The sequence below is a fragment of the Bufo bufo genome, chromosome 11 (assembly GCF_905171765.1).
Source record: "Bufo bufo chromosome 11, aBufBuf1.1, whole genome shotgun sequence".
In the NCBI taxonomy this organism is placed as follows: domain Eukaryota; kingdom Metazoa; phylum Chordata; class Amphibia; order Anura; family Bufonidae; genus Bufo; species Bufo bufo.
The window spans coordinates 84,733,247-84,805,335 of NC_053399.1; the positions used below are offsets into that span (position 1 = coordinate 84,733,247).

The 72,089-nt window shown below is 41.9% G+C and overlaps 3 protein-coding genes across 8 annotated transcripts; all 3 read left to right on the forward strand.

Annotated features, from left to right (window-relative positions):
- Positions 1-3,128: 3,128 nt before the first annotated feature.
- On the forward strand, positions 3,129-25,939 carry LOC120981843 (zinc finger protein OZF-like). 6 transcript variants are annotated; one of them, XR_005774795.1, is made up of 8 exons: positions 3,129-3,175; positions 6,306-6,399; positions 7,432-7,558; positions 8,488-8,580; positions 16,178-16,204; positions 17,373-17,558; positions 19,345-20,382; positions 21,268-21,360. XR_005774795.1 is itself a non-coding variant. In XM_040411603.1 (6 exons), exons 2-6 carry the CDS (start codon positions 6,331-6,333, stop codon positions 17,381-17,383), a joined length of 327 nt encoding a protein of 108 aa, XP_040267537.1. In that variant the 5' UTR covers positions 3,129-3,175; positions 6,306-6,330; the 3' UTR covers positions 17,384-17,653. The 6 variants fall into 6 exon arrangements, 2 of the variants coding, with proteins under 2 accessions (XP_040267537.1, XP_040267536.1); XR_005774796.1 differs by having other exon boundaries at positions 20,275-20,382; XR_005774793.1 differs by lacking the exons at positions 17,373-17,558; positions 19,345-20,382 and adding an exon at positions 25,795-25,939 and having other exon boundaries at positions 21,268-21,390.
- On the forward strand, positions 25,862-27,156 carry LOC120981846 (olfactory receptor 6N2-like). The gene is made up of 2 exons (XM_040411605.1): positions 25,862-25,972; positions 26,113-27,156. Exon 2 carries the CDS (start codon positions 26,156-26,158, stop codon positions 27,110-27,112), a length of 957 nt encoding a protein of 318 aa, XP_040267539.1. The 5' UTR covers positions 25,862-25,972; positions 26,113-26,155; the 3' UTR covers positions 27,113-27,156.
- A 35,220-nt stretch (positions 27,157-62,376) lies between these two features.
- Positions 62,377-63,793, forward strand: LOC120981844 (olfactory receptor 12D1-like). Its single transcript, XM_040411604.1, has one exon. It carries the CDS (start codon positions 62,653-62,655, stop codon positions 63,619-63,621), a length of 969 nt encoding a protein of 322 aa, XP_040267538.1. The 5' UTR covers positions 62,377-62,652; the 3' UTR covers positions 63,622-63,793.
- Positions 63,794-72,089: the final 8,296 nt, after the last annotated feature.

The window sequence follows — 72,089 nt, forward strand, 5'->3', positions numbered from 1 at the left end:
GTGTGAGTGGAGGAAATACTGTGTATATACTGTGAGGGAGGAGATGCTATGTATATACTGTGAGCGGAGGAGCTGTTGTGTATATACTGTGAGCGGGGGAGCTGCTGTGTATATACTGTGAGCAGAGGAGATGCTGTGTATATACTGTGAGCAGAGGAGATGCTGTGTATATCCTGTGAACGGAGGAGATGCTGTGTATATACTGTGAGCGGAGGAGATGCTGTGTATATACTGTGAACAGAGGAGATGCTGTGTATATACTGTGAGCGGAGGAGATGCTATGTATATACTGTGAGCGGGGGTTCTGTGTATATACTGTGAGGGAGGAGCTGCTGTGTATATACTGTGAGCGGAGGAGATGCTATGTATATACTGTGAGCGGGGGATCTGTGTATATACTGTTAGCGGAGGAGATGCTGTGTATATAGTGTGAGCGGAGGAGCTGCTGTGTATATACTGTGAGCGGAGGAGATGCTGTGTATATACTGTGAGCGGAAGAGATGCTATGTATATACTGTGAGCGGAGGAGATGCTGTGTATATACTGTGAGCAGGGGATCTGTGTATATACTGTTAGCGGAGGAGATGCTGTGTATATACTGTGACCGGAGGAGATGCTGTGTATATACTGTGAGCGGAGGAGATGCTGTGTATATACTGTGAGCGGAGGAGATGCTGTGTATATACTGTGAGCGGAGGAGATGCTGTGTATATACTGTGAGCGGAGGATCTGTGTATATACTGTGAGCGGAGGAGCTGTGCATGCAGTATATACTGTTAGCGGAGGAGATGCTGTGTATATACCGTGAGTGGAGGATCTGTATATATAGTGTGAGTGGAGGAGATGCTGTGTATATACTGTGAGCGGGGGATCTGTGTATATACTGTGAGCGGGGGATCTGTGTATATACTGTGAGCGGAGGAGCTGCTGTGTATTTACTGTGAGCTGAGGAGATGCTGTGTATATACTGTGAGCGGAGGAGATGCTGTGTATATACTGTGAGCGGAGGAGATGCTGTGTATATACTGTGAGCGGAGGAGATGCTGTGTATATACTGTGAGCGGAGGAGATGCTGTGTATATACTGTGAGCGGAGGAGATGCTGTGTATATACTGTGAGTGGAGGATCTGTGTATATACTGTGAGCGGAGGAGCTGTGCATGCAGTATATACTTTTAGCGGAGGAGATGCTGTGTATATACCGTGAGTGGAGGATCTGTATATTTAGTGTGAGTGGAGGAGATGCTGTGTATATACTGTGAGCGGGGGATCTGTGTATATACTGTGAGCGGGGGATCTGTGTATATACTGTGAGCGGAGGAGCTGCTGTGTATTTACTGTGAGCTGAGGAGATGCTGTGTATTTACTGTGAGCGGAGGAGATGCTGTGTATATACTGTGAGCGGAGGAGATGCTGTGTATATACTGTGAGCAGAGGAGATGCTGTGTATATACTGTGAGCGGAGGAGATGCTGTGTATATACTGTGAGCGGAGGAGATGCTGTGTATATACTGTGAGCAGAGGAGATGCTGTGTATATACTGTGAGTGGAGGAGATGCTGTGTATATACTGTGAGCAGAGGAGATGTTGTGTATATACTGTGAGCGGAGGAGATGCTGTGTATATACTGTGAGCGGAGGAGCTGTGTATATACTGTGAGCGGAGGAGATGCTGTGTATATACTGTGAGCGGAGGATCTGTGCATGCAGTATATACTGTTAGCGGAGGAGATGCTGTGTATATACCGTGAGTGGAGGATCTGTATATATAGTGTGAGTGGAGGAGATGCTGTGTATATACTGTGAGCGGGGGATCTGTGTATATACTGTGAGCGGAGGAGCTGCTGTGTATTTACTGTGAGCTGAGGAGATGCTGTGTATATACTGTGAGCGGAGGAGCTGTTGCTTGGGGCCCCTGCTGGCTACAAGTGGTCGGCTGATGAAAACACCCTGCTGCAGGGGCCCACAGAAGAGAGGGACCATTGCCAGCTGTAGAGCAGTAGCAGAAGTTGCCAACAGTCCTGAATTTGCAAGGACTGTCCCTAATTTTGAGAGGCAGACTGTTCAAATCTGAGCTCATGTGTGGGTTTATGTAAGGAGTGCCCAAAAATGGGCATTCCCACCCAGGATTTGGGTGTTCCTGGGGGGTGGGCAGCTGACATGTCCCAAATTTCCCAGCTGTGAGGCTTCGGTCGACTTAGTTCGGTGATGAGGCCAGGGTTGCACCACCAATGAGGCCAGGTGAGGTGATTGAACCGGGTAGGCGCAAGAGGGGGGCAGCGGAAGAGCCATGGGCAATGAGCGTTTTCATTGCGGTAAAGGGGTTAAGAAATTGGCATGGGGGGGGGGTCCGTTTTCGCCTCAGGCAGCAGAAAGGCTAGGTGCACCCCTGGACGGTGCTCAGAGTTGCCCCTGGGGGCCCCCAGTATAGCTTTGCTAGAACGCCAGTATCACACTAACGGGCAGACTTGATGCGAGGAGCCTCACTAAGCCAAACGCTCCGAAACTCTGTAAACAATTACGCACCCGACGTACGCCAAAATCTGTGACTCGGAGGATTTTTAAAATACGCCAAATGTATTAAAAATGTAAAAAGGGCCCAATTTTTGTGTTGAACTGATTGGCGTAAAAACAGGTCCCCTGTGAAATGTCCTTTGTTCACAGGAAAATAGCGCAAAATAGTGAACCCTTAAGGCGCCAGTGGTGTGCAATGCAAATGTGAGCAGAGCATTTAAAAAAAAATAAATAAAAAAATGTCAAACGTGTCATTGGTTGCTATGGGCAACAGCACTTTTAGGGGAGATTTATCAAAACTGGTGTAAAGTAGAACAGGCTTAGTTGCTCATAGCAACCAATCAGATTCCGCCTTTCATTTTGCAAAGCTCCTTTGGAAAATGAAAGGTGGACTCTGATTGGTTGCTAGGGGCTGCTTTTCCTTTACACCAGTTTGATTAAATCTCCCGCCTATTATTTCTAGGTCTCTCCTCATGACGTAAGTAAGAAGCGATCCAATCACGACTCTGGGGGGACGGGCGCAGAAGCGTCCCGTCGTCCTGGCAACAGCTGATGACGTCTCTGCGATCGCATTGGCTGGAGGCATGGGAATTGCGTGCGGTCACGTGACGTCACTTCCTGTCCGCACTGGGGCAGCGGAGATGGATGTTGTTTAAGCAGTAGGTAAGTAGGCGAATGGCGTCGTGACCTACCGGCAGCAGGGACCGGGGCTGCGGGCTCCTTCTCGGTGAGGAGTAACCCTTTCACTGCTGCCGGCTGGGTTAACCCTTGCAATCCTGCTTTGCCGAGTGCATTGATTTATTGGCCTTATTTTATTTTATGTTATTTATTTATTGCATTTATTTTTATTACTCCTTTTGATTATGATCCAAATGCAGTAGTTTTATTTTATTTATTTTTTTTACCTCCCATCAAGATCGAACTATGCAAAATATATAGGGGAAAAAAATATGTTGTTTTTTTTAATTTTATTCTTTATTTTTAATGAATTTTCAGATTTAGATATATTTTATTATCTTGTGTATATATGTGTGTGTATATAAATTATATTTATTTTGAAAATGTACCTAAAATGTAAAGGGTTAACTCGTCTTTTTTTGGGCTCCCCAAGGGGACGCAAAACATGGATACGCAAAAAAAAATGATATCCGTGTTGCATCAGTTTTTTTGTTTTTTGTGTCGATCCATTGTAATAATGACGTTCTATTTTTTTTGTGAACCAGACATGAGGGCGTACGGACACGGGATGCACACGGATTAATTTCCGTTTTTTTTTTTTCAAGCCCCATGGAAGAGAATAGTTCCGCATATGGACCTGTAAAGAAACGCAACAGAAACGAAAAAAATATATATGTTTGTGTGACTGAGCCCCTAGAAGTCGGGTTAGAGGAGGAAAATGATTTAAAGGGATTCTGTCACCTTCTTTTACGATTTTAGGCTGGCACCATCGCTATGTTGACTAAAGTACCTTATTTCCAGGACTCTTCTTTTTACTTATTTTCATTTGGTAGTTTTCTTATAAAAAACGATTTTTATGTTATGCTAATTAGGGTCCAAGGTGCCCAGAGGGGCGTTTTTCTCACTCTCCGGTGCCCAGTGACGCCCCCCTGCAGTGCCCAGTGACGCCTCCTGATCTTCAAAACACCTCCCACAGCCCGGCAAACGGTTCCGCCCCCTCCGCACGTCATAATCTACTTTATAGATATGCCCCGTCCTCCTTCCTGTCTGCGGCCAGAAAACTCGCGCAGGCGCAGTACCGCCTGCGGCCTGCGCCATCGTCAACGTCCTGAGGGCAACAGCGCTCAGGTCACATCACTGGGCTCGGCGCATGCCCAGTGAGACTTTTGAGGCTGTTGCCCTCAGGAGGTTGACGATGGCGCAGGCCGCAGGCGGTACTGCGCTTGCGCGAGTTTTCTGGCCGCAGACAGGAAGGAGGACGGGGCATATCTATAAAGTAGATTATGACGTGGGGAGGGGGCGGAACCGTTTGCCGGGCTGTGGGAGGTGTTTTGATTATCAGGAGGCTGTTTTGGGCACTGCAGGGGGGCGTCACTGGGCACCGGAGAGTGAGAAAAACGCCCCTCTGGGCACCTTGGACCCTAATTAGCATAACATAAAAATCGTTTTTTATAAGAAAACTACCAAATGAAAATAAGTAAAAAGAAGAGTCCTGGAAATAAGGTACTTTAGTCAACATAGCGATGGTGCCAGCCTAAAATGCTAAAAGCAGGTGACAGAGTCCCTTTAAAAATATTTTTCGTCAGATCCCCAGTCTACCTTAGACCTCAGAACAGACCCCTAATTTTCCTCAGACTTCTTCCAAATCAGGCCCCCAATCCTCATAAGACCTCAGAACAGTGATGGTCAGTTCGCAGTGTTCAGCGAACACATGCGGGCTGCCATCTTTAGTAAGGTAGACTCACCCGTCCGGCGATGCACAGGTAACCCCTTACCTGTGCCTGTGCCGGTCTGAAATCAAATGCAGTCACCGGGAGCAGGCAGTTCCGAGAACAGCCGCCGGGGGCCTTTATCGGGCTGTTCTCGGAACTGCCTGCTCCCAGGGACTGCATTTGATTTCAGACCGGCACAGGCACAGGTAAGGGCTTACCTGTGCATCGCCGGACGGGTGAGTCTACCTTACTAAAGATGGCAGCCCGCATGTGTTCGCTGGCGTACACTGCGAACTGACCATCACTGCCTCAGAATAGACCCCAGATCTTCATCAGACCCCAGATCTTCATCAGACCCCAGATCTTCATCAGACCCCAGATCTTCATCAGACCTCAGATCAGACCCCAGATCTTCATCAGACCTCAGATCAGACCCCACATCTTCATCAGACCTCAGATCAGACCCCACATCTTCATCAGACTCCTAATATTTATCATATCTCCGAGCAGACAAAATATAAATAAAAGAACTTACCTCACCTGCTCTGGACGGAACCGCCACTCTGAGGATCTGGCGAGCTATTCCTGCTGCGCAGGACACAGTGACCTGATATGTGCTTAAGCTCACTATGTCCTCATGCTATATGCAATCAGGACACACTGTGATGCTTGCAGAAGGCCAGGGTTCGGTAAGTACAGCCAGCAGCCCTACACTCACTGCTCCCCGGTCCTACTGTACTCATGAGTGCTCCCATAATGGAACTGCTCATTCGCATTTGCTTTATAAGACGCAGTTACATTTCCCGTCCACTTTTGGAAGAAAAAAGTGCGTCTTATCAAGTAAAAAATATGATATGTTAGTTTGGTAATTATAGTGTAAGTCTCTAACAGAGATATTTACATTTTCTGGTATGTATTTTTTTTTCCTTTGGCCAATTTTTATTAAAAGTGACAACTTGTGTTACAAAAATATTGGTTGTCACTGTGGAATTTGCATCTCGCCTACTAACAGTAAGCCCTTCACTTTGACATTAATTTGCTGTGTGCCCACAGGAGATGTAAAACCTCTCTTGATTAAAGGTGTTTTCTGTGACCTCAGGATAGGTCATCAATATCAGTTCGGTGGGGGTCTGACACCCGGCACCCCCGCCGATCAGCTGATTCAGGCAGCCTCCGATGCCAGGAACTATACAGTGGACGGAGCTGGAAGCAGAAGGCTTTTTGAATGGTCACTGCACAGTAGATGGAGCCTTCTGCTTCCAGCTCTGTCCACTGTATGGGGTACCGGGAGTCGGACCCCAGCCAATGTGATGTTAATGGCTTATCGTGAGAATAGGTCATCAGTATCTAATTCCCGGAAAACCCCTTTTATGTTTTAATGTGATGGTCTTGTTATCGTCCAGGATGTCCAGGTGAAGGAGCGTGAGGATGAGGAAGTTAAAGAAGAGGACCTCATTGAGGAAGGCTCCTGCCAAGGCAAAGAAAACATCTCTAAAGGTGGTGTGCATTTCACTTCATTTGTGAGGAAAACTGGTGGTGGGGAGATGAAGCGTCCTGTAGACCTTCTACCAACTGACACCCATGAAAGCCTCCTAACTAATCAGTGTCACCATCGGCCATGTCTTCTATAACTAAGCAACTGTCTACCTATCGGAGGCCATGTAATGTTGTGTTCTCCTCTAGAAGAACAGCCTAAAACTCTGCAGAGTGGCTCAGGCTGGATAATAAATCTGAAGCACCTTCACACCCTCTCTGTAGGCTATGGCACCTATTGGTTGGCTTACTTTACAACATAATTTTCTGCCAAAAGTTTGGTTGCATCTTAATCCACGTTCAGTTTCCACCTAAACCACGCCACTTTCCCACAAAGCCACACCCATAGTGCGGACAGGGCACAGTGGATTATTGCCACAGTAGTAAATGTGGGCAGCTACCTTAGACAGCGTAGAACTAGACTAGATGTGTGTGGATCTATATGATAGTCATGTTAGTAACTTTTAATTATTTCTTGAAAATTAATATTATAATTTTTTTGTGTGTGGGTTTCCCAGCGATGGAGCTGCCAGGAAAGTGGGGCAACAGTACAACTTGCCTTGACCAGGATATTTTGATAAAAGGCCAGCCTTTGCCCCGAGTAAAAGAAGGCCTAGCCATGACTCTGTCGTTAAAGCACGCAACGTTTGTAGTCTTTCATCAGATACTGAGACATCGATGTACTTATATAGGGCTGAGGTGTGGTACTAAGCACGGCCAACTGACAAGAGAGGCACTCCAATACCTTTCCAGTCTTTCTTTCTGTAGGGGGTCAGTTACCATCTTTTTTTTTTTTAAAGGCATTGGATTTTATTTTCTAGACTTTTCGAGGACTAAGACTATATCTACAGAACGTTGCGCTCGCAGTAGGTCAGCTTGGATATTGCCTATCTGCCATTAATATGATGGTGTTAGGTGCAAATTATTTTATATTCAAATGTTGATGTTTCTGATTTGACAGTGCGTTTTTAAATAAAGTTTTGTTGTATGTTCAAGACTGTGGCAGGGTTCGAAGACATTGCGGTGTATTTCTCGAGGGAAGAATGGGCATCTTTAGAAGAAGGGCAGAAGGAGCTCTATCGACAGGTCATGATGGATAATTACAAAACTTTTTACACGTTAGGTAAGTTAATTTGGGAAATCACACCTTTTTTTTTTAAATGACCCAAAGGGGTTGTTTAGTTTTTGGAGGTGTTTGAGGAGTCTTCCCTAGACCTGCTGAGCGAAGCATAGTTTGGTGGTCCTGGTTCCTTTGCTCTTCTGCTTCACTCAGGTGTCCTGCTGTCAACATCCAATTACAATCAATGACTGGACCTGTCACTCTTGCGTCACGTCAATTGGTCACATGATGCAAGGGGGCAGATCACCGCTACGTCAGCATCAAAGCAGATGTGGACAGTGGGGGAGTAGAGTGTTCCAGTCACGTGGGGTCAAAGGAGTCAGGACTGAGCGGTGGAGAGAAGGTAAGTATGCTTCCCTTTGCAAATCTGGCCAGAAGGGACAGTCTGCCACCAAAAAATAACCCCTTTAAAGGGTTTCTCAAAAAGTTTAAAAGGGTATAACTGCAGAATAAAATGTTTTCAATAAGGGGTAGAACGGATTAATTTAAAAACTGAAACAATACTCACCCTTACCGATCCTTCTCTGCTGACACACTTCTTTTATACAGGACCTCTCAATTTTTTTTTTACTGGGACTTCACTAGCTAGAACATAATGACGCATAATCCTCACATTGGTCATAGTTCGTGCCAAAATTAAAAATTACCGCAATTAATCTTAAAGGGGTGTTCCCATCTTAGACATTCATTGGGGGAGGGCCTCACAGACTGAGAAGGTGACAGTATTATCCAAACCATTGCCCACTCGCCTCCTTTGTATTCCACAGAGTTTCATGCTGCCTGTCCTCTCTGCATGTTGCATTGTTTTTTAACAGTAGCTGCTGTTTTAGGGTGTTGTGTTGCATGATTCTAAGTGAATGTTGTGGTCTACTTACTTAAAAAAAAAATGCTATAATATATTTTAAAATTGCACAAATGCACCCTTCTTTCAGGTCACCGTAATAAAAAACCCAAATTAATATTACGCCTTGAACAAGGAAAAGACCCATCAGTAAAAGGCTGGGGAGGGCATTTCAAAGCACAAGGTAAGTTTCTGTCTGTGAAGGTTTTCATTCATTGAGGTCATGTGTCGGTATTAATAAGTCAGAGCAACTGGACTTTTCTCTTGTAGACGTTTCACTAGTCATTCGACTGGCTTTTTCAATTTGAATGGCTTGTACACAAAATGTTATTAAATACTGGTGACTCATGCTTCAGTCAGCATAATCTATTTATCGTAATCAACACGAGGTCAAGGACCTCCTGAAGGTAAGAGGTTGATTGCAATTTGCATGACTGAAGCTATTATAACATCTTATCTTCAAACAGGTCCTTGACCTTCTTCTGATGATAAACAGATTGTGCTGGCTGAAGTGTGAGTCACCAATATGTCCTCAGGATAGGTCATCAGTATCTGACAGGTGGGTGTCCTTCACCTGGGCACCCCTGCCGATCAGCTGTTTGAAGAGGCGGTGACCTCCTCCAATCCAAAATTTTCTTCACATTCTATTAGATGTTGGTTTATCTCCTTTCTTATTTGACATGCAGACATCTGATACTTCGCTCAGTACCCTTCACTTTGCCTCCTATCAAACAGACAACAACCATCAAGAGAATATTATCATATCCCATCTTCAGCGTGGTCCCACGGTTTGCTTTTGAGCTTTCTGTGTGGTCAACATGGTGATATTTAAAGGGGTTGTCCGGGTTCAGAGCTGAACCCGGACATATCCCCATCTTCACCCCTCCGGCCCCCCTCATATGAGCTGAATCACGCAGGACAAAGGCATTTTATGGAGATCCGGGGAGGTACTGGGCTCCATGGGGACTACTAGGCGGAGGCTTCCGCCTGGTGACATCACCCACACTAATGGGCGGCCTTTAGCGCTGCCCTAGCCTGTAAACCAGATAGGGCAGCGCTAAAGCTCGCCCATCCGAAATGCTACGATGCTCATATCAGTGGCGCTGGAGGGGTGAAGATGGGGATGTGTCCGGGTTCAGAGCTGAAACCCTTTATCAGGAGAGGAGGTTCCGAGTAGCATACTTATACTGTACCCCTTCTACCGTGAAGTTTATCTTGTTCTCTGGAAGGACACTAGTGACCAGCTTTCCTACTCGTCACATGCAATATATATTTAAAAGTCTAAAAAACTTTGTGCCAGTTGTTACCTTCATGTCCCAGTTTCCATTTCTTTGTTCTACCATCCTTCTGAGGCCTGCTGTATTGAAGCTATGTTTGACATGCTGTATGTTTTGTTCATATATTCATTGACAAGTAAAATGTAAAGTTAATATATTCATCTGTTATGCCGTCCGTATCATTTATGTCAGTCAACCTACCAGTTTTCTCTGCTTAATCAATAACCTATAGCTATTATCCTCCCACATCACAACCTCTTAACCTATCTCTTAGACTTCTCCTGCGCTGCCCCTGTAATCTGGATTGCTTTGCCTCAGAGGAAAGCTTCCTATACACATAACAACAATTGTTGGAATGGTTGTCTCACTAAGACATCCACTCTCTATATGCTCTGTTAGGACCCATGCGCAGGAGAGGAGGTTCCCTACTCCCACCTAGACCCAGTTGAATTCAAACCATTAAAGATGTTGTTCCATGAAGAACATTTCCCAATTAATCACATGAATATCTCAACAATGTGAACCCCACTGATCAGTAGAAAGGGGATCCTGAGCTCCCTGTTCCTCCTCACTTCATGGCTAGTGTGAAAAGAAGTTTGAATGAAGTGGTGGCTGCTCCATTCAAAGTATATGGGACTGATATTAAAACCAAGCACTGTATGTATTCGGGACCTTCCAGATATGAAACTAATCTGGACATGTAACTATGGTTTTTGAAGTCGTTAAACAACCTTATTGTTTTAGACTGACTGTTTTGTCCTGACTCTCTGCTTTATTGCCATTGGTATTTCTTCATTAGTTTTTATTATTTGAAATCTGTTTCTTGAAAATGTCCATATCTTGACTTGACTTTTTTGCTGACAAGGTTCTCACAGTGCATACCTTTGTAGATACCTCCAGCAACCAAACGGATGAGCTGCATACCTCACTGTTTACACCTGATGGATTGGCCGTAGAAGGGATACGTTTGGTTGATGACTTAGAAGGAGAACCTCACGTTCCACTTAAAGAGGAGAGTCTGACCGCCAAGCGTCGATACAACTTCCGAGACCGTGTTGAAGTAGCATACTCTGTGTTTTTTGACGATGAGATAAGAGAGCTTAAGAGGAAAAAAGGTTTACGAACCAAGTTAAACTGCGATAAAATAGAGCCGATGGCCTGCGGACTATACTCTTGTAGTGAATGTGGCAAAAAATATAAGCAGAAGTCCACCCTGGTCCAACACCAAAAATTGCACACTGGAGTGTCATGCTTCGTCTGTATGAAATGTGATAAGTGTTTCACACAAAGGTCTAATCTTATGAGACACGAAAGAAGCCATGCCGTGAAGAGACCATTTGCCTGTCCTGACTGTGAGAAATGTTTCAGTGATTCCTCTGCTTTGCATAAGCATCAGAGAATTCATTCGGGACTCAAGCCATATAAATGTTCGGAATGTGACAAAACTTTCAGCATCAGTAATTACCTAATTGTTCACCAGAGAGTTCACACGGGGGAGAAACCTTACGTTTGTGACAGGTGTGGGAAGTGTTTTGCACAAAGTTCCGCGCTCATCACACATTCAAGAGTACATACCGGTATAAAACCTTACGGTTGTATCGAATGTGGAAAAGGTTTCACAACTAGTTCTCACCTTATCACTCACCAAAGGACCCATACTGGAGAAAGACCGTATCCGTGTGAAGAATGTGGGATGGCCTTCAAACACAGCACCCATCTTGTGTTACACAGACGTAGACACACCGGGGAGAAGCCATTCAGCTGTGATAAATGCAGAAAAAAGTTTTCTCAGAAAACCCATTTCTATAAACACCAGCAACGACATCATGACGATGAATGATGTCACAGCTAAGTCCAAATACCTCTTTACATCTGCTTTCATTTTAGGAAACACTTTTGTAAATGCTTGCCTAATATGCTTTTTTGATGTAATTTAAAGCTGGCCATACATTTGAGATAATGATCGACCCCATTGAGGCCAATCGGTCATCCATGGGATTGTTTAAACAAACGATCCCACCAACTAAACTACCCGACTAAGCAGTAATTTTTTTTTAAATATAAAAACAGACTCCCTGGTGCTTGAGCACAATGGCAAGTGATTGGCTGAATTCGGCCAACATGCAGTTCTGGCGCGATGAACGGACAACGTTTTTGAGCGAGGCGGATTGCATTTTCGGCAGGCAAGAGTCTGCCGTCGGTGATGGCGAACAAGCTTGTTAGCGCTATTTTTTCGAATGACCGTCTGAAATGTGCCATTCCGGCCAACTTTAATCTTATGTGTATGGCTACCTTAAGCCTTGTTGGCTTATGTGTTGTGTTAACCTAATAACATGACAACGAAGGTGGACAGCATGGACTGTTGCATTCTTTCTAGTCCTACATTCCTCTCTAGTTAGTGGCACTATCATTTCAAGGTCCTTTTCAATTCTCAGTGACATGTCATACGTTTGTACCGGTTGAGGTCTAGGTGGTAGGGCACCTATTGATAGCTTCACCAAACTAAGTCAGAAGGGCTCAGCTGAGTGTTGTGTCTCCTTGACTTTGATCAGCTTTTTCCTAGGGAGGGTTATCTGCAGATCAGAATTTATATGAGCCCAGTATATCTAGGTAAAAATGGTCAAAAAGGAAGCGGCACAGTGGCTTTCCAGTGGTGGTGGGGCTCCTTGGCATCTTGGTTCCCACCAACCAAAAGTTCAGTTTGATAGGTCACTTCTTGAATGGACTAAAGCCATGTCACCTTCTGGAAGAATAAGACCTGTAAGTTTCTTGTTCAACATGTAATAGTAATCCATCACCAGTAACCATGCTACCTCTGTAGCGTCAGAAAATACAACAATGCAGCACAAACTAGCTTCCCAACAGCGCCAAATACCAGAATGCACCACAAAATGCCTTTTCAAGAGTCCCAGACAGATGCCAAAATATAGCACAAAATGCCTGCCTACCAGCTCCAAATACTGCCCAAGGTACACCAACCAGCAGCACAGAATACCTCGCCAGAACCTGCACTTCTATGATGGCCATTGCCGGCCACCATTTTCTGTCCTCCTTCAGTTGTCTGTAAATAAGATGTGGACGATGAGGCTGAAGAGGTGAGACGTGTGCCCCAGCACTGTGTCAACCCCATCTTTAGCATGATGTCTGGGTCAGCACTGCCAAACATACTGGATTCTGTATTGCAGCCTTTGGTGCTGTTCCTAAATTACAGTATTAACATTAACGTACATTAACCCCTTAAAGCTATATGATGTATTATACAGCAGATATCTACCAGCAGTGACCCCCTCAGCTGCTGTGGCATCTTTGAGGTTAGACAGAGGGAGAGGGCTCTTTCTGCCCTCCGATGACACCATGGGGAACACACAAGGCACGGCCTGACAGACCGCCAATTAAAATGTGACCGTAATAGCATTCTATTGCCGTTTATGGTACAAGCAGTTAGAAGATTGCATGTACCCTAAATTACAGTGAAAAAAGTTTAAAAATGTTTCTAAAAACAAAACAAAAAAACACAGGTATTAAAATTTGAAATCACCCCTTCCCCAGTTTTATAGTGATCAAAAAGTCATATGTACCCTAAAGTGGTACCATTAAAGGGTAACTGTCATTTTTTTTTATTTGCTAGTTTATTAGAGCTAGGCATGTATACCTGAGTTAGTCTGTCAATGATTGTCAAAAGATCTGTAATTACCTTATAATAACAGCTTTCATTAATGTCTCCTGTCCCTTTCCACTGCTCCCTTAAAAGACAGTTGCTATGGCTTATCTGTCTTCCGTTTAGTATAAACAGAAGACGGAGGGGCGGTCCTCCACACTGCATGCCTGCATTAGGCTTCAGAGTGAGGAGGCGTGTCTCTCAGTAATCCAATCTGATTGGCTGACAGAAAGCTGCTGGCTACAGCAAGTGTGTATGGGAAGAGAGGGAAAGCAGTTTTGGCCTCAGAGAACTGGCAGAGGAGCCATCTTGAGAAGGTCCTCATATTGTAAATGTTTAAACAGCCGTAACTAAGGGAAAAACTCAAGGAAAACAGTGGTATGTGAAGAAACTAAAGATTGCTTTATGCATAATGCTGCTGCAGCAGTAACATATGCTAAAATAGATTTTTTTTTTTATGAAAACATGACAGTTACCCTTTAAAAACTACAGCTCACCTCACAAAAAATGAGTTGTCACACAGCTCTGTAGATGGAACTGTAAAAATGTTATCGCTGTCAGAAAGAACAAAAGTTTTTTTTGGGCGAATATTGCAAAGACTCTACACACACAGTTTTTTTTTTTTGATGGGTGTATATTCTACGGACATGTGTCCAAAGTGTGGATTCTCTGTGCTGATATTTTTCAATGCTTGTGGACGTGCCCTAGGATTCAGGCATTTTAGAAACAGGTCTTTGACTTTACAAAGGCTCATTTGACCTATCCTTTTGCCATACGATCCAGTTTGGGCAGCCACGAGAAAGGCAATTTTACAGGTGTGGATTGCTCCGCAGGGACCTAATAATAGGAGATTCTTTTTAAGGAAGTTGTCATACAAGTTCCAGATGGAATGGGTGGAGGGCTGTACTCAGGGTGGCGGGGAAAAAAACTTTTATATTAACACTCCCTGGGCATGTACGACTTAAAGTGAAAAGTCACTTTTTTGACCACTTGGTACCTAGAAAGAGAGAGGTACTGGGTGACCCTCCTATTCCATGACCCAGTTCCTGGAGACATATTGCTGGGTGTGTGACGGTTCACCAGCTGCAATATTATCCTTTCCGTGCCCCCCCCCCCCCCCCGAAATATTGTGTATATATATTTTTCTCCTCTGAGGCTTTTATGTGATGGACTCATTCACCAGCATCATATTCTGTACATGTCTATTGCATGATGATTGATATGGTATTATATATGTATGACTTGTTTGTAGAAAAATTAATAAAAAAAATTAAATATGGCTTTGGTATGTGGACAATGTCTTCCTACTCTGGCATGGTTCCAGCATGAATAGATCACATTTTGGATGGAGATTGATAGATTTATCCATTATTTAAATGTTGATGTGTGTAAAATTGATAAAACCAATTGAAAAAAACATTCATTTGCACAGGAAGAGTTTTCATGTCCCCGTCCCCCTTCCCTAACTTTTAAAGTCTTTCCAAAAAGTCAGTTTCTTAGAGCTAGGGATGAGCGAACCCGTGGAAGTTTAGGTTCGCCGGCTTCGGCGGAACTTCAGGTCAAAGTCCACCCATTAAAGTCAATGGGGACCCGAACTTCACTTTATTATTTTCCGTTGATAGCATTCTTAAGACAGAATGCTAAATAAAATGGCTATTGAGGGGTTAAAAAAAAAACTAAAAACTCACCTCATCCACTTGATTGCGCAGCCGGTATCCTCTTCTTTTATTCTTTCTGCAGGACCTGCCAAAGGACCTGCGATGACGTCACAGCAGTTCCTTCTATCTTCATTAGGCAAGTCCTGTGGTGACGTTACCGCTCTCACCAAGTGGTGAGTGCGGTGACGTCATCGCAGGTCCTGAAGAAAAAAGTGGATACCGGCTGCGCGATAAAGTGGATGAGGTGTATTTTATTTTATTTTTTTATTATTTTTAACCCCTCAATGGCCATTTTATTTAGCATTCTGTCTTAAGAATGCTATTATTTTCCGTTATAACCATGTTATAATGGAAAATAATAAAATCACGTGAACCGAGTACCCCAACACGCAAAGATCGGTACGAACCCGAACTTTGCAGTTTGTGTTCGCTCAACCCTACTTAGAGCACATTGGCTTTACAATCAGATTTTCTAGTGAATACATTTGTGTACTGTAGAGAAGAGATAAAGTGGGGAATCAGGTTAGACAATTGCCCCAGATGTCGTCAGACCATGAGAATAAAAATGATGACATTAGATTAGTAAGTTTTTATTTCTATGTATGATAACCACGCCAGACTCTTGAAGCAGTGGGATGTACTTAAAGGGGTTCTCCAGTAATTTCTTCCAGTCCGTAGTTAGCAGTAATGTGTGGAAGGAAGATGTTTTACATAGTACTTACATGTTCCTCACTCCAGGTCTCTGCTGGCACTCGCACCAGGCTATGGGCTCTCCTGTCCAGGTCCTGACTGAACATGGCCACTTGTAGAGTAAAACAGGTAAAAAAGTGTCTACATCCAGTCTGGACCTAGTCGGAAGAGCTCGATGCCTGTTAAAGAGCAGGGAGGACTTCTGCAACGACGGATCAAAGGACAAGTAAGCACTATGTAAAACATCTTCCTTCCACAGGTTTTGACTATCTACAAATTAGAAAAAATGACCAGAGAACCCCTCTAAGAGTGAACCCAAATATGGCACTGTATATAGGTAAGTACCCTGATTTGTGTACCATATTGGGAAGTCATTAGCCAATCATTTGGTCAGTGCAGATGTTGTACCTTAAAGGAATAAAAATAGGTCTTTTTGGCCTCTGAAAATGACCTAACCTTCTCATTTATTTTGCCAATATTGTTCTTCTATTATCACAGGAGCTTCTGTAACTCCTCCAACTAATGGTAAGGAAATTCCTATTCCTAGGTATTTTACTTGTAATAGCTATAATGTTTGGAGTTGAGCGAACCTGCCTTTTGGCAAGTTCGAGTTAGGGGTCAGGGTTTAAGTAAATTGCGTAATGGAGATTCTATTCTCACGGAATCCATCACATAATTCAATGCCGACATGCCAAACGGAATGCCTTTAGAGGCATTCCGTTTTTCATGCTGTCATAATACAAGTGTACGGCCAGCAGAACGGAACCTTGGAGCTGGTCATATACTTGTATTCTGCGGCATGCCGGCATTAAATTACATGATGGATTCCGTGAAAACGGAATCCATTACGTAATTCAATCAAACCCTGCCCAAAAGGCAGGTTCGCTCATCTCTAATAATGTGTTATACGCATTGAAATTCTCTTGTGGCCTGGTCTTTTGTTGGGCAGACAAAAAGTTAAGTGTGGGTAAAAATTATAACATAAAGGCGTTTAAATGGAAAAAGTAGTATGATTGCAAGACACTTTTTTTAATGCTATAGGGTATTTGATCTTAGATGGAGTGTGTTAGAAGAAATTGAGGGTAAAGATGGAAAACAGATAAAAAACATGAGTAGACCAGAGAGATGTCTATTGGATCTACTGTTCAGAAGCTTTAAATCTGAAGAGACTTAGAGTTCTCCAAGAATGATTTCACATGCCCCCACTAGAATGTAAGCAGGACTGTTGGCCTCCACTTACAGAGCCTCCTGATGGGGGCAGGGCCTCACTACAATAGCCCCACTACGATATGCCATCATGGCTGAGCAGCCTGACAGGAACGCTCACCAATGTGCGGTATATGCAAGTGCCAGAGCGTACTGAGGCCCTGCCTCCTAAACCTTAGCCCCACCACCTAGGCAGCTCTTCAAATGGAGGTGACCAGTCCTTCTCACATCCTAGGATGGGATGCTTGTGGCTATTTTAAATCATTCCCGTAGAACCCTTTTAATGAGGTGTACCGCAGCCACTCGAGTTTTAGTGCCTGTGTTACCGCCTGTATAACACCAAGCTTTATTAGGATTTATTTTGTTAAAAATGTAGGTTAATTTGTAAAATGAGATGTAAATAGTGTGCTAAGTGTTTCCTGATGTATTTTGTTAACTGCTATCTAATGATGTATTGTATCTGTATTATGATTTTCTTGGACCACAGCAATCATGTGACTTTGGGTAACCAACATGTCACGTGACTTTAGCTATTTTAATCCCATATGGGAATCACAACGCATGCTGGAAGAAAGGATTGAAGAACATTGCAAGCCGATCAGTATGATTGTTCAACTCCATGCCACTGGACAAGTGTTTCTACTTTTGGACTTGTTTTGGACAGTGAACCGTGGTGAATATATTTGGGTCATGTTTGATAGTACAGTGTTACAAATACATATATTAAGAATTTATAGAATTGGCTGCCATGCTTTCATTTGTTACGAATAATGGGGAGAGGAGGGACACCAGAAAGACAATAGAAAGGTCACCTCCTAGGAAACCCCTAGAACTGGCCCTGCCTCCTGTCAGTATGTGCAGACCCTGAAGGTGGGAAAATACATACGCCGGAACCTAAACACCCTAGAAGCCCTGATATGCCCTAGAGGTAGTGAAAAGGAAAGGGGCTACCGGTTCCTTCCCAGGTAAATTAACCAGCGTCTCCCTGAGGCCTAGTTACAACAAGCACAAGGGAATAACCTAATACAAAAGCAGTACAACTTAACTTATATAAAATGGAAGAGCAGGAACACAGGAATGTCTACACACCAACTATTCCAAATCCAAGTAGAGAATATCAACCGTATAGTATGAAGTGTGAAACCAAACTAAATAGGGAAGCAGCACCTGACAAGTGGTGTGGTCATTACCAAACCACAACACTGAGAATCAAGAAACTATCAGTTAACCTCACGTGGAGACAATCTCTCTGATCTTCTAACCTGTGTCACAGAAGGTACCGTGACAGATACTAAAAGGATGTGAGACCCTCGTATACATTGCCAAACATGGGTCCAATCATACCTATTACATCCAGGAACTCACGGATGGTATCTCCCCTTATTGTAGATGTTCCCTTTTCTCATCTTCTCCATTCGACCCAGACCACCATGACTTCTTATTTAAGCCATGTCACATCTCTTCAGAGTTTGCCACACAGACGCCGTAACTTCATTAGTTTTTCAACAATCTCTCCAGCACAACACAAACCGCGCTTCCTGGTGGCCCAACAGTGTCATGCTGGCTGCTACCCTGATACTGTGCTCCCCACTGTCTCATATACTATAATACAGACATAATAGTGCCCAGGAAATAATTCACCTGACAGTGGTGTCCGAATAATTTGTGTGAAGCATAATAAAAGTGGTCACCCAGTTCCCCCAAAATAATCGGAGCACGCAGTGCAATTGACAGTTATACTGCTCCCCATAGTGCCCCCAATCACAATGAAGTACCCAGTAGTAAAAAATAAAAATAAAATCATAGAAATAGGGTCCCTAAGAGTGGCCCCAATAGTAATAATGCCTACCATAGTTCACCAGTAACAATAACGCCCCCTATTGTGCCACCAGTATTAATAATGCCCCTCTTGTGCCCCCCAGTAATAATAATCTATACTGCTCCCAGTAATGCCCATAGTAGTATGTTCCCAAGTGGTTGAGGAAAGGAAAAAATAAAATGCCTGACTTCTGTTCCATGCTGCTGTCTGAGATGTGGTGCAAGCTACAGGTCTGTGTCCTGGCGCAAGTGGTTGGCATGACATCCTCATACCTGAACCGTCATCTTGTGCTCTCATGGGCTTCAGGTCTAACGGCCTATGGCTTATAAGGGTGAACGGTGGGGCATGGAGCCATCGGCTCCCATGCTCCACTGCAGCATCTAACTTTATTAATGTCCTGAGGACACAGATACAGTTGAATTCAGGGAAGTGACCCTCACAGTTTGAGAAGTGCTGATCTTACGTGTCTAAAGGCTGTTCTATTTCATAAAGTCTTATTTATTTATTTTTTCCTCCGGGGTCATAAGCCGCCACTAGATAAGATCGAATATCTTCTAAACTAGTCAATTTTAAAGCAAGTTTTCAAAAAATTCAGGTCTGCTCGATTCAGAATTTTTATTTTTAATTTTTATGACATCAGCAATTTTTCAGATCAGAAGATAGGAAAGATGAAGAAGGCTAATCACATGACCCCAGGCGGTATGTACAGTATATATACACACAGGCAAGCATTTCCTGCCAAAAAGCGAAAACCATTTGTTTACCCATATAGTCATGTATGTCGTTGTTCAAGAGCTTGAAATGAGTTGCACGCAGTTCTAGAAGACCCCCGAATGTCATCCATTACTTTTTTCATGGCAATTGGAGCACTTTTCGATTTCATTTGGACTTAAAATGAATCGCCCAACCGATTTGGCTTAGTCACTGTACGCTCAGTAGTTGCTATTCTGGGTCCTGCAGCATTGGATGCCCCCAGATAGGCCCTCAATAATGTTATCTTGAACAATCTCTAGAAGCTCTTATTATGATAGAGATAAGTACATTAAATTCAAGCACATATCCAGTGTATCATGCCTGAAATATTGTTGAAATTACATTTTCATTAAGACCATTAACATGTTTTTCCTAAGTGTGTTCTAGAAATTGCCTTTTGGGAGGGACTCTCCTGTGGCAGATGTCTCTTGTATAATCATTAAATGACACCAACACATTGTAAATCCCATATGGCTGTATCTGGTAGCGATGGTTTTTGTGATATATAAGTCTTCCAGTTCAGTTCCTTATCTTTTTGTAATGATTATCAACCGGTTTGACTCCTCATTATTTCTGCACATGTGTATATAGCTTATTACATATTTACTTATACCTGACATTGACAATTCAGTAAAAAATGACAAAAAAACTCCATATAATTTAGCTTTTTTGACATTGATTTCTGTGATTTTTCTTACATAGCATTTAAATAAAATGCTATAGATTATTGTCTATAGCCCGAAACTGTACTCTGAGATTTTTCAACTTAAAGGTAAGAGACAGCCATTAAGTTCTTCTTCTAGTTTCTTTTCTTCAGTCTGCTCTTCTCCCCAACGCTTACCACTCTCATGATTTGGCCTCCATTGGGTGAGTGAATGGAGCCGTATGGACACAGTTTAGGAACACAAGGGGAAATTTTCCACATGTATGTAATAAACAAGTGACTCGAGCCTTTGAGCCTTACTTATGCCATTTCTCATCCAATGATATAATCAATTTCCTAAATTACTAGTTGTATTGCTTAAAGGGGTTGTCTGGGCAGACATTGATAACTCATCTTTAGGATAGGTAATCAGTATTAGATCCGTGGAGGTCTGACACCCGGCACTACCACTGATCAACTGTTTTTGGCAGCCGCGGAGCTGGAAACTACCCAGTGTACGGAGCCTTCAGGTTCTGCTCAATAAACTGTATAGTTTCCAGTGCGACGGCAACCCAAAACAGCTGATCGGTGGGAGTGCTGATCGGTGGGACCTCCACTGACCTAATATCGATGACATTTCCTAATGATAGAGCACCAACATCTGTAGCCCGGACAACCCTTTAAAGTTGGGATGCCCAACTTGCGGCCCTTCAGCTATTTCAAAACTAGAACTCCCAGCATGCCTGGACAGCCTACAGCTTTTAGGGCATGCTGGCAGTTGTAGTTTTGCAACAACTGGAGGGCCGCAGTTTGAGCATCCCTACTTTAAAGCATAGATCTATTGCACAAAGTATCAATATTCGTTCTTCTAATATATTTGATTAAAAAGAGAGAAAATCTTTGTTCTATGTTAGCCAGTAGATAGAACAGATAAAAAATGAGTCCCCAGTCATTGGTACCTTTTAATGGCTAACTGAGAAAATGATGACAAATGGAAAGCTTTCGAGACTTCTTAGGCATGGTAAAAGACTATCTCTTAGGAGTCTCATAGTTATGCACAAAAGCACATAGGAATGTTGTAGTCCACATCTCCAGATGTGGTCTGAAGGTGATGACCAGAGGCACAGCATGGAGACCTTTTGCTGTTTTTTTTTTTTTTTTTCATAGGTCCATTGATTTTTAAAGATTGGCAACTATATGTTTCACCATGGCTTTAAGAATGCCTTCCACCCATCCAGAAATGTTCTCACTGAAGATGCCTACTTATTATTGGTCTCCCTGGATTTCCAGGTTTGTGTAGTTTTCATAATCACCCATAACAACTTTTTCTTGGGTCACAGCATTTATTTTCAACTTCCACCATGCCCTGCTGTAGGCTATTCAGGCACGCTGGGAGTTGTAGTTTTTCAACAGCTGGAGGGTCGCAGGTTGAGCATGCCTGCCCTAAACCATTCATGAGCATTTGTATTAGTTTCATTCTACCGTCAACTTAACACTGACCTGCTCTTCAGTGAAATAAACTTTCTGGGCACCACCATCAACATACAGAATAATAATTAAAAAAAAAATAACCTGTTCCCAATACCCCATAATGACAAAGTGAAAACAGAATGTTAGAAATCTTCCCTATTTTTTTGCACGAAAAATCTAAAATATTGCAGTAACCTTTACTCAGGACTTAGTTGAAGCACATTTTGGCAGCTATTTCAGCCTCCAGTCTTCTATGGGATGATGCCACAAGGTTTTCACACCTGGATTTGTGCATTTTCTGCCATTGTTCTCTGCAGATCCTCTCGTGCTCTGTCAGTTTGGAAGGGGAACGTCAATGGCTAGCTAGGTCTCTCCAGAGGTGTTCATTTAGGTTCAAGTCAGAGCTCTGGCTGGGCTTCTCGAGGACATTCACAGAGTTGTTCCCAATTCACTCCTGTGTTGTCTTGGCTTTGTGCTTAGGATAATTCATTGTCTTGTTCAGTCCAGTCTGGAGTCCAGAGCGCTCTCGACCAAGTTTGTATTAAGAATATCTATGTACTTTGCCCCATTTAGCTTTCCCTTGACCCTGACTAGTCTCCCTGTTCAAGATGCTGAGAAAGAACCCCACGACATGATGCTGCCACAACCATGCTTCACTGTGGAAATAGTATTGGGCAGATAAGGAGCAGTAGCCGTTTAACTCCAGACATGACGCTTAGAATTGAGGCCAAAAAGTTCAGTCTTGGTTTTATCAGACCAGAGTGTCTCTGAGCTCTACAGGCAGTTCTTTCCTCCCCATGTCTTGGTTTTTGCTAAGATATGCATTGTCAGCTATGAGACCTTATATAGAAATGGCTATGTCTTTCCAAATCATGTCCAATCAACTGAATTTATCACAGGTGCACGCCAAGCAAGGTGTAGAAACATCTCAAAGATGATCAAGAGCAATGGGAAGCTCCCAGAGCTACATTTCAAGTGTCATAGCAGAGAGTCTGAATAATGCAGCATTTTAGTTTTCCCTTTACAAACATTTCTCAAATTCTGTTTTAACTTTGTCATGGGGTATGATGGGAAACTTGAACATAACAAAATATGAAAAGTGAAAGGATGTGAAGATATGTGAAATATTAGCATGAATCTTGACATCAGTAGTTTTTCAATCTGTGCACTGACAATTGTTTTCTACTGTTGCATGTAGTGGGAACTTTACTTCTACCCCACCTGGTGATAGGGAAATATTGTTTAAGGGTGTATTGGTGGTTACTTCTGTATCTTGGATATACTCGGTTGGTTACTAATATGGTATCACTCCTATCAGGGCTGCTATTTTGCTTGTAGACAGAACCTAGAAATAGGGATAAATTGTGAGAATCTTCCCAGTACAATCACCTTCTGCCGCAAACAATATGTTTTTAGTAGTTTGTGTATAATAAAGGTTATGTTTTAGTGGGGGGTTTTCTGTGACTGGTAGTCATCCTTTTACCTCTGTACTGGGATCTAGGCTTAGCTGCAGGGGACCACCAGACTACTACCTCTAAGAGCAGTCTTAGTTTACTGGCTGGTCAAGAGACAATGGTGCGTAGCACCAAAAGCAGAGGCATGATCAGAGGGCAAGCTAAGGTCAAGATAGGTACAGTTCCTACAACACCGTCAAATAGATAATAGTTCAGGACAGGTAGTGTTGGGTCTATATCAGGGGTCAGCAACCTCCAGCACTCCAGCTTTTGTGAAACTACAACTCCCAGCATGCTCCATTCATTTCTATGGGAGTTCTAATAAACAGCCAAGCAAGTGTGCATGCTGACAGTCGTAGTTTCACCACACCTGGAGTGCTGAAGGTTGCTGATCCCTGGTCTATACGGTTATAAAATCTGGTCCTACCTCATCCAGGGTGTCACTGGCGTTGGCTTGATGTCCACTGGATCCAGAACATAAGGAAGGGATGGTGACTGTCCCTGTGAAATCACAAGGAGGGGGCGCTATAGCAGGGTAATCTAGGACATTTACCCTAAGTGCTACCACACAGTACCAATGCTCACATTATGGCCCCTTCACAAAAGTTATGTCCTCCTTGTAGCCCTTCACAGCAGTTATACAAGATACCCCCCATCACAGTAGTTATGGCCAGATATGTGCCCCCTTACAGTAGTTATGGCCAGATATGTGCCCCCTCACAGTAGTTATGGCCAGATATGTGCCCCCTCACAGTAGTAATGGCCAGATAAGTGCCCCCTCACAGTAGTTATGGCCAGATATGTACCCCCTCACAGTAGTTATGGCCAGATATGTACCCCCTCACAGTAGTTATGGCCAGATATGTACCCCCTCACAGTAGTTATGGCCAGATATGTACCCCCTCACAGTAGTTATGGCCAGATATGTACCCCCTCACAGTAGTTATGGCCAGATATGTGCCCCCTCAACGTAGTTATGCCCAGATATGTGCCCGCTCACAGTAGTTATGCCAGATATGTGCCTCCTCATAGTGGTTATGGCCAGATTATGTGCCCCCTCATAATATTTATACCATCATATGTGCCCCCTCACAGTAGTTATGCCCAGATATGTGCCCCTCTCACAGTAGTTATGCCCAGATGTGCCCCTCTTACAGTAGTTATGCCCACATATGTGCCCTCTCACAGTAGTTATGGCAGATTAGGTGCCCCCTCACAGTAGTTATTCCATATTAGGTGCCCCCTCAGTAAAGATGCCCCCTCACTCTAGTTGTGGCCCCCCCTTTGCCTCCAGTCTGCAGCTTTATAAAAAAAAAACACATGCTTACCTTCTTCCCTGATGACGCGCTCCCACACTCACATCGCGCTGCTGGCTGTGCTGGAGGCCGATTCCTGGGCTTTTAGCGCTCCTCCCACAGCCAGCAGCGCAATGTGAGGCCTGCAGGTGGAGCGCCAGAGCTCAGAAGAAAAGTGAAGCAGGGAGCGGCGAGGGCTCCCTGCTTCACTCTGGAGACAGCCCGGCAGTGTCAAGAACTGCCGGGTGAGTGTGCGCGCCCCGCCTTGCCTCTCTATACATGTTTGAAAAGCGCTCTGACGGGGCCCGGCATTATCCCTGTACTTAATGAGCGCTCCCATGATATGTGAGTGCAGCGGGTCCCCTCCCCCCGCCGGTCACGGTCGTATCCTCTGCGACCATGATCGTTACGCTCCTGCTAACAACCTTATTTCTTAAGCACCTTCCCTTCGGTGAAGGTGCCATATACGTACATCCCAGGGAACCATTGTAATAGGTTGGGGACAATTTAGCCCATCCACAAACTGGCCCTTGAAGAGCCGGGGAGAGCATTCACTCTATGGGAGCACACACCAGCAGGAGCAGAGGGAAGGAGGTTGCTGTGAGCAAGATAGACTACAACATGAGAAGTGGGTCTGGCCACCAAGAGGCCTCTGGCATTACAACCAGGAGCCTGCTGTCTTCAATAACTACAGCAACATTTCCCTGCAGCTAAAAATATGCAAAGCAAGAAGGTCTGAGAAAACAGCAGCAACAAATACAGCTATGTAAAAAATTAATGAGGGAGATTTATCAAAACTGGTATTAAGGAAGACTGGCTTAGTTTCTTTTAGCAATCAATAAATGTCCACTTTTCATTTTTTCCAAGCTCCTTTGGAAAATGAAAGGTGGAATCTGATTAGTGGATATGGGCATCTAATCCAGTTTTTATTTGCACCAGTCTGATAAATCTCCCCCAGTGTGTGTGTATTTACCCCCAACCTAACTTTAGACCCCTTCAATACATTAAGTTGACAACCATTGATGTTCAGTATTATGCAAGCAGTATTTTCTTCCCAGGTTCAACTTGTATATGTTTTATTTTTAAACTATATTTCATATTTAAAATATATATATATCGTATATGGATTTAATAGTATTTTATTTGAAAAGCATTATAGATTTTTTTTTTTTTTTTTTTAAGATTCTTAATTTTCTTTCTATAATGTGTTAGTAATAGAAAAAAATATACTGTTATCTTTTTTTACTCACCTCTCTGCAGCTCTGGTCTCTTCACTTTTGTGGGCCAACAGCATCTTGTCCCATAACTGTCAAGCACCTGCATCTCCCAAGAGTGCATTGCAATCAGCTCTTGATAAACACTTAGAAAATGGCCCCAGATTCCACTAATAAATAGCCCTATAGTACACAATGCCATTTCCTTCTCCACTGCCCACATAGAGATATAGCCATTTAATTCTCTGAATTTCAAATTAGGGATGAATGAAAGGTGTCTGATCCGCTTCATCTGCCTCTCTATGAGATCACTACACTGGCATTCAGAGGAGGGAAATTACTGAGCTTCTCAGTCCATTACTGAGTGTTGGAGAAAGTGGACCTGAATTTCAGCCACAGGAGAAACTGCTTGGGGTGCTCCCAAAGAGGAAACTGTAAGGTACATAAAAAAAAAGTCTAAATCTTTTTCTTTTGCATGTATATTGCAATAATACTTCATTTGAAATGCCCCATTCACAGCACAATAATTCACTTTATTTGAAAAGTGAGCATTTCATCCATTTTACTTTATATTTCTAGAAGAATATGAATTGTGATAGATTTTCATGTTTCAACAAGCAGAATGATGACCACTTCTAATCAATCTCTAGTCTCACAGTTCATTATCTTAGGCTTCCCTAACCTCGGTGGAGCTGAAGTCTTGTTTTTCATTCTTCTGAGTATTATCTACATCTTCACCCTTAGTGGTAATGTTCTAGTAATCTCCATAATCTGCAGTCATCGTCACCTTCATGTTCCTCTATACCTCTTTGTTGTAATACTTTCCTTCCTGGAAATCTGGTACACTGGAGTCACTATTCCAAAGATGCTGATGAACTTACTAAATGAGAAGATGATTTCTTATGTTGGATGTCTTCTCCAAATCTACTTTTTTCATTCTTTGGGCATTACAGAAACCTATCTTCTAACTGCCATGGCCTATGATCGCTACATGGCCATTTGCAACCCTTTAAGATATCCCTCGATAATGACAAACTGTTGCTTCTTTCAGTTAGCAGCATGTTGTTGGGTTGTAGGATTCTTTGGACCATTGACTCAGATCATCTTGCTGTCTCGCCTTTCCTTTTGTCATTCAAACACGATTGAACATATCTTCTGTGACTTTACTCCACTGATAAAGTTGGCATGTTCTGACACGTCACTCAACGTCACAGTTGGCTTTGCCATCAACTCATTCCTTTTCTTCTTGGCCTTTGTATGCATTATCCTGTCCTACCTCAATATAATATCTGCTGTATTAAAAATAAAGACAGCAGAGGGCAGGACAAAGGCTTTTTCTACCTGTGGTGCCCACCTTACTGTTGTCCTGCTTTTCTTTGGCAGTGTAGGTTTTATGTATGTCAGACTGACCAATAATCGTTCCGTGAACTATGATCGTGTGATGGCTGTCATCTATTCGGTTTTAACTCCAATGTGTAATCCGATCATTTATAGCCTGCGGAATCGGGAAATTAGAATCCTGTTGAGGAAGAAGATCAGTGACCTATTTAGAGGGTTTAAAAGTGTGTCCCAAGATTGAACCTATCCACTGGTTTGGTGATGTCTCTGATCACTTAAGAGTCCCACCACTGGGACCACCAGCGATCTCACCAACAGTACGCAAGTTGCATGTTATAATGAAGCAGTGATCGAGCATGTGTTATGCCACTCCGTTTAAACTGTAGAGCTCATCAGCGTTTGAGCTTAAAAAATTTCTCCTTATATCAACCAGTGGCTCATTTTAAAAGTATTTCATTACAAAGCTTTAAAGGAGATGTCTGAGATTTTAATATTGAGGGCATATCCTCAGGATAGGTCATCAATACCTGATTGTTGGGGATCTGACTCCCGGGATCCTCTCCGATCAGTTGTTTTAAGAGACCGACGCGCCACAGCCTCCTCAAAGTTTACCAAACACATATAGTGGCTGTGCTTGGTATTGCAGCTCAGGCCCATTCTCTTGAATGAGATTGAGATATGCCTAGCCCTAGGCCATGTGAAAGATGAATGTGACATCACTGGCCTAGGCAGAGGCTGCAGTGCTCAACAGGGTTCAGAGGCCTCTGAAAACAGCTTATCAGTGATGGGAGTCAGACTCCCACCGATCAGATATTGACCTATCCTTAGGCCATCAATATCAAAATCTTGGACAACCCCTTTAACTCTTTTTGATATGACATTTTATACTTCAGATTCTTCAGTTATTACATAACTTTCTTGAATTTATTCTGTTATTTTTAAATGAAATGTTTTTATTAGTGGTTCACGTGTGTTATCCTCATCTATCTGATATAAGCCACAATTTGTTTTCTTCTTTTACTGGCAATTGGACAGATCCCTGGATTAATATATTACATTGAAGGGCATCTGTCAGCAGATTTGTACCTATGACACTGGCTGACCTGTTACATGTGCACTTGGCAGCTGAAGGCATCTGTGTTGGTCCCATGTTTATATGTGCCCGCATTGCTGAGAAAAATGATGTTTTACTATATGCAAATGAGCCTCTAGGGGCAATGGGGGCGTTACCGTTACACCTAGAGGCTCTGCTCTCTCTGCAACTGCCACAGACTTTGCACTTTGACAGGGCCATGATGTTTACACTGCCTGGCCCTGTCTATCAAAGTGCAGAGGGTGCAGCATGTCCAGAGAGAGCAGTGCCTCTAGGTGTAATGTCGCTCCTAGAGGCTAATTTGCATATATTAAAACATCATTTTTCTCAGCAATGCGGGAACATATGAACATGGAACCAACACAGATGCCTTCAGCTGCCAAGCACACATGTAACAGGTCAGCCAGTGTCATAGGTACAAATCTGCTGACAGATGTCCTTTAAAGCAGTTGTCCCATCTTTCCATTTCCATGGCGAGATGGGTCGAAGCGCCGGCCTTTGGTGGCTAGGCTTACAAATACATCAGTGCGGCTGGGCTCCGTTGTTTCCATAACTTTCATTGTAGTACGTGTGAGCTATACAAACAGCAAAGCAGGACAAACTCCTGGCTGAAGTCATCTTTGTCATGAAGCCCTGGCAAGCATCAGGGCTTCCAGCGCACGTGCAACAACTTGACTAGACAAGATTGCATCTCCCTTGTGTTGCCCTGTCACTCAAAAGCTGGGGGAGGACAGGGCTGGACTTGATAAGGAGCAGACCATTTGTTGCAACAATGAAGCCCTTGTTGAACCAAACAGATTGTTTGCGTATTACAAACTCCACAATTTCTCAGGAACGTGGACAATGATCGGGATGGGGGAAAAATGTTGGAATCAAGAGACCAGACACTTGACTTGGATTACTATTGAGGTATGTGGTGACAGATTTCCTTTAACGACCACCTCTTGGGAAATCGAATCGCTAGCATCAGCCATTGTCGTCTAGTAGCCATCAGTAGCTGAATCCAATAAGTCTGTCAGTTCCAAAATTAATTTATAACTAAACATAATGCAGGTAGGGCTGTCTTCACATATTAGAAGAACACTGCTGTCAAATCTGTGGCTGCGTTAAATTACTCTGTATAAATTAGGATTTAAGTTCACCGAGTGCAGGCCCATAGCCCTCGATGCACCGCCTTTTGTCTTCTAGCGTCTTCCATTAGGACTTAATTGACAGGGCAAATAAATAACGTCTCTGCGCTGCCCTTTCTTTGATTCAATTGAAATCCAATTTGACAAAGAAGAACTCCACCTTGAGATACCTTATAACACCTTCAGTATCTCCAGCCACGTAATGAATCGCCACTTGAGGTTCTCTTGCGGTAAAGACAAGACAAGAGACGCTTTATTGGCAAGAAGAACAGGGAACGATATTATGAGCATACAATTCAAGCTAAGAGATAGCACCCTAAGAACAATACATTTAGAAAATAATAAAGGCCCTACCGATTCATCTCGCTCTTTGAAAATCTAATTGCTGACGGATAAAAACTATTTATATACCGATTTTCGTTACATATCAAGCTCCTATATCTTCTTCCTGATGGCAAAAGATGAATAATCCCCAATAATGCTTCTCGCTTTATGAGCCACCCATATTTTAGCTACATTCTCAATGCTAGGCAAAGAAGCCCCAAGAATATTCTCAGCAACCTATAACACTTTTTGCAAAGCCTTTTTTCCCCCATACTGGTACAGCCTCCATACCATAAAGTAATACTATTACATAACACACATTCTACCGTGCCTCGATAAAAAGTTCTAAGTAGAGAGGAACTAAACTGGCAATTTGGGTAAATGGCTCAAATAGGTTACGCTACCAGTCGCAGGCAGTGGCGCTGTATTCAAGTAGATCTCGGCAGCCTCTGAAAGTGTTCGGCATCCCACGTGTCTCGGGACCGCCTATATTTCCTAGTTGGATTAGATGATTGGGTCAGCTGTTTGTTGCCAACTCCGAAGCGCTCTTGTTCGGCGAGGATAAGTGAATATTTTTCAAAGTTCAACGTGCATCATATCTTCCGTACTGTCACCTAAACCATACTCGTTTCGGGGCACACTTGCTGCTTCATCAGTGGCTGCCAAGATCTACTTGAATACAGTGCCACTGCCTGCAACTGGGCCATTTACCTAAATTGCCAGTACCTAACAGTAAATATATGAAAAACCTAATGTGGTAAGTCACACAGTGACTCATTAAGAACTGTCTACATCCACCTACCCTGTGAGGAAGGACGGGCCCCACATGGTGTTACTGACATCTATGAGATTTGTGGGTTAAACGTGCCCCACACAGAACTCTTGTTATCTTTTGGCCCTGTGGAGCTGAACGGGCCCCACACACTGCTAATATAAACTTTGTGAACTAAGTTGGATACATGTGAATACTTTTTATATCTCCACACGCAAAGCGCAATTTTGTTGGAATAAGAAGCGCACTGGTACATACTGTGGAGAAACAACTCTCTGCCGGATTAGTAGAGACGATAGGCTGTATGAACTATCTAGATTTGTACACTATCGATATAGGGTTACAATCAAGGAGCAATAATATTCTATATTTTTTATATTTATGTATTTAAATATATCTTAGGTTGGTTATTTTATTATATTTTTATATTATCCGAAGTCGGCTACTACTGTATATTCAAGTTTTTTACATATATACATTATCTATGTTTCAGCACAGAGGTTCTGATAGGTAGCCGAATCCCTCTTGACTGCAATGAGGTCCAGTGGTTATCCATCCGATAAACGCATTGTCTCGGCAAGTTAAAAACCGTTGCATTCAGCGTTTTTTTTTTCTTATTTGTCTGGCCAACAGCCAGCATTTGCACCAGATCAGATAGTCAGATCTCTGAAATGGAGATGTCAACATAGCCTAAGCAGAAAGTGGAGGCTACTAGATTTATTAGATTATTATTAGAATATTATTTTATTAGATGTATTATTAGGCTTCACAAAGGGTCTATTGAGTTGAGCTGAAACGTTGCAGATGCATGGGTGAAAGACGTCCATATTTTTTTACTATGTTTTAGAGTGCTGCCTCGTTCTCTATTTTGTTTTTATCAAGTATTGGATCCTAGCCCTTGATCTTAAGAGGGATTGCACTGGTGCATTTAAAGTGTGCTGCTTTTCTTTTTCTTTACTTACAAAATTTACTACCTTTACAGAATGGATATGAAGTTCTGAGAAATGAGAGAGAAAATGTTCCTAATCAGAGAGGAAAAAGGGACACGGGTAACAGAAGAAATAATAAAAATTTTAACAAAATAAATAAATATGAAAATGCACACCCAGGATCCCCCCAAAAAAGAAATCTGTGCTGGATAGAAGAGGAAAAAGAAGTCCGAAAACAATACAAAAAAAAATACAGAATTGAAAGGTATACTCTCATACCCTAATGGAAAATGAAGAGAAGGTTCTATCTAAAGGTCTAAAATTTGCTCCCAGTAAACAGATTAACATATTTCTGACATATGTAGATATTGTGGGGACTCGTTCTGGTAGACAGGATTAGCGGGCGCAGTATAGAGGCAACAACAAGTTCTTTGGATCAAACAGTTCAGTGTTTTAGTCACACTTTAAGCAAGTGACAAAACAAGCAGTCATATTTAAACAAAAAGCCACCTTGCGGTGTTGGCGGTAATTCACACCATGCAGCAATTCTGCTGATAGCAGCACCAACCTGTTTTCACGCCAAACAGGTAGCAAGCCTTCATCCAGACACAAGGCTCCCAGATCCCAACACAGAGACCTGGCTTTTGAGCCCAGCTGCCTATTTAAGGACAGCCAGGTACTGCCAAAATCCGGACCGGCATTTTAAATCCGATCCGGTATTTTACCTCACCTGGCTGTAAATCCGCCCAGCAGCACATGCTGGGAGGAAAATGCCTATTTTCCCAGACCAAACCACTCACTGTGTCACAATATACATAAATATGTGAGAAAACTAAATGTAATTTAAATATTCAGTTTACAACTCCCACCCCCCAATAATGCAAACTTAGAATTAGAAGTGATACACTCAGGTCGAAAATATAAATAATATATTTTTTTCAAAAAAGTAAAGAAAATGAATGAATATAAGCTTTAAATAAAAAGGGGCATTCAATGGATTGGAAAATATCTATTATGATATTTTATTATATGCAAATGAGCCTCTAGGAGCAACAGGGACATTGCCATTACACCTAGAGGTTCTGCTCTGTCTGCAACTGCCAAACCCCCTGTACTTTGACAGGGCCAGATGTTATGATGTTTTTACTGCCTGCCCCTGTCAATCAAAATGCAGAGGGCATGACAGTTGCATAGAGAGTAGAGCTTCTAGGTGTAAAAGCATCACCCCTGTTGCTCTTAGAGGATCATCTGCATATATTGAAACATTTTTCTCTGTAATGCGGGAAAATATGAACATGGGAACAACCACGGATGTTTTAAGCTGCCAAGTGCACATGCAACAGGTCAGCCAGTTTCAAAGGTACAAATCTGCTGACAGATGCCCTTTAAATGTAAAACACCCTGTTATCTCAGTAATATACCAACTACTGAAAATACAGAAAGATCTAATAACCCTACCCGAGATGCCCTTAATGTCAGGGATAAATTTCCTCACTGGCAAGTTGACTAAATGTGTAGACTTTTATCTACAGAAGTATGTTACCCAAGCATCATCATACCTAAACGATACAGGGGATGTCATTCATTTATTAAAAAAACATTTTCATTCACAGAAGATATGTTATGAGTGATAGTGACCTCATTATTATGAGCCTCATTATTACAAAAGAAAAAAGTATAGAAGTGTCTTTCTTTTCCCTAATTTTTGTTTGTTGTATTCTCCAATCTTTTGGTATTAGGCATGAGGTAGTCTCCTGTTCCTTCAGCTGGGAAGGAACAGGTCATCTTTTCTCCTGACACCATTTCCAGGGCCCTTTAGGATCAGATAGGGCTCTAGGTTCCTGCGTACGAACATTCCTACCGTCGAGGTCTGTTCATACTGATAGTAGTCAGGGCTCGGTTTAGGGATTCACTAGGTAATGACCTTTCCCCTTTCCCTAGTTTCCAGGCCTAGTACCATTTTCTCTTTCCTCTTGTGTTTGGTGTGGAGTTTACTACCCACACCGTGCCATGACGCTGTGTTCCTGACTAGTATCTGTATCCCTGGATTCTACCTGTTAGATCCCTACCTGCTTGCCTTGACTCTCCTGTTGCCGATCCGGATTGCCTGACCTGTATCTGTGCCGCCTGTGCTGACTTTTTGCCTGTCTGACTACTCCTCTGCCTCATCCTTCTGTCTGATACCTTTCTCAGGTACCTCCGGGTCCGCCTGGATACCTCCTCAAGAGGTAGCGACCTGGTGTTCCCCTCGGGAAAGTCTATCCCCACCATCAGGGGTACTGTGAAGATCGAGGGGTTCACTTAGACAATGCCCTTAAAGAAGGTAGGACACGTGGCACAATGGGTTCACACCCGCTGGTTTGTGAAAATTACAAAGGACTACTGTTTCCCTTTTTCATAATCATGGCCAAATAAAGAATGTTTAAAAAATTGGCATATATTGTTCGTAAATGACCCTCATAGTGTCTCTACACTCTAAAGGGTATTACAGTAGCAAACCTGAGGGGCTGAAGTTTATCGGGTTGGAGTTGGCCAAGAGTAAATGGTGGGGGGAGGATCCAGTGAAAGCTGAATAGGAAAAGTCAAATGGAACAGATTGGGGACATTGCAGCCAAGGGACATGAACCTAGAGTTTGACCTAAGACCTTGGCAAGTTTAGTGCATGATCGAAAAGCTAGCATTATTAAGGTGATTTCCTATTAGCTTCTATTAATTGGTTAACTCTAGATAACGTAATAGGGAATCCCTTCACTGATTTACAGTAAAAGGCCAAGGGTGGTGGTGCAATACATTAGTGAGGTAGTAGATGTCATGGGAATCCTTTTCATGACTGGTTGTGGGAGTCACGTGGTCTTTTGAACAATGAATAGCCAGAATTCTAAATTTTTTATTTTTTTTGAAGTATCTGAAGAAGAATATATGTCCTCAAATGAATATACTGTTATATGCCTTTTTTGGAGTGTGTTTTAATATGTATTTTAATATGAACTGTGGGAGAGTAGTTCAAGCCGTAAATCTAACAGAAGATGTGTTCCCCTGATTGAAGCAGTGGTGAAATTCAGGTCGGGTGAGCTTCGGGAAGCTTGCAGATTTTATGGATGTGATGCGCCGTAAGTTCAGAGTTCAGCACGTGAGAGAATAATGTTTAGTTACAAATTTTGAGGCTGACAGACTCCCTGTGAAGACTTCACACAAGATGACAACTGAGAAACTTTTGGGCCTAGTTAAGTAATTTTTGACTAGCGCATCAGTCAATGATTTTTGAGTTCTAATCAATGTTATGGGGAAATATATTCTTATGGAAGGAGGCTTAAGCTTTTCTCTGTTCCATAGATTTTTTTTTTCCATTTAGGAGCAAATAAATATAAGCTTGATGTCTTTCTTGGAATGAGTCTAAAGGCTGGAACGTCACAGACTGCATTGATCAACCGCATTCACTGTTATACAGAGGTGAATTTAAGGTCACATGACAGGTCCATCAGATGTCAACTTTTAGAGGACACTGCTAAATTACATATTCTAAAAGGAACATAGTGTTACAAATGTTGTGCCTTTTCATAGGTAAATGCATTCATATCCAATTCATTATAGTCAAGATGGATGTTCATTGCCTTTAAGAGCCATGCTCGACTATAGTTGCAATTTTGTATGTCTTGAGTAGGCCAAATTAAGGTCACACAAAGGTTTCTACTTCAGTGTTATTCTACTCATGAATATACCAGTCTGAGAAGAGGCATCCTTGTTTACTTTTAAATTTATGACGGGCGATAAAGATAAGCTCTGTGCAGCTGGTGATAATTACCTATACAATTAGGCATTTATTAATGAAGCAAAATATATAATATGTATGTATTCATTTAATGAGCCTTAGTTAGTCCTTAGCATAAGACAATCAGTAGGACATATATATATATATTTGTTTATATCATATTGTTATATGTTACGAAGACAACATGTATCCAGTATATTGTATATATTTCTCATTAGAAGAGTGTCTGTGAAGATGTGTATTTTGTAACAATTAATCACATCTTTGGTATGACAGAGGAGGTACTGATATCTCTGTGAGAAAACAAGCCATTTACGATCCATAAATTAAGTGTGAGAAACATTCAAAAGAAACGCCTAGAGGTCTGTCTCTAATTGCTACAAGTGTCAGAATTAATCCCTATGGCTTTGAATTAAAGCTTCTAAGGTCAAAATGTATATTCAGACTTACATAAGTTAACCCTTTATACTATGATGCAGATAGCTTATACAGCAGTGCCACCTCGGTATCAGTAGGTGACATTACAACAGTAGCAAAAGTGCATTCTGGGTAAGGTTATGATGTCACATTTTTTATCAATGATCACGCCCATCCGACAATGATTGGAAAGATCCAAACCAGGAAGGTGTGTCTCACTGATAAGTTTGGGATCATAAGCCATACACAGGAGGCAGAAAGAAAAGAGAAAAAAGAGAGAGAGAGGAGAGGAGAAGTGGAGGTCTATCTAGATGAAAGCCATGATGAGATGTGCTATGATGGACCACCCAGCTTTCCTAGGAGCAGAAGTGAGATTCCTACTAGGACTTGGTAAGAGACACAGAAAATGATATTCCATTTTATTAAGACTAATTTGATAGTGTGGGTGAAATTATACCATCTAGATTGGCGAATAAATAAATAATTAAATTAATTGATCATCTCCATATTGAGATGTAGTCTTAGGATATTGTGAGGCTTCATTCTACCTGCAGAAGAATCTAGACTCATAATCTAGCAAAGCATTAAATAATTGCTCTTATATATATATTTTGATAGAACATTCTTCGCCAAGCTAAGTGATGGATTCCCACAGGAAGGACTTATATCAAATCCTTCCCATTTAAGATATGGACTAGCAAAATCCTAGATCCCTGTTATTTGTCTTAATAGTCTTACCAAAGTCATGTATGTGAAAATAGTCCAGGATGGGGCGGAAGGATATGGTTATCTCTTCTAAGTTATATCCTTGGATGGATTTGCCCATCTTGAAGCCATGTGATGTGTAGTTGGTTAGGGGGGGGGGCAGAATGTATTTAGCATTCTATATTGATGTCTAGGATTAGACATGCCCATCCTGATATCATGAGGTTTTCTCTGAACAGAAGTAATGTATATAACTTATGTTCATATTTTGATATCCTAACCTAATAATAGCTTGGTTATAATGTGACAAGTTATTTCCACTCACATGTATTGTTAAGCTTGTAATGCTTTATATTAACGCTATATATATTCATTTGCATGTATCATTGTGTTTATTTACTTATATATGTTTATAACCTTGTAATCAATAAATCTGCATATTTTTATAATACCTGTGTATTATTGTATAATGTAGAACTACATTTTATCATTATCGTCATCTCACGTCAAAAAGAACTTATTTATCTGAGGAAATAGTCGGACTCAGATGTGAATTGTATCAATTAGGTTGTCTACAATTCACCAGGTCATGATTTTAAGAATTTATGACAAATTTTATAAATTTAATTTTTTTATGGTTAATTATTTTTATGACCATAATTAATAATTCTTAATTGAATTATTACCCACCGACACAAAGTGGATGTTGAATTTGCTGTGTCACTTGAATATGTTTGGCTTTGGACTGGTATTTAAGTGACCTGCTGTTATTCACCCGATAACCCTGGTACAAGCTGCAGGGGAACCACCAGGCCACTCCCGTTTGGAGTAGTCTTTGTTCAAGTGATTTCTGACCCATGGTAAGCAAGAGACATTGGTGCGCAGCATCAATGGATCAGGCAAAACTTTGGGTCAAGGACAGGCCAAGGTCAAGGCAGGCAGAGTATTTTGAATCTAATAAACAGTCCGGGGTCAGGGTGGGGCGATCTGGAAGAGGTTAGGCAGCTAAAAATCAAATACAGGAAAGAGGCAGAAGTTGCTACACGGGCAGACGAATGTGGAACACCACACCTTTTCAGAAAGCTAGTGGCCTAGAATTTGTTTCTCAGGCAGCTTCCCACTGGGATATATGCCTTAAATACCCCAAGGTGGCCAGCCATTAGCTAGTGATGATTACAGTTCACGTGCTGGCCCTTTAAGAGCTGAGGGTGTGCTGGTAGTCATGCTGGTAGAGAGAGAGAAAAGGTTCGAGCAGGCAAAAAGAAGGTCACAGAATGTGTGGAGGTATATTGCTACTTCTCTCGCCAGGCCCTCTCAGAAACAGGTGGAAAGAGGCTGGTGGGTCCACATCCACAGAGAGGGCAAGCAGAGCAGCGGCGGCTGCTTATAACGGGTTCCCTTATAAGACATCACCTGTCCACAGGAGATACGTGTTTGTTTGGTTGGGGTCCAACTGCTAGATTCACAGCTGATGATGAGAAAAAGAGCCTTGTTTCCCATTGGAATGGATCACCAGCCAAGCATGCTTGCTGCTGCTCTATTCAACTCTATGGCATTGTGGAGACAGCCAAATGCTTAGAGCTCCATTCAAACAGAGGAACTCAAGAGTTCCAGCAGTCAGACCCCACTAATAAGACACTTATCTATCCTGTCGATAGAGGATGTGTTTTTAATGAAATGACCGCTTTAAATGCAATTGATATGAAAATTACAGGGTGGGCCATTTATATGGATACACCTTAATAAAATGGGAATGGTTGGTGATATTAACTTCCTGTTTGTGGCACATTAGTATATGTGAGGGGGGAAACTTTTCAAGATGGGTGGTGACCATGGCGGCCATTTTGAAATTGGCCATTTTGAATCCAACTTTTGTTTTTTCAATAGGAAGAGGGTCATGTGACACATCAAACTTATTGGGAATTTCACACGAAAAACAATAGTGTGCTTGGTTTTAACGTAACTTTATTCTTTCATGAGTTATTTACAAGTTTCTCTTTGTTTACAGCCATTGACATGTCGCCGAGGTTAACACATGAGGAGCGGATAGAAATTGTGTTGATGTCTGGTGAACGCAGTAACCGGGTCATTGCAGCAGATTTCAATGCAAGACATCCTACGAGACCACCCATCTCCCATGCTACAGTTAGCAAACTGCTTGCTAAGTTTCGTGAAACTGGTTCAGTGTTGGATTTGCCAAAATGTGGATGCATGAAATCTGTCTCTAATGAAGAAACATCAGTGGCTGTCCTAGCTTCATTCAGCAAGAGCCCACAGCGTAGCACTCGCCGCAGGTCACTGGAGAGTGACATTAGTCGAACATCCCTTCGGCGGATATTAGCTACTCACAAATGGCACCCTTACAAACTCCAGCTACTGCAGCATCTCAACGAGGATGACCCAGATCGGCGCACTAAATTTGCAGAATGGGCAAAACCAACATTGGAACAGGACCCTCAGTTTACGCAGAAGATTTTGTTCAGTGATGAGGCAAACTTTTATGTGAATGGTGAAGTTAACAAACAAAACCACCGCTATTGGTCTGACACTAACCCACATTGGATAGATCCCTCCAAGACTGTTGGAACAAAAAAATTTATGGTATGGTGTGGTATATGGGGTACAAAGATAGTGGGCCATTCTTCATCAATGGAAACCTCAAGGCCACTGGATATGCGAAATTGCTACATGATGATGTGTTTCCCTCTTTATGCACTGAAGCTGGCACATTCCCTGAGTTTTTCCAGCAAGATGGTGCACCACCACATTATGGGTGTCAGGTCCGAGCATTCCTAGATGAACAGTTTCCTGGAAAGTGTATTGGTCGTCGTGGGCCAGTTGAATGGCCCCCAAGGTCTCCCGATCTGACCCCCTTAGACTTTTATCTTTGGGGTCATCTGAAGGCAATTGTCTATGCTGTGAAGATACGAGATGTGCAGCACCTAAAACTACGGATACTGGAAGCCTGTGCTAGCATTTCTCCTGCGGTGTTGCTATCAGTGTGTGAAGAGTGGGAGAAGAGGGTTGCATTGACAATCCAACCTGTACATTGGAAAATTGTATACATTTTCATTATACTGGTAAAAACCTTGATTTACTGAACATCTCTGTTTTTTTCTTGTTTCTATTGATTACAATGTCTGTGTAATAATAGTCAGATCCAACACTGCTTCATATAATTAATCCTGAAGGGACAATGGTAATCATGAAGCTTCAAAATAACATTTTTTATCATGGCCCTGTTGACTGTAGCCATGCTGTTCTGAGATTTTACCAGCAGCATAGCTAGCTCATTTATTAGTCCCATAGCTACTAATTAAATCATACGATTCTATGAAGGCCAATTATCCAGCAGAGACCTAAAGAGTAGAGGTAGGATACATTCTGTAGTAATCCTAATGTCTTGAATTGACTCTGAAGTCATAGTGAGAAATTGTTTATGTCAATGACTCAAGCATGTGTAATATCTCACTTTACGGTTCAGGACGCATCTACACTGAAGTGTGGTTTCTTTGGTGATCAATGTTGGGAAGTCAGGTGTTACTGTAGGAGAAATTTAGCATTACATGGCACCCAGTGAAAACAGCCAGGATTGAAGCTGTTTGGTCATCTTTTAGTTTTCATATATGTCTTGAATGAGGTCATCTTCCCCTTTCTATATGACCTATTAGGCCATAGGGACGTCAATAACAGGTTCCCTTCTCTTAGCAAGGGCAGAGACCACTAACGTCTCTTTTTCGCATGGAACTTGACCATTAAATATATTACATGGTCCATCTTCAGTTTAAAAAGGGATTGTCTTGGTCGTAGAGATTAATTAGAAATCCCCTTTAGTTGAAGTCTATGCTGACCATTTGACTGTAGGACCCATGCATGGTTTGTTCCAGTGTATGGTTATAGTAGACATCACTATATTGTCCAAGATTTAGATATTGATGGCCCATATTCCAAAATATAGGTCATCAATATCTGATCAGTGGGGGTTCAACTACCAGCACCCCAGTGATCAACTGTTTGAAGAGTCGCGGTGCTCCAGGAGCACGTGGCCTCTTCCTAAGCCAGTGACGTTCTATGGTCACATGGCCTATGAGCACCTCAGTCCATTTCAAGTGAATGGGGCTGGGCTTCAATACCAAGCACAGCCAGTATACAATGTTTGTCATTTTACTTGGTAAGATTTGAGGAGGTCAGGATGTGCCTCAGCCTCTTTAACGGGTAATATGGGCGCCGGGAGTTGGACCTCCACACTGATTAGATGAGGAAGACCTGTCCTGCGACTAGGCCATCAATATCACAGTCTCGATCAACTCCTTTACTTCATGCACTTGGAGAGAACTTTTATAGAGACAGGAGTGTTAAGCTGGTGTTTTTGGGAATTACAGAAGAGATTGCAAGAAATGATCCTGATCTAATGCGGTCTTAGCCACCTAGTGTTACAAATATACATGACTACTAGCACAAGTCAATAGCTTTTCAAATACCCCAGTAACACCTGCATATGGGTAAAAAGAAGAAACAGTGCTCACTTTTCAAATATCCTGCTTCAGATTGGTTTTGTGGTTGCTCACTAATCTGCTTTATTGCTGCTTGTATAGCATCTTCACTTGAGTCACTCCATGTCTTACATGACCATTGCTCAGGGTTTAAAAGATTAAGGACATGAGCTCCAAGACGTAGGTCCACCCCCCATCAAAATACTTATTTGAATAAGTGAATGAATTTTACTTCCATACTGTTACTGAACAAAGTGGACTATACAAACACAATGACCACTACAATGATACACGGACTGAATAACATTCACATACTGTTTGACCAATATAATGACTGTACAATAACCATGTAGCGATATATGTCAGTTCTACTAAAGCACCCCACAGTTGACCTCTTCTACTTCTTAGTTTTTTTCCATCTGGCCCAGATCGCCATAAGGACTGCTTCCAATCATGACTTGTATCAGCAAAGTTTGTTGCCAAGAAACCTTTGTCTCCTCGCTTTTCCAGTATCCTCCCTACCAATTTCCATCACAGTACTCCAAATACTGTACTTCAGAAATAATGGATTCATAACTATGGTCAACTCCCCTAAAATAGTGGCACCTAGTGGCAACCCTACAAACAAAGAATGCCAGATAGGTAGTGACCCTGAAAATAATAGTTCCATGCTGTGTCCCAACCTGTAATAGTAAACTACAGTAAAAATGCCCACCTTTATTAGTGCCCTCACAGTAATAGTGCTTCACCTCTATGTTCCTTACACAATAAAATTGCACCCACATACTAATAATGCCCATCGTTGTAACCCTAGACAGTAATAATCCACCTTTTATGCCCAATAGATCAAAAATGAGCACCTTTGTGCCTGCTGCAAAGAAATGTTGCCCCTTTCAAACCCTAAACAGTAATAACTACCTCTCTTTGTCCCCTAATATATGTAATGATGTCCTCACAAACAAAACTTGTACTCACCTAATCCTTGTCTGAAGATGAGTACAGTGGCTGAGGCAGGATTCTAATGTATGGAAGTTTGCAGATGGTTCATTTTGCCTATGGAGTGAACTGCTGCTTATTAGGAGTAACAATATTTAGGCAAAGTTGACTTTGCCCAACATGCATTACCGTCTACTCCACACCAAAGCAAATGCTGCACTGTGGGCGAACTGTAATGATCTACAATGTGATGTTAAAGGAAATGTGTCACAATTTTTTTTTTCTGCCAGTTAAAATAATTAAAAAAATATGTTAAACACACATTCCCTCTAAATAGTTTTTCATTAGAAAAGACAGAAGTATGTTAGTCTCTCCCATAACACCGCAGGAAATATCTACCCTAAAGACCATACCAAATGCAAAGGCTCCAGGCCTGGATGGTTTCCCCATCATTTACTATAAAAAATTTCAAACATACCTCTCCCTCACATTATCACTCTCTTTTTTTAATTCTTTAACCCTTTACCGCATTATCACGTACATGTACGTGGGTGAATGTGGTGCTTTACCGCATTCCCCCGTGCTTGTACGTGATGCGCTGACAGTTCAGTTTTGCCGGAACACGGAGGTTGCTAGGCAACCAGTGACGCCGGCTGGCCATCGCTGTGATTGGTTCATTACTGCAGATGGACCAATCACAGCGCAATGACGCGATTTAGGGAGGTACTGTGTGTACTCTCCTCCTCTGATCGTCCCAATTCCTGTCAGGAAAGCGATCAGAGAAGGAGCTTTGTCGGACTCAACTCGCCACAAAAGTTTTAACCCTTTCATTGCCGAAACGCCACTCTTCTGTGCCCTAATCAGTGACACAGATCAGTTCTGTGCCTCATCTGTCAGCCTGTCATCATCAGTTCCGTGCCTCATCCCCGCCTCACACATAATTAACCCCGTCAGTGCCAATTTGCCACTTTTCTGTGCCTGTCACTCCAGCCTGTCCGTCCGTCAAGACACCTGTCGCTCCACCCTGTCCGTCAAGACACCTGTCGCTCCACCCTGTCCGTCAAGACACCTGTCGCTCCACCCTGTCCGTCAAGACACCTGTTGCTCCACCCTGTCCGTCAAGACACCTGTCGCTCCACCCTGTCCGTCAAGACACCTGTCACTCCAGCCTGTCCGTCAAGACACCTGTCGCTCCACCCTGTCCGTCAAGACACCTGTCGCTCCACCCTGTCCGTCAAGACACCTGTCGCTCCACCCTGTCCGTCAAGACACCTGTCGCTCCAGCCTGTCCGTTAGTCAAGACACCTGTCACTCCAGCCTGTCCGTTAGTCAAGACACCTGTCACTTCAGCCCAAATTTCATCAAAAGACCACGGCACTCTGTAAATTTTTTAGTTGCTTATTTTATTTCATATCTTTTTTATATATATTTTTTTTCTTTTGTATATCCATCCAAAAGTAATAGCCACTGGCCAACGTTTCGGTCTAGTCTTAGACCTTGTTCACGGCCTATTATATAAACGAGTACATAATTACATTAATATATATAGTGATCAAGCAAAGAGTTGTTACATACATAACATGTTATCACATAGACAATGTATTATGAGTTGTGACATTGCTATGGGGAGAAAGAGACGTCTGACATAAATGAGAATACATAATGGGAATACTAAATGAACCAGACACGTCCATGTTATCCACTTCCGGATATTGGGCTTATAGCATGCAAACGGATAGGCAGCCTCGTATGTAATAAGCAGCCTAGTCTGAAAATGACAGTAGCAAAATGACAATAGTAAAATAGCAAAATGACAATGGTAAAAAGACAGTAGCAAAATGACTGTCGCATCGACTAGAATATTCAGACATCAAGATAGTGAATGCCAGGTAGAGATGCCAGGGTATAGATGCAATATCTGTGGAATCCAAATGGTATAATATTAGATAGAGGGTAGTATGTATAGTCATTCCATAGGTGTAGTAGATCAACTCTAGCCATGTTCAAGGGGAGGGGGCACATAGTTAGGGACAATAGTGTCACCAATATAGTTTGCATAGGAGATGTTTTCAGCGGTCCATTAGGCAATAATATTAGTATAATTGTAGGTAAGATACCCAGATTACTTTATGTGGACACTGTCTTAGTGTAGCTGACCCAACAAACATAACAAGCATAACATAGCTAATATTATCGCGGCTCACTTGATCGCAGTGGCTATACATATCTTAGTTCTGTAGAGTAGGAAGAATAGTGGATGGCGTGGGGATGCTGAGCGCCTGTGTAATTTAAAAGGACGGCGGGGATGACGAGGCACTGCGCGACCCGCGCCGGAATGATGACGTCATATGTCCGCGCATGCGCAAAGTAAGTGGTCAGTGTCGGAAGCGCGGTCACAAGCGGGCGCATGCGCAGAGGCACTCTGAGGTCTAGAAAGGGAACTGGCAAGTTGTAATTATGTATAGGAGAGAAAATGTTAGCAAAAATGGCAATGGGGAGTCTGTTAGAAGTACTAGCATATAGTTGTAGACGTCGGACATATGCATCTTGAGGGGAAAAATAGTATATACTATATGTTAGTCATTTATCAAAACACATCGATATAGAGGATAGTGGAATAGTAACTAGGATGATTAGTAAGAAGATATGTCTCTACATCTATTAATATATCTATATTTCTATCAATATATTCTAACAATGGCAGTATATTATACAGGGTGGGCCATTTATATGGATACACCTTAATATAATGGGAATGGTTGGTGATATTAACTTCCTGTTTGTGGCACATTAGTATATGTGAGGGGGGAAACTTTTCAAGATGGGTGGTGACCATGGCGGCCATTTTGAAGTCGGCCATTTTGAATCCAACTTTAGTTTTTTCAATAGGAAGGTCATGTGACACATCAAACTTATTGGGAATTTCACAAGAAAAACAATGGTGTGCTTGGTTTTAACGTAACTTTATTCTTTCATGAGTTATTTACAAGTTTCTGACACTTATAAAATTTGTTCAATGTGCTGCCCATTGTGTTGGATTGTCAATGCAACCCTCTTCTCCTACTCTTCACACACTGATAGCAACACTGCAGGAGAAATGCTAACACAGGCTTCCAGTATCCGTAGTTTCAGGTGCTGCACATCTTGTATCTTCACAGCATAGACAATTGCCTTCAGATGACCCCAAAGATAAAAGTCTAAGGGGGTCAGATCGGGAGACCTTGGGGGCCATTCAACTGGCCCACGACGACCAATCCACTTTCCAGGAAACTGTTCATCTAGCTAGCACGTTCCCTGAGTTTTTCCAGCACCACCACCACATTATGGGTGTCAGGTCCGAGCATTACTAGATGAACAGTTTCCTGGAAAGTGGATTGGTCGACCATTTTGAGTAGATTCAGTGGAAGCTACAATAGGCCTTCCTGGTGGGTGAGTGAGGTTTTTGTGGATTTTGGGCAGAATGTAAAACACCGGAAGAATGGGATTGTTGTTGAGCAGAAAGGTATATGTGGATTTATCAATGGTGTTGAGTTGAAGCTGATGGTCTAGAAATGTGGTGAAATCCTTAGTAAGTTGGAAGGTGGGATTGTGTTGGACCTGCACATAGGTGGTAGTGTCGGATAATTGTCTCTGTATTTCCTGAATGTAAAATGAGGTATCCATTACGACTATCGCTCCCCCTTTGTCAGCTGGTTTGATGGTAATTGTTCTGTCTGCCTGTAGTGTATTCAAAGCCATATGTTCCTCACTCCTTAGGTTAGATGGAACATGGAGTTCTCCATTTTTTAGGGCATTAGTATTACTTTGGATTTCACGATTAATGAGGTCAATGAATGCTTCTACACCATGATACGTTTTGGGGGGCATGTAGTTACTTTTATTTCTCAGGCCCATTGTTGTGATAGATAGGGGAGTGGGTGATGTAACCGTAGGTGGTGGTGTGATTTGTTGTGAAAAATGAGCTTTGAGTCTCAGTGTTCTGTAAAATCTGTTGAGCTCCTGTTCCAAACGGAAAGGTCTTAGATTGCCGTATGTGCAAAATGAGAGTCCCTTTGATAATAAGTTCAGTTCACCAGGTGAAAGAGTTCGTGAGGAAATGTTCACTATAAGGTTCCTACCTGTGAGCGGGTCTGGATGCCTGTCGGTTTTGGGTCGGTGGGTGCCTCTTCCTCGGCGTATGTGTTTCTTCGCCGTTGTTGATAGCCGCGCCTGGGGAAAAAAACGGTATGTTGTGGATCTCTCGCTGCCCGAGGAGGAGGATGCGTAGCCTGTATATGGGGTATATCCATATCCTGATCTTAAATCTTGCCATTGCCATCTGTAGACCTTGTTGAGTTGGTAATCCTCTGTGTCTCGGATGAATTTGGTGTGTTTTGTATTCTCTAGGTACTTTCGATGTTCGTCCAGTATTTTGTCTGTCTTCTTCTTTAGTTCGGACCATTCGGAGGTGGAGGTTGTTGATAGTAGTTGGCTTTCGATTGCCGTAAGTTTCTCCTTGGAGTCTTGAATAGCTTTTTGGAGATACTCGATGCTGAGGACAATTATATCAAGGGAACATTTATTTATGATATTTTCAAACTTGTTGCGGTATTCTGTATTTGAGGGAAATAGTGTCGGTCGAAGGTGGACCCGTAGTCCCCTGGAAATACTCTTGTGTTTATAGTATTCTGCGAGAGTTGCGCAGTGAAGCTCCGAAGAGATTTGTTTTTTGGACTCACGCTCCCAGTCACGTGTACGATACTTGTTGTGGGGTACGTGCAAGAAGTCGCTTGATACTGTGACTTCAGAGACCATCTTCTCCGCTGCTGATAGATCATACGCGAAGGTAGTCATCTGGAGGGTGCTCAGCTGAAAACGTTGTCAACGTTGAGAAAAGGGGGTTCAGCGGCACTGAACCCCCTTTTCTCTCTGTCTGTTAGTCAAGACACCTGTCGCTTCAGCCTGTCCGTTAGTCAAGGCACCTGTCACTCCAACCTGTCCGTCAAGACACCTGTCACTCTAGCCTGTCAGTCCATCAAGACACCTGTCACTCCAGCATGTCCATCCGTCAAAACACCTGTCACTCCAGCCTGTCCGTCAAGACACCTGTCACTCTAGCCTGTCAGTCCGTCAAGACACCTGTCACTCCAGCATGTCCATCCGTCAAGACACCTGTCACTCCAACTTGTCCGTCCGTCAAGACACCTGTCACTCCAGCCTGTCCGTTAAGACACCTGTCAGTTCAGACTGTCCATCTGTCAAGACACCTGTCACTCAAGCCTGTCCGTCAAGACACCTGTCACTCAAGCCTGTCCGTCCGTCAAGACACCTGTCACTCAAGCCTGTCCATCCGTCAAGACACCTGTCACTCCAGCCTGTCCGTCAAGACACCTGTCACTCCAGCCTATCCGTCAAGACAACTGTCACTCCAGCCTGTCTGTCAAGACACCTGTCACTCCAGCCTGTCCGTCAAGACACCTGTCACTCCAGCCTGTCCGTCAAGACACCTGTCACTCCAGCCTGTCCGTCAAGACACCTGTCACTCCAGCCTGTCCGTCAAGACACCTGTCACTCCAGCCTGTCCGTCAAGACACCTGTCACTCCAGCCTGTCCGTCAAGACACCTGTCACTCCAGCCTGTCCGTCAAGACACCTGTCACTCCAGCCTGTCCGTCAAGACACCTGTCACTCCAGCCTGTCCGTCAAGACACCTGTCACTCCAGCCTGTTCGTGCGTTAAGACACCTGTCACTCCAGCCTGTTCGTCCGTTAAGACACCTGTCACTCCAGCCTGTTCGTCCGTTAAGACACCTGTCACTCCAGTCTGTCCGTCCGTTAAGACACCTGTCACTCCAGTCTGTCCATCCATCAAGACACCTGTCACACCAGCCTGTCCGTTCGTCAAGACACCTGTCACACCAGACTGTCCATCCGTCAAGACACCTGTCACACACTCCCAAGTTACATAAAAAAATAATAATGATTAACCCTGTCACTATGTGTGCCATCCTCCTGTGTGTACATACACATGTCCTGTGCTTGAGTGCACCATTCTGTAAAATATAAGTCTCCTATGCCCCATGTGGATTTGTGCCACCTATAATTGTAAAATACATTAATTAACCCCTTTTCTGCCCCAATAAGGATATTGGCACTACTCTGTGCCCCATACTAGACCCCTGTATATAATTTTCAGCCTCCTGAAGCTCATCTATGCTACCTGTCATCACAGAATGAAGTACTGCACACCGCTGTCGCTGGTGCTCGCAAAAGACTTTAGTCGTAATCCGTAGTAGAAACAATTTCTACTATCTATGCTACCTGTGACACCTGTCAATAACTGCCAAGTGACTCAGGAAGTTTTTATCCTAAAGAATATAAAGGATTTAAGTTCACTGTTCAATAAAAATAAAAAATACCCCAAAAAATTATCTACTTTAGTTTTTAGTTTAAAGGTACTAAACAGCTTTTCACTGCCGAAGAGGCATATGCCATGCTTTTTGAGGACACTAACTCCCAACAGTGGAGATGAAGTGACATTTTTCGTTTCATCTTACTCAAATAATTCATCTAATGATTAACCCTCTCGTAGGCGTCCTAGGGGTAGTGCGCATGGGCATTTTAAAAAAAACAACAACAATACGTTCATATTGGAACAAATATATTCTTTATCATACCCCTATTTACTTTCTTGCCATGCCTCAGACCTGTTTCGAAGCTATTCAAAGATTTCTACACTTCAGTAATAATAATGAATGCCCACCCCCAAGCGACCCCAGTTATGACAGACTCTTTAAAATTAGGCCAGTGATTGACCACTACAGTTCCAAATTTGGTCAAGTATATACCCCCAAAAAATGCCTCTCAGTGGATGAATCATTGGTCCACTTTAAAGGTCGATTACATTTCTGCCAGTGAAGTTGTATAAGGCCTATGAAAGTGTATCCAGGTATACATTGCACTTTCGTATTTACGAGGGTAAAGATTCAAAAATTGAGCCACCCGATTGTCCCCCAGTTCTGGGTATAAGTGGGAAGATAGTATGGGATTTAGTCAACCCCCTGTTTGACCACGGATACCATCTATATTTGGATAACTTTGACAATAGTGTCCCTCTCCTGAAGTACCTTGCTGCCAGAGGCATAGGCACATGTGGCACAATTAGACGAAATCAAAAAGGGCTCCCTAAATCCTTTATAGACCAGACAGTGCGTCGTGGGGAAATTTGATGTTGCTAAAATACAAGGACAAACAGGATGTTCTTGTGTTAACTACCATCCATGCAAATCAGTCCACCCCAGTCCCAGTCCAAGGAACCACAGAGCAGAACACCAAGCCTGTGTGTATCCAGGATTACAACCAGTTCATGAGCGGAGTGGATCTTTCAGACCAGGTACTACAGCCCTACAGTGCCTTAAGAAAATCTAAGGTGTGGTACAAAAAATTAGCTGTGTACCTAACCCAAGTGTCACTATATAATGCCTTTGTCATCTATAGAACAGCTGGTCATGGGGGGACCTTCTTGGAATTTCAGGAAAAAATAACAAAAAAATAGATTTTTGGCATTCAGGAAGGAGAGGGCAGTATTTCAGTCAGCAGTGCTTGTGGGGTCTCAAGAATAATACATGGGCAGCATTTCCCTGGAGTACTTCCCCCACAGAAAAAAATGGCAACCTCAAAAAAGGTGATCGGTTAAAGGGATTAGGAAAGAGACCACTCACTACTGTCTGACCTGCCCCTCTAAACCGGGCCTCTGCATTGGAGAGTGCTTTCAAGTTTCACACCTCCACTGATATCCATTAAGTTCATTTCATTCATTTCTTAACTAATCCATGGGAAGACATTTTCAGTTTAGCATTTTTCCATTTAGCAATCCAATAATAGCTCCACCCCCCTCCAAAAAAAAAATAAAAAAATTCCTGAATGGGGAGAAAAGGGGGAACATATCTTGGGGTGCATTTTCTCCTTTAACCCCTTGTGAAAATGAAAAATTGGGATCTGCTAGTAATTTTTCATTTTCAGAAATGTGTGCTTTGAAATCCTTTAACAAGAGTTTCTGCCTTCTGTGAGACACCGGTTTGCTGAAAAGTACCCTTTCCACCACTTAAAATGTTCGTACGTGGGTGATATTTCCAAAATGGGGTCTCTTCTTCGGGTTTTTAATTTCTGGAGACCTCAGGAATCTTTTAAATGCAACATGGCACCTAAAATCAATGTCTGCCAATTCAGGTCAGCAAAATCCTTATTTTGCTGTTTGATTCTAGAGCCCTGCTGTGCGCCCATACAGCATTTTTTGAGCACATATGGGGTGTTGCGAAATGGGGAACAAAATGTGGGGTGCATTTTGTCCTGTTACCCCTTGCGAAAGTGAAAAATGTGGGTGCAAAGCAACTTTTTCTGTAAAAATTTTAAATTTTTCCTTTGCACAGCCAAGGTTTTTCCTAATTCTGTGAAACACCTGATGGGTCAAAGTACTCACTACACACCTTGAAATATTCCTTGAGGGGTGTCATTTCCGGAATGGGGTCACTTTTTGGGGGTTTCCACTATAGGGCCACCTCAGGGTGTCTTCATATGCGACATAGCTCCCAATTACCATTTTAACTAAATCCACTCTCCAAAAGCCATATGGTGCTCATTTCACTCTGAAGCCTGCTGTGCGCCTATACATCAGTTTTTGAGCACACATTGGGTGTTTCTGTAAAGTCCAGATTCAGGGTAATAGATTTTGAGTTTTGTTTGGCTGTTAACCCTTGATGTGTTGCAGAAAAATAGATAAAATTTTGTAAATCTACTTAAAAAAAGAAGAATTTTTAAATTTCATTCCCATTTTACTTTAACTCTTGTGGGGCACCTAAAGGGTTAACAACATTTGTAAAATCTGTTTTAAATATTTTAAGGGGTGTAGTTTCTAAAATGGGGTGATTTATCGGTGGTTTCTAATATGTAAGACCCAGAAAGTGACTTCATAACTGAACTGGTCCTGAAAAAGTTGGGTTTTAGAAATTTTCTAAAAAAATTTAAGATTTGCTTCTGAACTTCTAAGCCTTCTAACGTCCCAAAAAAATAAATAAAAAAATGTCATTTTCAGAATGACCCAAACATGAAGTAGACATATGGGGAATGTAGAGTAATAACTATTTTTGGAGGTATTATTATCTATTATAAAAGTTGAGAAATTAAAATTTGGAAATTTGCTAATTTTTCCAAATGTTTGGTAAATTTTGTATTTTTTTATAAATAAAAATGAAATATTTTAACTCAATTTTGCCACTGTCATGAAGTACAATATGTGACATGAAAACAATCTCAGAATGGCCTGGATAAGTAAAAGTGTTTTAAAGTTATTATTACATAAAGTGACACATGCCAGATTTGTCAAATTGGGCTGTGTCCTGAAGGGGTTAATATCGGGTACATCTCTCCCTAGACAAACCTTAGAAGCCTATATTACCATTTTCCCAAAGTAGGTAAGGACCCACTGCTTTGCACCAGCTAAACTCCAATCTCACTTCTTAATGCTGACATTACCTCTATAAAGTACCTGGGAATCCAGTTTACTAAAGACTCTAAGCTGATGTATAAATATAACTTATAAATCCCACTTCTTCAGATTAAAACATTCCTAGCTAATTGTGAGATTTTTTTTTTGTCATGGCTGGATAGGATAAATTTACTAGAAATGTATGTTGCCCAAACTGTTAAACGCTACTTACAAAAAGGGATATTTGGCCTTCTGGTGGAATTTATGGAAAACTTAAAAAGTTCACGCTATAGTGATGATATATCATGAAAGTAGGGCAATTAAGTAGAAGCATGCAATGATAATTTCCTCATCTCAAACAATTTTTTGAAACAAAAGCCAACAACAGTGGTGTGGCCTTGATCATCAATTACAGCTTGACAATGACGTCTCACGCTGTTCACAAGTCGACTTATTGTCTGTTGAGGCATGGCATCCCTCAGGTCATTGAGGTTCTGGGGTACAGAGTTACGAGCCTCTACCCGGCAACTAAGCTGATCCCATAAGTTTTCAGTGAGATTCAGGTCTGGAGAAAGTCCAAACAACTCCATTTGAGGTATCCCAGTCTCCAGGAGCGGTTCCCTAATGAAGCGACCTCGATAAGCTGGCGTATTGTCGTCCATGAAGATGAAATTAGGCCTGATAATTTATTGTTTTTGTTGTCTGTTTGTTACCGCTGTCTACTGTCCGTCTGCCCAAAGCCTTGTATGTTGCTGTCACTGTGTGATTACTAATGCTGTCCTGTCTGGACACAGTCCAGAGAAGTCAGTGATACATGACCTTTCAGGGCTATTGAGACACTTTTTGGATTCGAGTCAAATTTATTTCGACTGAATTAAATCTAATAGCTGAATTAAGTTAATAGAATTGGAACAAAAAAAAATTGGAAATTCACTTTCTCTAGTAATACATATATAACACAATTAGCTTTAAATGTAACAGTCATGCTTTCATTAAAAAAAAAATCAACTTATGTGTTACTTCAGCAGCAGCAGCATTATGCATAAAGCTATCTTTTGCTTCTTCACATACCACTGTTTTCCTTAAGTTTTTCCCTTAGTTACCGCTGTTTTAACCCCTACAACACCAGGATCTTCTCAAGATGGCTCCCCTGCCAGTTCTGTGAGGCTAAAACTGCCTTCCCTCACTTAACACACACACATGCTGTAGCCTGCAGCTTCCTGCCAGCCAATCAGATTCGATTACTAAGAGACAATCCTCCTCACTCTAAAACCTAATGCAGGCATGCAATGTTCTTCTGTCTTCTGTTTATACCAAAAGGAAGACAGACAAGCCATACAATAGTCTTTTAGGGGACCAGTGAAAAGAGACAGGTGACATTAATGAAAGCTGTTATTATAAGGTAATTACAAAACTTTTGACAATCATTGACTGACTAACTCAGGTATACATGCCTAGCTCTAATAAACCAGCAAATAAAAAAATAATAATGACGCTTTAATTTCTAGTCAGTGCTATAAATATACATTGTGACATTCCCTAAAGATAAAGCTTACTAATTATCACTTAATTTCCCAAGCCCTTGTACTCTCGAGAGCCTGAGACACTACATAATCTCCTCAGAAAAAAAATAAGAATAGACATCGAAATGGTTTTTCGAAGGTATCCCATCAGCCGTTACCTATATAGCAAGAGGAATGTATCTTTCATTGCAGACTTCAGTAGCAGGAACTCATTAATCTGTGAAGCAAAGGTAATGGCCAATTATTAGTAGTCTATACCAGTTATTACTTCCATTTATGTTACTATTACTGTAAAATCCCTTTAAAGAGGATCTCACAATACAATATATATTATTGAATAGATCTTTTAGACCTGATCAGGCTGGTGTACTTACTTTTAAAATCAATGTCAGAATAGCTGTGTAATCCTATTTGAAAATTTTCCTGCCTCTGACTGGGGCTGGACTCCTTAAAATGCTACTATAATTTTTTCTGCCTAATATTAAAAGAAGTGATTACCGTATTTTTCACCCCATAAGACACCGTTTCCCCCCTGCGTCTTATGGGGCGAATACTAATGAAGCGCTTCCATTATTAGGACCGGAGGACCGGAAAGCGATGAAGGATCTGTACTCGCCGTTTCCTGGTCCTCCACTCGGCTGTCTGCTGTGCAGGGCTGCGCACCATGTGACCTGACTGTGCGCAGCCATCACAGCTGACAGCCGAGATCCAGGAAGAAGAGAGAGAGCACTGGTGGTGAGAAGCGGCGGTGTCCAGGAGCAGGAGAGGTAAGTTATTTTATTTTATATGCACTGATGGATGACATGGGGGGTCATGATGGCTGACATGGGGGGTCATGATGGCTGACATGGGGGGTCATGATGGCTGACATGGGGGCATGATGGCTGACATGGGGGGCATGATGGATGAGGGCTGATGGCTGACATGGGGGCATGATGGCTGACATATTAACCACTTCATTACCAGAGTGTTTACACCCCTTCCTTACATGGCCAATTTATCATCATTATTATTATTATTATAATATAAATAGGGGGGAAAATGTGTGTACATACGGTATGTATATTTTGTGTATACAATGCCTGCAATACTATTACTAAACTTTCTATAGCATAACTTTTTTTTTCCTTCTTTTTAATTTTTTATTCTTTTTTTTTTATTAATTAAATTTTAATAAAAATTTTTTTTTACTTCTTATTTTTTTATGGAAGAAAAAAAAAGTGAATTAACTCAATCCTTCCACAGTCAGGGCAGGAAGGAGTTAATTCACAATGACCGGACTTCTGTTCCATCAGGCAGCTAAGCGGACGGGCTCTTTATCTCTGGTCTCTGGCCTCCTAAACACTCATTATAGTTCAATTCTTATGTTACTGATAAGAATTTGGCTCAAATAAGTGTTTATGACCTTTTAATAGTTAAGCGAGAAGGTTTATTAGACGCCCGGTGAAAGTGAAAGTACCATTTCCTTCAGCTAGACAAATGGTTAACCCTTTGTGAAAAGCGGCTCAATATTTTTACTAAAGACCAAAATAAAAAAAACTATTTTGAGCCTAAAAGGAGTACAATGCAATCATAAAAAATTTCCCCCAAAGGTGTACATAGCCTTTGATTTCTCCACCACTTCAGTGTCAAGGAGCCCATTGGTGTTTGTTTAATTGTCTTGCAACATTGACTTTAGGTACATCCACTTGACCACTTTGGCCAATCAGTGGCCTCAGCAGTTGCATGTTGTGCATTCTTGCATCACCGCTGAAGCCATTTATTTCACAGCAGAAGTCACATGGATGTACGGTGCAGTGTCAGTAAAAGTAAAAGACCTTTGAGGATAATTGAAGCATCAACACTCGAGTGACAGAGCATTTAACAGGTGAATAACCTTTGCTTTCTTAACTAAATTTTACTGCAGTTCATTTATAAAACTTTTGGACAATGTCTTTAACCCCTTAAACCACCCAGATGTACACGTACGTCATGGTGGTTGGAGTAATGTATAGAGCGGACTGCTGCAGTGAGTCCACTCCATACGCAGCGGGTGCCAGCTGTATCATACAGCAGGCACCCGACCGCAATGACTGGGAATGTGGATCTCGTCGAATCCTGCCATGTGGCTCCCTCTGCCTTCCATTTGGAGCCCCCGCAGTGAAATCGCAGGCCTCAATTAGTTACCATGGCAGACTGGACACTTGTGAAGACTTTCAGCTCCCTGCTGCTGTGTGCTTAAAGCACAGCGGCAGCATTTGAAAATCCTATTCACCTAATAGATTTCTATTAAGGTAAATAGGACAAGGGGTCAAAAGACCCCAGCTTGTAGCTAATAGTTATTAAGTAAAAAGAAAGAAAAAAAACATTAAAATATAAAAAAATTGTATTACTCTCCTTTCTCTATTTTACATTTAAAAATATATATTAACAATAAAAAAATAATTATGTCAGGTATCGCCGCGTCCAAAAATGTCTGAACTATTAAAAAATAAAAAACAGTCCTGTGCGGTTGATGCCATAATGGAAAAAATATGAAAAACATATGATTTTCAATTTTTTTGTCACCTTTCATTTATTTTCCCCATTTTTAAATAACAGACATGGTAATTTAAATGTTGCCCTTAAAAATACAACTTATCTCACAAAAAAAAGGCCTCATATTACTATATGAACAGAAAATTGAAAAAGTTATGGCTATTGAAACGTGAGGAGGAAAAAACGAAAATGTAAAGCCAAAAATGGGCGGGGTACTTGCTTTATTTTCATATTTTCAGATCCATATTATTTTGTTTGTATGCCAAATCTAATGCCATGGATGTACATGAGGGATTTTGAAAGTTTACTTAAGCTTTCACCTGAAAGTTTTTTGAGCCTCACCAGAAATGAGTTAAGTCATTTGTAGTGGAACTAATTTCAGACATGATGACGTTGTCACCGCCAGCTCTCTGAGAAGCTCTAGCAGACGTTCTTCTGTACCTCTTGCATGATGTTCTTTGTTTTGGTTTCACTTTGTCATCTCTTTTCCTTCTCCCAGCTGTCATCTATTTACACTGATTGCCTCCCTTTATATTCCCTCCCATACTGCCTCACTTTGCGGTTTATACTACTTCCTGGATTGTGTTCACTGCTAGAGGCTGCAACTGCTGGTTCCTCAGATAAGTCTTTTTCCTTTATTTGTGTTGGCTTGATTCTAGGTGACCCTGACTCCCTCCGTATTAAGTGCAGGGAGCCGGTGGTCGTGTCCCCTCACTATTATAGGGTTTTCAGGTGTCACACAGTCTAGGTACGAGGGCATGCAACCGTCTATCATAAAGATCTTTGCATGGGCATAGCAGTCAGGGAGAGCTCTAGGGGTTTTATAGGGCTCACCCATATGTTCCTTACTTTGCAAACAAGTCAGTCGGATGTTTATTTATAACTTCCAGTTTTCTGCAACACCATCCGTGACAGACGTTCATGAATTTGGCCTAGCTCATGAGTACTTTTGGAGTACAAATTAGCAGAATTCAATTCCTTTAACTATTTATTTTTGATTTACTAAAACCTTTAACTATTTATTTTTGATTTACTAAAATTTTTTGAAAGTTGAATTAAACCAGCATTTGATAAATTATACATAGAAAGTGGGAAAAAAAGATATATGTCAATAAAGTTTATCTAAGGAATCGGAGAAGATGTGATCAAATGGAAGGGGTGTGGATAAGATTTATAATATTGTTTCCCCCTTTTGATCCAGAGGAAGATAGGAAACCCATAAGGCATGGACCAATCTGTTCATGTCTAAAAAGGAAACATTCTCCAGACTTACACAGAGTTCACATCAGCGTTCAGCTTTTCCGTTCTCCTGCTCCGTTTAGGAGCAGGAGAACAGAAAGGACGGATTCGGCAACTGAGCCGAATGGAGCCTACGGACCCCATACACTATAATGGGTCTGTAAGGTTTCCGCTCAGAAGATGATTTTGGAGCGGAGACAAAATTTGTGCGTGCAGGACTTTTGTCTCAGATTCAAAATTCTTCCTCTGAGCGGAAACCTAACGGACCCTATTATAGTCTATGGGGTCCATAGGCTCCGTTCGGCACAGTTATGTGCCCAATCCGTCCTTTCCGTTCTCCTGCTCCTATAACTGAGCAGGAGAACGGAAAGGTTGAACGCTGGTGTGAACTCCGTCCTTTCTGTTCTCCTGCTCTTATAACGGAGCAGGAGAATGTAAAAGCTGAACGCTGATGTGAACTCAGCCTTATATGTTGTATTCAAGACAAAATAAATTGAATTCCTTTAATCTTTCCTCATAACTAAGACCTTCCATGCCCCTTTGTTTTGTTTTGTTTTTGTACTAGTTCTAGGGCATCCTTTCTATAAACTTGTGCTCATATAACATAGAGGAGAAAAACATATGACATATCCATGTAGGTATACACTGCGTGCAGAATTATTAGGCAAATGAGTATTTTGACCACATCATCCTCTTTATGCATGTTGTCTTACTCCAAGCTGTATAGGCTCGAAAGCCTACTACCAATTAAGCATATTAGGTGATGTGCATCTCTGTAATGAGAAGGGGTGTGGTCTAATGACATCAACACCCTATATCAGGTGTGCATAATTATTAGGCAACTTCCTTTCCTTTGGCAAAATGGGTCAAAAGAAGGACTTGACAGGCTCAGAAAAGTCAAAAATAGTGAGATATCTTGCAGAGGGATGCAGCACTCCTAAAATTGCAAAGCTTCTGAAGCGTGATCATCGAACAATCAAGCGTTTCATTCAAAATAGTCAACAGGGTCGCAAGAAGCGTGTGGAATAACCAAGGCGCAAAATAACTGCCCATGAACTGAGAAAAGTCAAGCGTGCAGCTGCCAAGATGCCACTTGCCATCAGTTTGGCCATATTTCAGAGCTGCAACATCACTGGAGTGCCCAAAAGCACAAGGTGTGCAATACTCAGAGACATGGCCAAGGTAAGAAAGGCTGAAAGAAGACCACCACTGAACAAGACACACAAGCTGAAACGTCAAGACTGGGCCAAGAAATATCTCAAGACTGATTTTTCTAAGGTTTTATGGACTGATGAAATGAGAGTGAGTCTTGATGGGCCAGATGGATGGGCCCGTGGCTGGATTGGTAAAGGGCAGAGAGCTCCAGTCCGACTCAGACGCCAGCAAGGTGGAGGTGGAGTACTGGTTTGGGCTGGTATCATCAAAGATGAGCTTGTGGGGCCTTTTCGGGTTGAGGATGGAGTCAAGCTCAACTCCCAGTCCTACTGCCAGTTTGTGGAAGACACCTTCTTCAAGCAGTGGTACAGGAAGAAGTCTGCATCCTTCAAGAAAAACATGATTTTCATGCAGGACAATGCTCCATCACACGCGTCCAAGTACTCCACAGCGTGGCTGGCAAGAAAGGGTATAAAAGAAGAAAATCTAATGACATGGCCTCCTTGTTCACCTGATCTGAACCCCATTGAGAACCTGTGGTCCATCATCAAATGTGAGATTTACAAGGAGGTAAAACAGTACACCTCTCTGAACAGTGTCTGGGAGGCTGTGGTTGCTGCTGCACGCAAAGTTGATGGTGAACAGATCAAAACACTGACAGAATCCATGGATGGCAGGCTTTTGAGTGTCCTTGCAAAGAAAGGTGGCTATATTGGTCACTGATTTGTTTTTGTTTTGTTTTTGAATGTCAGAAATGTATATTTGTGGATGTTATATTGGTTTCACTGGTAAAAATAAATAATTGAAATGGGTATATATTTGTTTTTTGTTGCCTAATAATTATGCACAGTAATAGTCACCTGCACACACAGATATCCCCCTAAAATAGCTAAAACTAAAAACAAACTAAAAGCTACTAAAAATATTCAGCTTTGATATTAATGAGTTTTTTGGGTTCATTGAGAACATGGTTGTTGTTCAATAATAAAATTAATCCTCAAAAATACAACTTGCCTAATAATTCTGCACTCCCTGTAATTTGTGGCAGAAAAAAACACTTTGTTACGCTTTGACAGTCATCACCCACGTTCCATGATTCAGTCGTTACCTTATAGTCAATTCCTCCGTATCAAGAGGATTGTAAGGGGTAAACCCTCTAGGGTTTATGGAAATGAGTAAGAAATTCGCTGCTCGAGGGTACCCCAAGAAACTCATTGCTGGGAGTATGTTGCTCAAACCCCATGCAATGATACCACAAGAGCCCCACGTATTCCTTTCATTTCACAATATTCTGCTGACAGTCCACAAATAGCGTCTGTCATCAGAAAACATTGGAAGATTATAGGGAATAGTTTTCCTCAGATTGAAGAGTTTCGGATACCCCCACTTTTTTCTTACCAAAGGGGGCAGAACTTGGGTGATAGGTTGGTCAAGTCCGATGTGGGTAGCAACAAGACCACTGTGAGGTCGCTATGTGGCTCCACACGGACTGGTTGTTATCCATGCCATCACTGTGTGAATTGCTGCCTCATGCTTAAGGGAGACTCTTTTCATAACCCTGTGACAAACAAAATGATCAAGATTGCTCAGTATTTGACGCGCGACTCGTCCTACGTGGTCTACCTACTGTTATGCCCATGTGAGGCGTGGTATGTTGGGGAGACCACGTGGGACGTTAAAACACGTTTAAATCAGCATAGATATTCAGATATCAGAAAAGAAAAAATGTATTTGCCAGTCTCCAAGCACTTTAAGGAGGCGGGTCACTCTGAAAAAGATTTGAGGTTTCGTGTATTGGAGCAGGTACAGATGGGCAGACGTGGTGGTGACAGGAAGGCTCTCCTCAAAAAGCGAGAGCTATTTTGGACATTTACTTTGAAGACTCTCAAGCCAAATGGTTTGAATGTTGACTTTAGGGTGGATTAGTGGTGTCTCTCCCCGTGTACCGTGTTTTTCTTATCTCCTGGTTTAGTCATATTGGACATGTGTATAATACAACTAAGCTTAAATATAAATTGTTTTTAATGAGTAACACTTTTTTTTTTTTTTTGTACCATTTGCAGATTCAGCTATGAATTACAACTCCAGTTGGCATCCTGTGTGAAGATACGAGCATCTCGGTCCCCATCAGCTATCCACATTCCGTTTTATAGATATTTTGTTGATATCTTCTATGATGGCCGCGTTTGTATAGTGCCATACATGTGACGTGCTACATATTGCAATTTTTGGTCCACCTATACACTTAATTATTTGTATTATTCGAAACTTGAGATGTTGTTGTCCCCCCTTTCTAAAGGGTCACACCATCTCTGGTTTTAATTCATGTAGGGTACACGTGTGGATTTGTTTAGTGTCCTTTTGGGTGCATTGACGGTTTGACACGGTGACCCGTGCCAACGCCATTGCTGCCCTATCACAGTGATAACTCTACTGCTGACCCGGTTGGTCCTGACTGTGAGACATGCTTTCCCACGTTGAATATTTGCTGTATGAATGGGTCTGTATAGCAGTAAGTGGGTTGGTGGGACGCTTGGCTCTGGGGTCCCATGGCGGCATCCCCACCGCCGACTATTAGGGAATCAATGACTGCTGATACGGTCTTGATTCGCTGTCAATTGCTATGATCCTCTATATCCCCATGGTTTTGTTTACCTTCTTCTATCTGGATCATGTGACAAGATCACATGACTTTGTATTGGGTGGCCACTATTGCTCGAGCATGCGCACATGTGGACATTCTCGGATTAGGCCATCTTTGATGAGGCTTCCATTGAGCTCCCTTGCGCCGGAGTTATCGCGAGATCTATGTATCTCGCGCATGCGGAGTAACTAAATGTGGACGCCTCCGAGACCGCTATGCTCGGCGCGTGCAGTTTACCAGCTGGTTTTGTGAGTTTTTAATCTACACTATGTATTGGGCACACCTGTATTTTTAATCATCAATTATATCTAATCATGTACTGTCATCATATATTATGTATTGTTTACGAGGCACTGTCACTTTATTTGAATCACAGGTATTTCTCACATTGATGCTGATGAGTTAGTATCTTTTTAAACATAATTTTTCATGAATTTTGCTTGTTTTAAAGTTAATTGGATATTTTATATTATGAATTGACACACTTTTATATACTGCTGTTGTAGAACATGTGCACATAGCTTGAAAAAGACCGCAACAAGCGGTTGAAACGTCGCTACTTAACACTGGGTGAATAAACCACACGTGTTCTTTGATCTTATTGGAGTGCTGCTGGCTTTTTTCTTTTAATTAAATGGGACCTTGGTGCCGGTTTGTATTGGCCTGATTTTGCACCCGACCAACAGTGTGCTGCATCTTCATCTTCTATATATATATATATATATAGAAGACAAAAAATCGGACTGCACTCCAAGCATTTCTTCAAAAAAGTTTAGTTTTTATTCACCCATAAGGTGGCAAAGCGACGTTTTGGCTCAAGCATGAGCCTTTCTCAAGCCTATATATATAAAAATATATATATATAAAAATATATAGCCCTGCACTGCCTCTACATAACTTTGGCAGATCTACCGCTGCTGTCTTACATTTAGACTATTTTCTACACCTAAAACAGGCCCGTCCCCTTCCCCACCCAACGAAGCCCATATTTTAGACCTGGCTGGAGCCAGCTAATTTAGGCATATTTCTGTTTGAAAAAATGACCCCCTATGTACAGTACAGACCAAAAGTTTGGACACACCTTCTCACTCAAAGAGTTTTCTTTATTTTCATGACTGAAGGCATCAAAACTATGAATTAACACATGTGGAATTATATACATAACAAACAAGTGTGAAACAACTGAAAATTTGTCATATTCTAGGTTCTTCAAAGTAGCCACCTTTTGCTTTGATTACTGCTTTGCACACTCTTGGCATTCTCTTGATGAGCTTCAAGAGGTAGTCCCCTGAAATGGTCTTCCAACAGTCTTGAAGGAGTTCCCAGAGATGCTTAGCACTTGTTGGCCCTTTTGCCTTCACTCTGCGGTCCTGCTCACCCCAAACCATCTCGATTGGGTTCAGGTCCGGTGACTGTGGAGTCCAGGTCATCTGGCGCAGCACCCCATCACTCTCCTTCATGGTCAAATATCCCTTACTTTCAAAGTTTTCCCAATTTTTCGGCTGACTGACTGACCTTTATTTCTTAATGATGTAATGATGGCCACTCATTTTTCTTTACTTAGCTGTTTTTTTCTTGCCATAATACAAATTCTAACAGTCTATTCAGTAGGACTATCAGCTGTGTATCCACCTGACTTCTCCTCAACGCCACTGATGGTTCCAACCCCATTTATAAGGCAAGAAATCCCACTTATTAAACCTGACAGGGCACACCTGTGAAGTGAAAACCATTTCAGGGGACTACCTGAATGCCAAGAGTGTGCAAAGCAGTAATCAAAGCAAAAGGTGGCTACTTTGAAGAACCTAGAATATGACATATTTTCAGTTGTTTCACACTTGTTTGTTATGTATATAATTCCACATGTGTTAATTCATAGTTTTGATGCCTTCAGTGTGAATCTACAATTTTCATAGTCATGAAAATAAAGAAAACTCTTTGAGAAGGTGTGTCCAAACTTTTGGTCTGTACTGTATATATACACTGAGCTGCTAACATAAGTTGTTTTTATTGTTCATTACAGGTCTTGAAAACAGTACTCTACGTGGTTGATTATAAAAATGTTGGATGAGACTGCTGTTTCTACTCAATACTCTGGTACAACATTTACTGTCCTCATACTGTATATTTTTTTGTATGTTACCGTAGAAATAGGTAGAGAGGATAGTAATTCTAGGCTGATATTTACTTTGTGAGTATACAGCTTTTAAGTGCCATCATGATAGTTTACATTTTGAAGTCTGAAGCTCATATGATAGATTGTGTGGTTTAAATAACCTGTTTTCAAATAGAGATTTAAGGAATTCCAAGATAATAGAAGGGGTCACCCTGTTCAGGGCCCTTTTTCTATTATCCAGAGCAGAGGGTGACTTAAAGTGACGCTACATTTATAGGATCCAGTATGACCATGCGTTACACAGCCATTAATTTCAGTGGGGTACTGTGTAATGCTTCATTCTCCCTGTGGGGGTGCTGCAGGAAAACACTTCCTGCCAAGTTGCTCCATAGTTTTCAGTTCATCACTGAGGTTCTCAGCAGGAGACCCTGTGATCAGCATGTCAAGGGACCCTTCTTGTGAAATGGGATTGTACAAAGTAGAACTCACCAGCCCTCAACTAGACATAACACAGTTTTGCCTGGAAAGTTCCAAGCATAATAGAAACATAACTGACCAATGGTTAATGTGCTTTTAGATTTCAACTTTTCAAGAGGCATCATAAATCAAACATCAGTGGGAGAGTTTACATTGGTTGGTTTCACAGATGTCGAAGAACTTCAAGTTCTCCTTTTTTGCTTATTTTTTATGTTTTTTCTCTTAAACATTACTGGCAATATCTCTATCTTGTGGTTTGTGACTTTTGATTCAAGTCTCCATACCCCTATGTATTTTTTCCTGGGGAACCTTTCCTTTTTTGATATTTCCTTTTCGTCTGTTGCCGTGCCAAAAATGCTATGTGACTTCTTATCTAAGCAGAAGACCATTTCGTTTGGTGGCTGTATTGCTCAGATGCATTTCTTTCATTTTCTGGGAAGCTCTGAGGTTACTTTACTCACCATCATGTCTTATGACCGTCTGGTAGCAATAAGCAACCCCTTACGTTATTCAGTCATAATGAACAGAAAGCTTTGTGTTTGCCTTGTCATCGGCTCTTACATTACCGGCTTTCTTCATTCTCTCTTGCATACCTTGCTTACAGCAAAGCTTCCATTTTGTGGACCTAACAGGGTCAACCATTTCTTCTGTGATGTTAAACCAGTGCTGATATTAGCCTGTGCAGATATTTCCCTAAATCTTAAACTCCTCACCATGGTAACTGGGTATCTGGCAACTACGTCTTTTCTACTAACCCTCTTTCCATATATTCTAATCAGTAAATTTCTTCTTAAAATACAAACAGTTCAAGGTCGAAAGCGAGCATTTTCCACCTGTAGCTCCCACCTCATGGTTGTCTCTCTCCTCTTTGGAACAGCCATGTTTACCTATTTGGGACATTCTTCGCAAGATATTTTAGATCATGACAGAGCTGCAGCTGTGCTATTCACGGTCATTACTCCTGCACTAAACCCAGTTATATATACGTTACGTAACAAAGACATGAAAAAAGTAATGAAAAAAGCTATTCGGAAGTGGTTAAAAATTTAAAACAAGAAATGTTATGATGAAAATAAACTGGAAAGCCTTGATTTTCTTAAGGAACGTTATGGTGAAAATGAACTAGAAAACCATGTTTCTCATATCTTTAACCTTAATATCCAGAGGCATACATAAAAACACAGAGAACACTCCGTAGTGTAGATATTTCAACATAAGGCAATAGCAGAGTGCATGTTTATGCTCTCCAGAGTAAGGCCTCATGCACACGACCGTTGTGTGCATCCGTGTCCGTTTTCCGTTTTTTTTCGGGGACCCATTGACTTTCAATGGGTCCGTGGAAAAATCGGAAAATGCACCGTTTTGCAGCCGCATCCGTGATCCGTGTTTCCTGTCCGTCAAAAAAATAAGACCTGTCCTATTTTTTGGACGGACAACGGTTCACGGACCCATTCAAGTCAATGGGTCCGTGAAAAAACACGGATGCACACAAGATTGGCATCCGCGTCCGTGGCCGTAGGCTACTTTCACACAGACGGATCCGCAGATCCGTCTGCATAAAAGCTTTTTCAGATCCGACAGTATATTCTAACACAGAGGCGTTCCCATAGTGATGGGGACGCTTCTAGTTAGAATATACTTTCAACTGTGTACATGACTGCCCCCTGCTGCCTGGCAGCACCCGATCTCTTACAGGGGGCTGTGATCCGCACAATTACCCCCTCAGGTGCTGCACCTGAGGGGTTAATTGTGCATATCATAGCCCCCTCCCTCCCCAGTTTTAAATTCATTGGTGGCCAGTGGGCCCCCCCTCCCTCCCTCCCCTGTAGTTCACACATTGGTGGCCAGTGCGGCCGGCCCCCCCTCCCTCCCCTGTAGTACTGTAGATTCATTGGTGCCAGTGGGCCCCTCCCTCCCCCTCCTAATTAAAATCTCCCCCCCTATCATTGGTGGCAGCGGAGAGTACCAATCGGAGTCCCAGTTTAATCGCTGGGGCTCCGATCGGTAACAATGGCAACCAGGACGCTACTGCAGTCCTGGTTGCCATGGTTACTTAGCAATTTTTAGAAGCATTATACTTACCTGCGAGCTGCGATGTCTGTGACCGACCGGGCTCTCCTCCTACTGGTAAGTGACAGGTCTGTGCGATAAGCAATGCGCCGGACACAGACAGGGGACAGTCATGTACACAGTTCTTTTAGTATATTCTAACCTGAAGCGTCCCCATCACCATGGGAACGCCTCTGTGTTAGAATATACTGTCGGATCTGAGTTTCACGATCTAACTCCAATCCGATGGTATATTCTAACATAGAGGCGTTCCCATGGTGATGGGGATGCTTCAAGTTAAAATATACCATCGGATTGGAGAAAACTCCAATCCGATGGTATAAAAGGGACTCCTGACTTTACATTGAAAGTCAATGGGGGACGGATCCGTTTGCAATTGCACCATATTGTGTCAACGTCAAACGGATCCGTCCCCATTGACTTGCATTGTAATTCAGGACGGATCAGTTTGGCTCCGCACGGCTTTTTTTTTCATGTCTGTGGATCCTCCAAAAATCAAGGAAGACCCACGGACGAAAAAACGGTCACGGATCACGGACCTACGGACCCCGTTTTTGCGGACCTTAAAAAAAAAACGGTTGTGTGCATGAGGCCTAAGGATGAGTTTAGATCACTGTTTCATTTTCCATTCTTCTGATTCATGTAGGACTTTTTTTTTTTCATTTACAATTATTGACCTCAGACGGAAATAGCTAAAACGGATGCAAAACGGGCATAATAGATGCTTGAAATACAGGATCCGTTTGTTTTGTTTTTCTGTTCTTTTGATGGATCAGAAGAACGGAAAACGAAACGGTGATGTGAACCCAGCCTGAGTTGCTCAAATGTGAGGCACATCACTGAGAACTGCTTGAACTTTTACGGTGATTGTGGCCCTCCTTACACCTGAATTTCTTACCTCTACAAAACCATCCACCAGTAGAGAGCAGGATCCAACAGACTCAGTAAATCCAAGATCTGGAAAAAAGGAAGTGTATTAAAATTGTACTGTGCATTTGATGGTCCGTCTGACCTCCTCCTTAGGTGCGTATAGCTGAACAGAAGTTCCTCCAGAAGAACATCATTATAATCAAGGGTGTGCAAAGTTGGCTGAAGGACATGGAGTTGAAGACAAACACCAGACCTTATTCTCCTATGTTGTTTTATACTGGAGCTGTTGGGCTTCATAGTAGTTTCTTTGTATTTGGAAGTGGCACAAAGTTCTGTCGTGTTGTAGATATTATAAAGAATGTGTTAGCCCTACAGGGCTAAATGGGCAACAAAATGGCAGATTAAACATTTTGGGACACATCATTTATCTGCTATTTATGTCCATCATTTATCTGCTATTTAACTATCATGTTAATCTACAATGGAGAAGGATGTGGGTGTTGATAATAAACTACATTATAACACTCAATGCCAATCTGCTGCATCAAAAGCCAACAGGAGAATACAATAGTATTTTAGTGTCAGATATGCCAGAAATGTTTAAAGATGGGAAAAGGAATTCATGAACAAGGGTTACCAAAACTAAATGCGGAAAATGTTAAATGTTGATGAAATATAATGTATCATTAAATGAGTATGTGAATGATCCCTATAAAAACCAATGAGTTCAAAAGCAGCATTTTACTGTCAATACCATAAACTTATGGAACATGCTCCCGCAGGATTTGATAATGGCTTAAAGAGGTATTCCCATCACCCACCAATGTCAGATAATTGTGGGTTCCTCTTCAGTGACCTGCTTCTACCTCCAGAATGTCCCTCGAATGTGAAGGAGAGCACACAGCGCATGAACGCCCACTCTCCACTCATCAAAGTGGAAATTCCGAATATAGATGAGCGCCAGACTCTCATAGTGGGGAATGAAGGGGTGGTGCATGCGCAGTACGCTCTCTATTCAATTATATGAAACTGCCGGAAATGGCCAAGTGCACTTGCATGGAAGTGAATGGAGAGTATGCTCGGTGCACTCACCCTCAATTTCAGAGATCCGTTCTGTAGATAGGAGTGGGTCCTGCACCTATCTGACACTGGTGGTATATTATAGTGATATGACACTATGAAATGGGAAAATCCCTTTAAAGGGAACCTGTCACCTGGATTTTGGGTATAAAGCTAAGGACATGGGCTGCTAGCACATCCGCAATATCCAGTCCCCATAGCTCTCTGTGCTTTTATCGTGTCATAAAAACGATTTTAGATATATGTAAATGAGGCTACTTACGTTTCTGGAGCCCAGCCATGCCCACTGTGAAGGAGCCCAGCATCGCCCCGCCTACTCCGAATCTCCTCCTTGCTCCCTGAGGTCACAAGGCTAGAACGCCGTAATCTCGCGATGCGCAGTGTCGGCATAGTGTTCCTTCCCTGTGCTGGCATCAGCCTCAGGGAACGAACTGTGCATGCACTAGCTCGCGCATCGCGAGATTACGGCGTTCTAGCCTTGTGACCTCAGGGAGCAAGAAGGAGAGTCCGAGAAGGCTGGACTCATCTCTCAAGCATGGAGGAGACAGGACTCATCTCAGGTTAATTTACATATCTATAACATCGTTTTTTTGACACAATAAAAAAAAAAAAAGAGAGCTATGGGGACTGGATATTGCGGATGTGCTAGCAGCCCATGTCCTCAGCTCTATACCCAAAATCCAGGTGACAGGTTCCCTTTAAACTTAGAATAGATCTACTGTTGATTTTACAATGTCAGAACACTATGGTCTACTTTTCACTTCCTGTTAGGAATCGGCACCAGGAACCACCCCCTTGATAACTGCCATTTCAAATTTTTTCATAAATCGGTAGTACAAATGAAAAGTATTTTGATAGCTTTCAGAAGAAGCCACACGCTGAGAGATAGGTTGGTGAGGAGTTGATTTACTGAGAGAAAAACGAGCATGTGGTTGGGGAATTGGATCCCAAAAGGGAATCGTAGATGTGGGCATTGCCCGTACTGTAGGTTTAACCCCCAATGGGGGTATAAAGTCAATTCTCTAATCACATGCAAAAGCAAGTCCGTAGTCTATCTCATACGCTTGTGCGACAGGTTTAGGGAACATGCCAATTCCATAGTGACAGGAAAAGGGTGCCCTAGACCTATAGAACATGTAAGGTCAATACATAATGGAGATAGCAAGGCATTGAGTTTTGCAGGTATTGAAATTCTCCAAAATCCCCCACAAGGAGGTGATAGACATCGTTTACTATTGAGAAAAGAAGCTAGCTGGATTATAAGCTCAGGAGCAATGGGCCCTTTAGGCCTCAATGATAAAAATTATATAAGCGTGTTTTTGTAAACATTGTAATTGTTGTGCTTTTGTTTGTTTTTTGTGTTTTGCTCGTTTTGAAAACCGCATTGATTATAGAGATCTGACTCACCTAGGGCGGTATTTGTTAACCCCGCCCAGATGACCCAGCGCAAGCGTCATCACGTTAGTGGCCTGAGGAAGCGATGCGGCGCGAAACGGCCGTCGCCACAAGTGTTTGCCTGCAGTGTGTGGTCCGTCCAATGCCTATGACAATTTTATCAGTGGAATAAAGAATACTACTTCTAATTTTTGGTGAGTGCCGCCCGATTTTTCTACCTATCTATTTACACTCAAAGGACTATTGTGGGGAGAGCACCGCTACCGGGGGAAGTTGGGTCACAATCCGGTCGCGGCTGATCCAGTGTGTGTGTTTTTGAAGGAGGCTGAGCAGTGCCACCCCGTCTGTGCTCATTTATATAATATATATATATATAATTATTTTTATTTTTTAACCCTGATTAACCCCTGAAAAGCATCCATTTTAACATCAGATGCCATGATCTGCAATGAATGCGCCATCTGAGGGGTTCAATGACGGGGGCGGTAGGATGGGATTGCCATTCCCCCATCATTGCGCCCGCTACTTACAAATAAAAGCAATTTGTGATTTAGTAATTTGTCACACAGCAAATTTCTTTGTGAAATTTTGCGAAGCAGCCAAATCGAATTTTTCATAACTTCACTAGTTGAGGCTAAGTCAACCCACTCTTATCAGGCTTATAGTGTGTGGACTTTGGCCGTAACTGTATCTCCTCACTTTCTTGCTGCCATGTCCTTCCACGGACTGTATTCACCACAATGTCCCGGATAATCGGTATCAGTGTGTGGAGGAAAAAGAAGGACTTCTTGAACTGTGCCAGACAGAAGCAGGAGATTGCCAGGGTAATGTGTTACATTCTTTTGGATTCTTTATTATTATGCAGACAACTCGTTTTGAGGATGAAAACCTCCACCTTCAGGTCATGATTGCGGAGACAGTAAAACAGTGAATTTAAAAATGTTTTGGTGGTCACTCTCTGGGGTAGGAGGATTGAGCCGGCTAAAAAGAACACAGTTGGCATCAGTACCCAGTCCAACAGTCAGTGTTTAAAAGACACCAAACATCATTATCTAAAACTAGTTGCCCTGTAGCTAAATATATAGCAGGGGAAGAGAGGACCCATCATGGGACATAAATCTGACTCTATGCCACCATCATATAGAGGATACAAAGTATTGTGAAGTATAAACAAGTTACAAAATAGCCCGCGGTTCAGCAGGATAAGGACTAATGCATACGGCCGTTATTTTTGTCCGCATCCGATCCGCATTTTTAGATTGACAGTATAAAAAATATAGAAGTATAAACTAAAAGGGTAAAGAAACACATGTTAATTGTTGTATAAGTATACATAAAGTTTAAAAAATATATAATAAAGTATAGAGGATTCTCTGAGAAGGGGTAAAATTTGACTCATTAACAGTTTGGCAAATTTATTGATGGGATTTCTGTTCTGTTCATATTGATGACTAGGGTTGAGCGAAGCCGTGGAAGGTCAGGTTCGACCGAACTTCAGGTCAAAGTTTGGGTTCGGGACCTGAACTTGACCTGAACCCAAACCCCATTGAAGTCAATCGGGACCCGAACTTCACTTTATTATTTTCCGTTATAACATGGGTATATTGGAAAATAACATAATAGACGGAATGAGGCATTCCATTTTGCATTCCGTCATAATAGAAGTCTATAGGAGCATAACTGATCCGTCCTGGTTTCTGTTATGCAGGACAGGACTTCAGCATAACAGAAACCAGGACGGATCTGTTATGTTCCCATAGACTTTTATTATGACTGAATGCAAAACACGATGTCCCTTTTGTTTTCCGACTTAAGAATTACGTTATTTTCCGATATAACCATGTTATAACGGAAAATAATACAGTGATTCATAAATCACCCGAACCCAGACTTCAGTGAAAAAGTCTGGGTTCAGGTCCGGGTATCCGAACTCGCAAATTTGCAGTCCAGGTTCACTCATCCCTATTAGTGATCATTAGGAATTACACATATTACTCCTTATAATGTAATTCTGGAGATTATATTACTTTAGGGTGCATCCAACAGAGAGGCTTATTTCCCTTTCATGTTAGCATGATTCTAAACTGCAATAAGCTGATTTTAATAGAATGAAATAAAAAACCGCCTGTGACCTCACGTTGTGCGCTTTGGGTAACAGCACAGCCGCCGCAGGAAGAAGAAAGCTGGATCCTGGGAGCCTGCAGGAGAGGTAAGTTGATTTTATTTTATTTTATGTGATCTGAGGCATGGGGGTCTTATCTGAGGTCTGAATGTCATTCACATTGGGGTCTGAGCTGAGGTCTGATTGTGGGTCTGATCTGAGGCCTTAATGGGGTCTTATTAACATTGAGGGTCTGAGCTGAGGTCTGATTGAAGGTCTGATCTGAGGCCTTATTGGGCTCTTATTAATGTTGGGTGTCTGAGCTGAGGTCTGATTGATGGTCTTATTAACATTGGGGGTCTGATTGGGGCTGTGAGCTGAGGTCTGATTAACATTGGGGGTCTGATTTTTGGTCTGATCTGAGGTGTAATGAAAAATCTGTTTTTATTATTGTCCTCCTCTAAAACCTAGTTGCGTCATATGGGCCGGTGCATCTTATAGGGTGAAAAAGGTAGCTATAGAGACTACATCGGGAAAAATGTTATAGGCTAGTAGGAATAAGAGAACATTGCTCCCATGAGGTTGATATTTAGCATTTGTGATGTATGATATATTTCTCACCCTCCTATATACTATTTGTTTTCCTATTGTCTTGAATTCAATTATGTCTTATATTCAACTATTTCTGTCCTTTTAATTTCCTATATACAAGTTTTGTGAGCTAAAGCTCCAGAGAAAGGAATACAATACCACTTGTATGTTTAGCATGGTTTTTTTTGGACCTGGACTCAGTACCTCGAATAATATAGTATTGTACCCCCTTTTATGTTATATTGTGTTTAAATTACAGATACAACTCTTAATTATAAGCAGGTGTATATTTTCCCTACCAAGCCCAAAAACCTGGAAACAAAATCTTAGAATTTATTATACTTGTTACAATATGTTATTATTAGTTTGAATTTTTTTCTTTTTCTTCTTCTTTTTTAACTATCCATGGGCTATACAAAGTTTTCCATGAACTCATTTAATCCATTTTGGGTTAGGGTCTGAAGATGATAGGTCCCGTAGACATTCCTTTTTTGGAAGACTTCAAATCTTTTGAGACAGGTAGGTGCGATTTTGTCTATTGGTGTTATACTAAAGTCATGTTTTTCTTTTTTGTGTGTATTTAAATGTTGTCATGATAAAAAAAAAAAAAATTTAGGTTGTCTTTGGACATTTTATCTGTGTTGGTTTAGCCTACCATGCAGGGGTTGTGTGCTTCTACCTACGTCTTAGAGTCCACAGACACATCCTATTACATACACCACACATTTGGATTGGCATGTAAGGTGATATTTTATAAGGAATTTGTCTCAGCTATTTTTTTTATTGAAATTCCATTTTTCCATGGGTATTTACTTTGCATCTATTCTTTACTTTGCCTAATTTCAAGTTTTTTTTGTTTCTTGTCTTTGTGCATGTTGCTTTGGTTGTCTGGGATCAAATATATTTTTAAGGGTGGGACCCCTCCTGAATGTCACCCTTGGGGCTTCAGGGAGTGCCTCCTTTAGAAAGATATTCCTTTCCTTTTTAGTATCATACAGATCTTTTTTATTTTTGTTCTTGTTTTTTTTTTTTTTACTGGGCTCTAAGATTTCTTTTTGAGTGGTGTAGCTTATTCTCATTTTTGCATTTTCTATTAGTGCTTTTAGGTACCCTTTATCTTTTTTAATCTTTTTTCTTAGGTTATCAGATCTTTAAATAACATCTCAGGCATCTCGGTTTCAGAGAGATATTTTTACTTGCTTGTGAAAAGTATAATCTTCGGAAAAGTTTTTACGAATACGTTTTAGTTGGCCGTAGGGAATAATTGTACGCTATTTTTTATGGTGGTTACTGGAAAAAAGGATATAACTATTAGTATCGACTTTTATAATGAGTTTGCTGCCTTGTAGTGAAACTTGATGGTCAACGTGTTAAGTAAAAAATGGCACAAAAAGGTTAACTAACTCTTTCA

What these genes read in the sequence shown, in the direction of transcription:
- LOC120981844 (XM_040411604.1), top strand. Translation starts at nt 62,653, where the DNA reads ATGGTTAATGTGCTTTTAGATTTCAACTTTTCAAGAGGCATCATAAAT.
- LOC120981843 (XM_040411602.1), top strand. Translation starts at nt 6,331, where the DNA reads ATGAGGAAGTTAAAGAAGAGGACCTCATTGAGGAAGGCTCCTGCCAAG. An exon ending in CAAAGAAAACATCTCTAAAG is followed by an intron (nt 6,400 to 7,431) that starts GTGGTGTGCATT and finishes TGTATGTTCAAG; the next exon opens with ACTGTGGCAGGGTTCGAAGA. An exon ending in CAAAACTTTTTACACGTTAG is followed by an intron (nt 7,559 to 8,487) that starts GTAAGTTAATTT and finishes CCCTTCTTTCAG; the next exon opens with GTCACCGTAATAAAAAACCC.
- LOC120981846 (XM_040411605.1), top strand. Translation starts at nt 26,156, where the DNA reads ATGATGACCACTTCTAATCAATCTCTAGTCTCACAGTTCATTATCTTA.